The 72,089-nt window shown below is 28.5% G+C and overlaps 5 protein-coding genes, 2 long non-coding RNA genes and 1 pseudogene across 8 annotated transcripts; 2 read left to right on the top strand and 6 right to left on the bottom strand.

Moving 5' to 3' along the window:
* Nucleotides 1-21,367: 21,367 nt before the first annotated feature.
* LOC114131625 (uncharacterized) lies at nt 21,368-22,488 on the bottom strand. Its single transcript, XM_027996887.2, has 2 exons — nt 21,773-22,488; nt 21,368-21,710 (listed from the first exon to the last, which is right to left on the bottom strand). The coding sequence occupies exons 1-2, from the start codon at nt 22,486-22,488 to the stop codon at nt 21,368-21,370; spliced, it is 1,059 nt and encodes a 352-aa protein (XP_027852688.2).
* A 9,432-nt stretch (nt 22,489-31,920) lies between these two features.
* Nucleotides 31,921-35,495, bottom strand: LOC114123018 (uncharacterized). 2 transcript variants are annotated; one of them, XM_050208174.1, is made up of 5 exons: nt 35,116-35,495; nt 34,871-34,970; nt 32,918-34,200; nt 32,676-32,854; nt 31,921-32,557 (listed from the first exon to the last, which is right to left on the bottom strand). In XM_050208174.1, the coding sequence occupies exons 2-5, from the start codon at nt 34,959-34,961 to the stop codon at nt 31,969-31,971; spliced, it is 2,142 nt and encodes a 713-aa protein (XP_050064131.1). In that variant the 5' UTR covers nt 34,962-34,970; nt 35,116-35,495; the 3' UTR covers nt 31,921-31,968. The 2 variants fall into 2 exon arrangements, with proteins under 2 accessions (XP_050064131.1, XP_050064132.1); XM_050208175.1 differs by having other exon boundaries at nt 34,871-35,495.
* A 6,728-nt stretch (nt 35,496-42,223) lies between these two features.
* On the top strand, nt 42,224-42,762 carry LOC126552982 (uncharacterized). The gene is made up of 3 exons (XR_007606425.1): nt 42,224-42,308; nt 42,387-42,493; nt 42,579-42,762. It is a non-coding gene; the product is annotated as an uncharacterized LOC126552982 (long non-coding RNA).
* An 878-nt stretch (nt 42,763-43,640) lies between these two features.
* On the bottom strand, nt 43,641-44,382 carry LOC126552980 (uncharacterized; annotated as a pseudogene).
* Nucleotides 44,383-45,765: 1,383 nt separating this feature from the next.
* LOC126552971 (histone-lysine N-methyltransferase SETMAR-like) lies at nt 45,766-47,151 on the top strand. The gene is made up of 2 exons (XM_050208166.1): nt 45,766-45,934; nt 46,250-47,151. The coding sequence occupies exons 1-2, from the start codon at nt 45,766-45,768 to the stop codon at nt 47,149-47,151; spliced, it is 1,071 nt and encodes a 356-aa protein (XP_050064123.1).
* A 2,929-nt stretch (nt 47,152-50,080) lies between these two features.
* On the bottom strand, nt 50,081-51,024 carry LOC126552978 (ATP-dependent DNA helicase PIF1-like). The gene has a single exon (XM_050208183.1). The coding sequence runs from the start codon at nt 50,909-50,911 to the stop codon at nt 50,099-50,101; it is 813 nt and encodes a 270-aa protein (XP_050064140.1). The 5' UTR covers nt 50,912-51,024; the 3' UTR covers nt 50,081-50,098.
* Nucleotides 51,025-52,371: 1,347 nt separating this feature from the next.
* On the bottom strand, nt 52,372-54,933 carry LOC126552970 (uncharacterized). Its single transcript, XM_050208165.1, has 3 exons — nt 54,433-54,933; nt 53,541-54,036; nt 52,372-53,438 (listed from the first exon to the last, which is right to left on the bottom strand). Exons 1-3 carry the CDS (start codon nt 54,931-54,933, stop codon nt 52,372-52,374), a joined length of 2,064 nt encoding a protein of 687 aa, XP_050064122.1.
* A 14,482-nt stretch (nt 54,934-69,415) lies between these two features.
* Nucleotides 69,416-70,237, bottom strand: LOC126552981 (uncharacterized). The gene is made up of 3 exons (XR_007606424.1): nt 70,009-70,237; nt 69,747-69,950; nt 69,416-69,624 (listed from the first exon to the last, which is right to left on the bottom strand). It is a non-coding gene; the product is annotated as an uncharacterized LOC126552981 (long non-coding RNA).
* Between the last annotated feature and the right edge of the window lie 1,852 nt (nt 70,238-72,089).

The raw sequence follows: 72,089 nt of genomic DNA, 5'->3' as shown, positions 1-72,089 counted from the left end.
GTCCTATATTGTTTAGTTAGTATGTGTAAGGCCACTGGAGGGAATGGCATCCTGCAAACTTGTATGACGTATATAAATTTGAATATTATCCATTATTACCATGTTACAGCCAACGAATGCAAGTGTGTGGCTTATAAATATGACTTGTCGTGGTGACTGCGTAAATGATGCAACTTGATAGTTGATTGAGAGCAAGCACCTCTGCTACTAGTTTCCGGATGGGTGACCACCTGGGAATTGTAGTGGTAAAAACCCTTGCCACGCATACACGTGTCTTAACTAATCGTACCCTATGCCACACTAAAAATGCACAAACAGCTAATGGTCATAGTTACCTGGCTTGAAAAAAATCATTAAAAAAAAAAAAAGAATGCAAGTATCACTAGTATTTTAAACAATATATAGTATTATACATGCATCTATGTTTGCGCAAAGTGGTGTATAGTTTTAGATGAATAACATGAATGTGTAAACTACAATATATATTATATTTATATAAAGATGTTTGAAATATACATCATGATAAGTGTTTGGACGGTAGACGCGTTGCTAAGTCCCGGTTGTTGCAACCACCACCTGTAGGATTCTTAGTACGGAGGCCCTATCGTACGTATATAATTTTAAGTGTTCCACACACTTATGTACCTACATTATTGCCAAAGCTGAAGTTCAGAAAAAGTAAGTAATGAGTAAACCTAATAAGTTTTGTTGTTGATGGTTTTGCTAAAAAAATGAGCCTAAAAAAAAAAAATGAAAGACAATCATAACAAACCCGAAAATAGGTACCTACCAGAATTAAATTCAAGACTTAAATTTTATAAACATTATATTTATATAATTTATTAATATACATTTTTTTTTAAAGAAATCCAATAGTTTTTAAGCATTTAATTTTGAATAATTATTTACTTCACTTAAATATCTAATATCATTTTCTCGCGTTGTCTAACATAAACCATAAATTAATTTTTAAATTTAATTTGGACCTTATACATTTTTATTTGATAATTATATAATAATTATTACAGTCTTATTTTAAATATACCATGTTATCAGTGGCGCCGAAGTTTTTAAAAGGTGGTTGGGCAATTTTAAAACTTTGTTGCCTCAATATTTATTGGTGTAAAAAGAATATTCAAATTGTGAGGAGAGGGTGTGAAATATTCATTTACTCATAATAAAAGTTATATGATGTTAATATAAAGTGGCTTACTGACCACATTTTTCAAAAAAGAGGTCGGGCCATTATAATGATTGTAATCGAGTAGGAATATATCTTTAACACTTTAATATAGTACAAGCCGCAAGATAATCTTATCATTAACAAAAACAGGATTTATTACTTGACAGAATTTGAATAACTTAATATACGGTATACAAAATACATTCGAAAATTGAAAATTAAGCTAATATGATAGTTATAGCAGCACACCCTATAACTATATTGAAATATTTTAATGTAGTAATTAAATTATAATAATAAGAATTATAATTATAATAATTAAATAATTTTAATAAAATATAATAAGTAGTGCCGAAAAAAATTCAGTTTAAACTCTTGCCCTTTTTACACTCATATTTTAACATTAAACCACTTAATGTATAATTGTAAACCAATTTGGACTTCTGATTTTAAAATGATTATTTCGATTTGGCGCATACTTTAAAAATTATTAAGTATACCAATTAAAATTTTTGAAATAAAATTCTTGACTCAAATCATATTATATATTTGACAGTTACAAGTATAATCAATAGATTGCATATAGTATCATGGTATATAAATTAGGTATAGAATATGTATTTTAGCGACTATATTGATAGTTAATTATTTTAGTTTATCACAAGTCTGAAGTCAATAATGACAATGACTATATTTTTCTAAGTTAATTACAACACTTTCTATTCTAGCCGTTTTAAATAATGTCTAATTATCTTAAGCAATGAAAAAATATTCATGTACAGTGTAGACTGAAGAGTAGAGTGTACTCTCGATTATCCGTGGAATAGGATGATGGCGTATGACATAGGGTAAGCGAATTCCGCGGATAATCCACGAATAATGATTTTTTTCATTAAACGTGTCAACAATGTTTTACCAAAAAGTATTAATATTAATTAATATTAATTAAACAAGCGTACTGTATTTTACATCGTTATCTAGAAATTGGTTATCACAACCCAATTAAACCGATAATGATGTATAACAGGGGTGCCTAAATTTTTTTGGTTATGATCTACTAAAAATATACTTCACCTTTGGGAATCGACTTTCATAGAACATTTTTTTTGTTTTTAAATTACTATAAGTATTAAGAAACATATTGAGCGCGTGAGCGTGGCTCTACAAATAATAATAATAATAATAAAAGGGCAATTTACTTAATATCAAAACTAACAGCATACTTTTGAAACTGGTGGACAAAAATTTTCTAAAATTTGCCTGATGATGTAGTATTTTATACTTAATACTTATGTATAGGTATTTTAAATAAGCACACTTATAGGTATTGGTATAAATAAAACATATGAATAATAATATAGTTACACACAATGGTAATTATGTCGTCATCGTCTACATCACAATTAATAATATTATCATTTAGCATGTAATTTTCTTCATTATTTCAAGAATATGTATAAGGAATCGCTGGTTCACTATACCAAGCTATCACATTTTCCAAATTTCCATCATCTTATACGGGTAAAAGTTTAAAATATTTTCAAATTAGTTTTTTAAAACAACAAAATTTAAAATCTCGTCTTTGAAGTAAAATATATTTATGTATAATTTGACTTTGACAAAGAAGAATATATTTTTGATTTGTTTAAATTCATCATGATCAAGAAGATGTTAACATGTTTTATAACGAGGACACGAGGAAACATTCGAAAGTTACTTATTAGTTATTAGTTTATTACTAAAAATTTGAAAATTTGGAATTAAATACTTAAAGGAAAAAAATGTATGACAAACGTTACTCTATGTATAAATACAGATGGACTTGGTTAACTCGAATTTTTAATTTCGATTTTGAATTAACCAAGTCCAATTGTTCGGACCGGGATATATTGATTTGCTTAATTTAACAACGCAGATATAACGGCGACTTTGTGACGAGTACATCAAACCCGTCTTAGCATTACGTATTAAAAGCCTGCAGTTTTGCGTATATGGTCCGTATCGCGGCGACGCGGCCTATGGTTTTGGATAATTATTATATTTCGTTTACCTATATACACAGTGCGGTGTGTGTACTATGTATAGTACCTACCTATTATTGTCGCGTTTGCGAGACATAATTTGTTTTGTTTTTTTTTTTGCAGAATATCCATCATTGTGTGATGAAAAAATGTTCAATATGTTCGTGGTACTATAATAAATTGGTACTAAGTACTACTAACATATCACAACATTTATAGGAAAAATTAAGGGCAATAGAAATACTGCAGTAATTTTACATTGATTACTTATGTATTTTTACTTACTATTTAATGAAAAATAACCTACATAACAATATTAATAATAATTATACCTACATGTTTAATTTAGATAATTTAATAATATAAATTTAATTTTACATTAAAAATATAGAAGAAAAACATTTTTCAATGTACTATTAAAATTCACTTAATGAATACAATTTTTTATTCGGTTTCGTTTTTGTTGATAACTTGTTCATTTATGATTAATTTGAAATAAGTTGTCATAACTCCACTAGCATTTGTAGCATTTGTTATAGATTTAATCTTAATAAAAAAGTAAATACTACTTTAGAATTAATTATGTTTTCAAAACTTATACTTACAATCATCTTGATTCTATGACGAGGTGGTTCATTAGTTGATTTCAATGTTAAAATATTATCCCTGTAATGCTCACGTTTTGCGTTTGCGAGACATAACTTGTTTTCTTTTTTTTTTTTTGTAGAATATCCATCATTGTGTGATGAAAAAATATTCATTATTTTTATTTTTTTTTTGTTGTTTAAAATTTAAAATTTCTGTTTTCATATTCACTGCATTACAAGTAATATTTTTTTATATATGACGTTAGTTGTAATATAACTTATCACATTATAAAATATTAAAGTTTAAAAAAGCGTATAACTTGATTTTAAATTTAAATAATTATACACATTTAGAAGATCATCTATGGTATTAAACTTAACTTAATATTTTATAATAGGTTATAGTTTACTATAAAATTAAAGCTAGCAACAAACAATAATTGGTTCTGCTGAATGTAAATTTACTAAGCTGTACTTAACCTTAAATTGGTGACCACTTAAAACGTTTGATATATATTTTTGTTTGTTTGTTTTGTTTTCAATAAAATATTATTATAATTTTTAAACATATTAAGTAAAATTAATATTTAAACATTAAATTTTAACATTATTTTAAGAGCTCCAATTAAATAGCTATACTTTTATAAGATTTATTGACCACTTCATTTTCTCATAATAAATTTAAAAATAAAGATTTGTCAAAGTTATGTAATTATTAAAATATGGAATAATTCTTAGTGAATTGAACTCAAAGAATATGGTCTATAAACCATTCGTTTTGAATTAAGATAAGTACCTATTTAATTTTTATTTTGCATTATACATATTTGTTTTAGATAAAAATTGTAGAAGAAACACATTTTTCATTGTGCTAGGTATATATTATTCACTTAATGAGTACAATTTTTTATTGAGTTTCGTTTTTGTTGATTACTTGTTCATTTATAATTAATTGGGAATAAGTTGTTTTAACTCCAATATTCAATGATAAATTCAATTGCATGACCCTGAATTTCATACGGTTATTTTTTTTTTACTGCATAATGGACTCATAACTTTATTTTTGAAGAATTAAAATTTCTAAAACAACATTTTTTGCTCAATAAATACTTTTTTTTTTTTTTAATTCCAATTTAAATTAAATTCTTATTTATCTAAAAAATGTGATTATTAAGAGTGAGTTTAAGTTTTAATTATGAATATTGTTTTTATCAAATTTTTAAACGGCATGTCGGTATATCTACAATTTTACAGTTTCGTGTTATTTAGTATACTTAGACACTTAGTACTAACTGTATATCCTAACCTAACCTAACTGTAATATCGTATCATCGTCGTGCGAATTTTCTGCAACGTAGATTAAAATAATTAATATTTAATATTAAAATAAAACGTACATGTAGTATGTACTTATCTTCGACAACATGGATTTTTAACTTTTTTTTCGATGTGGTTTACATCATCATAATTTATTATTCGTTTACGCTTATTTTCCATTAAAATGTAGTAAAGTGTAAGCACGAAATTCAAAAATTATTAATAATTATATTTTAATCACTAATTCAATTTAATCGTACAGTCTCGTACAGATATAATCTTGTACTTTAAAATAAAACTAAAAAACTAAGTTGTATAAAATGATTTATTAATGCATTGAATACACTTAACTAAAAAATATAATTTTCAGCAATTTTAAAATTATATTACATTATTTTTTTATACATTGTATCATCTAACTCTAAGGATGTACCCATATTATGTTGTACTTAAAAAGAAAACCAAAAAAATCAGTTATATAAAAATAATAAAATGATTTATTAATGCATAAATACATCTATAAAAAAAAAATATTTTTTAAGCAACTTTAAAATTATATTACATTATTTTTTTTATATATGTGGCACCCCCCCTCCAAAAAAAAAAAAAAAATAATAGTACAATGTACCTAAAACTTATAAGAAAAAGAAGTGTGTAAAAGTAGACATTTTCTGCACGTATAGGGTACTCATCTATTTTTCTAAAATACTGCTGATATATCTTCATTACAGCAAGTTTTGCAAAGCATTGGATTTAATTTATTACTAGAAGACATTTTGGAACTGCACGGTTGCAGCTTGTGGTCTTCATATTTTTTTTTATCCATAGATAAATATATTCTTATTAATTTTGAGAATGGATGTCTATATACAGCACAATGTTTGATTGTTAACGCACATTTTATGCAGGCAACTGCATGACCGCAATTAACAAAAATTACTTTAATTTCTTCCTTAAAGCAAATCTTGCATCCCATACAATCTGGCATAGAATTAGTATTTAGCTTTTGAGAAAGATGCTGCTTATACCTGCTTATAACCTAACCATTTCAGGAGAAATCTCATTAGATAAACGTTGTTCTGCTACTTCTACATTGATACTATGTGTTTAACGAAAAAATAATTGATATAAATTAAAAGATGCATTTCTTATTAAATGGTTTTATTTATTCAACGAAACATACTTTTTTGTTGATTGTATACTGATTTTAGATATAAGAGTGAGTGTATTTTTCTTAGCAGCAATAAACTTGAACAATTTCTAAAAATAAAATACAAGTCAAATTTCAAATATTGTTTTTAATGTAGTAGAATTATTAAATTACCAGTTGATTGGATTTTATTTTATTGCTTTCCACGGTATTCACCCTGTCACAAAAGCTTTTGCCTTTCTTTAAAAACAAATGATTACAAGTTTTCGACATTTCGGCATGTACTACCCATGGTTCAAAGTCTCCATTACATTGAATGATAGTTACTAAACACCACAATAGAAACAAGTCAAACTATCAGTATAACCATTGCCTAAAAACGTAATAAAATATTAAGGCGGGCATTAAAGGCAACCATTGTTTCATAAAATAAAGGATTTATGAATAGCACAACACCCTCAGCATGTAACTTATCTTCAATCGTTTTTACTCCTAAACTGGTTAAGCTAAAGGGACCAGAAGGATTGTTAAAATGTCCTAAAATATGATTAAATTATATAATTATTCCAAGCAATCTGCAAAAGTTAGAAATAATCATTTTTTATTTCCAAAATAATTTTGCATAATATTTAATATTTATAATATATGGTTTTTAACAAATACCATATCGTAGATAAATAGGCAAATAGCTAATTATACCAAATTGTTGAATAAATTATTTTGTACTGCATAGGTACAATTAATAATTAATATATTATTTGTAGTATTAATTTTTTCTTTTTTGAATAATAAAGTGTACCAATTATTGCTTCAATATCAATGTTATTTAATAAAAAATAAAAAAAAACCTGATAGGTCGATAAATCATCTGTGGCAGGGAATGCAAAGCCAACCTCATAACACAACATTGGTAAAATACATTACATAACATGTGCCTATAGTAATTTTATTTTTTATACTAAATTTATATGAAATTTATCATATTCATAATCCAATAAATAAAAACCGTATAATATGCAAAATACATAGTTGCATAGGTACCTACATACATACAAAATTTAAAGTTTTATATTATTATAAACTTATAAATATTTTAATATGAGGTTTTAATTTAATTATAACATAAAAGTTCCAATAATGATATCAAACATAATTAGAAACTATTTTAAATATATCCATTTGCATTGGCAAAAAATTATTATGATTTGTAATATATTTGAATATTATAAAATAAGTGAGCCATCAAGATATGTTTGGTAAACTAAATTACTATTTTGTTATATTTATTACACTACTACATGTGACCAATGTCTTAACAAATTACTTAAAAATTATTTTTAAGTATTCATATTATACTCATTGTACTTAAATTAGTTAAAAAAAAGCATTTGTATGAATAACCTTGAAAAATATAACTGCAAGTCCATAAAAAGTTATAATAATATTACCTATACATTAATATTAAACATGATTGACCAATTTAACTTGCAGAATTTTGGTTCATACAGGAGGTATAACACTATTTCAATTCAATAACTAATCATTATTAAGGTATTTACTATTTTGTTGTATTTATTACAATATTAAATGCGACCAATGTTCAAAAAAATTAGTAGAACATAATGATATGGCTTCATATAGGCTTCAAAGCTCAAAATGGTGGCTTTTTATTAACAACCTTATAAAATATAGACTATTTATAAGAATCCTTATCATAAATTTTATTAAAATTTAAACTTCAATGTTTAAAAATAAAAGTTGTGTCCATAGTTAACAAAGTTTATGTAATCGTAAAAAATAGATACAATAGTGAATAGATAGATATAATATACTAAAATTCAATTAAAATACTAAAATGAAATTATAAAACATGTATTATTTAAGTGCACAACATTGATGTTGTACTTTAAAATAAAACTAAAAAACTAAGTTGTATAAAATGATTTATTAATGCATTGAATACACTTAACTAAAAAAATATAATTTTCAGCAATTTTAAAATTATATTACATTATTTTTTTATACATTGTATCATCTAACTCTAAGGATGTACCCATATTATGTTGTACTTAAAAAGAAAACCAAAAAAATCAGTTATATAAAATGATTTATTAATGCATAAATACATCTATATAAAAAAAATATTTTTTAAGCAACTTTAAAATTATATTACATTATTTTTTTTATATATGTGGCACCCCCCCTCCAAAAAAAAAAAAAAAATAATAGTACAATGTACCTAAAACTTATAAGAAAAATAAGTGTGTAAAAGTAGACATTTTCTGCACGTATAGGGTACTCATCTATTTTTCTAAAATACTGCTGATATATCTTCATTACAGCAAGTTTTGCAAAGCATTGGATTTAATTTATTACTAGAAGACATTTTGGAACTGCACGGTTGCAGCTTGTGGTCTTCATATTTTTTTTTATCCATAGATAAATATATTCTTATTAATTTTGAGAATGGATGTCTATATACAGCACAATGTTTGATTGTTAACGCACATTTTATGCAGGCAACTGCATGACCGCAATTAACAAAAATTACTTTAATTTCTTCCTTAAAGCAAATCTTGCATTCCATACAATCTGGCATAGAATTAGTATTTAGCTTTTGAGAAAGATGCTGCTTATTTTTACCAATTAAAGATAAAGGTAAATGTAACCTATTAATTAGTCTATATATATATATATAAAAAAAAAAAAAAAATAGTGCTAAAAAAAAATGTATAACTACTAGTTATACTGATTCAATAAAACATACTTTTTCGATGTTTGTGGTTCCATTGTAGTTTCAAGAATGTACTACTTTCCCGTTCAGCAATTAAGTTCAATAACTCCTTCAAATAAAGTATAAGTTAAATTTTTAATATTGTTTCTAGAAAGAACCATACACATTTAAAATCTCTGAAAATATGAATAAATTATATTATTATTTAAAACAATCTGCAAAAATAAATTATAACCAATTTTATCGGACCCAAATCTATTTAAAACGTAGAAAAAAATAGAATGTTCTTAAAATTATTATTAAAATTAAAATCGGAAAAAGTTTGTAACGACAATTTTATAATATAGCTCGTACATAAACTATACTTACATAATAATATGTTAATATGTTTTTCACAAATATTTGTGTTCAAATAATTTTCAAATAAAATAATGAACATTGGTACTGATTCTAATATCTAGTTTAAAATAATATTGAAATTTGTTGAAAACTATTTAAATAATCATTTATTTAAACTTTAATTATCTCACTAAACACACATAGTAATTACCCCAAAATCTATTACTTTGCTTTCATAGATACCAAATTATAAAAAATATTAAATTTATTTTACATTTACTTCTTTTTCCACGAACATAAGAACATAGTGGAGAGTAACGCATATGTTCAGTTGTTGGTACAACATCTAGTTGCCATGAATCAATATATTATAACAGGCATTTAAAAAATTTTACCTGATGTCCAGTGCCTGTATAAAAAAAACCATAAACTATAAGGCTAGGAATAGTAAAGATGATTAACACTTGGCATGGACGTAGTCACGGGGGGATTTGGATGATGGATACCCCATGTACAACTCTATTATTATTAGCTACAATAATTTTTAGGAATTATATACCTACAAAATCATTTTCAAATATTCATGATTTTGACGAATTTTTGTCAATATTTGAAATTCAAATATTAATAAAAAAAAATTGTGCCTATGTATTCTCATAATTTTTAAATCACTATAAGAATAAGTTATGAAGAACTGTGTATTAAATTTTTAAGTATTTTGACTCAGCCAAAAAACTTTATCGATATTTATAAAAAAAAAAAACTAAACAAAAACGAATATTTCAAATGCTAACTATGAATAAATAGCATTAAAATAATCAAAACGTTTTGAACATTGATCATGACGATGTCGTAAAGAAAATGCTAATCTAAATAACTTTTGAAATTTTCAAGTATCTACGACTTATGCTTTTTAAATAATAACAAATATTTAAAATCATTTAAGGAAAAATCGTTATCGTTACGCTATTTCGTAAAAATTTAAAATTCAAACGCACATAACATTTTTCTTATTATGATGTTTCGAATTTTCTCTATAGCTATTTGAAGGTTAACTTATGGAAAATTTAGTGTTGTATTTTCAATCCTCAGATATAAACACAAAACATTTTAAAATTTTTCAACTTCAAAATTACTTGTAAATTTTTGCGATTTTGATATATTTCGTACAAATTTGAACTATAAACGCTTATAAAAAAAAAACTGTGACTAACGATTCTCGTTTTCCCCTCTTTTTTTTTTTGTTTTTCTCGATTTTTTTGAAAACTGTTGGAAAATGTTTACTTTTGACTTTTATAATGCACCAAGAATATTCACTTTGCCATCGGAAACCACCCCCAAAGTTTGAAATTGAATCATTATTTCGACTAGTTATGCTGTACACAGACACAAAAAAAGAAAAAAAACACACATCATTGTAAAATCAATACATTCATCACTTCGTTCAAAATCTAAAAATGTATGACAAACGTTTATAACTCCATGTATAAATACAGATGGACTTGGTTAACTCGAACTTTTAACTTCGATCTCGAATTAACCACAACTCCGACTGTTCGGACCGGGATTTATTGATCTGCTTAGATGTCTATAGACTCTAGAGTATAATTTTCAGGTGGTGTATGCTTTAATGTCCCGAATACACCAAAATTTGAGTTTCTTTATAATTATTGTAAGTCAAATCTATGAAAAATCCTGTATTAAATTTTCAACTCTTAACTACTTATACAAACATGTTTATGATATAATGAAATAATTTATGAAATAATTTGCAAATATTCGTTTTTGACGAATTTTTGTCAATATTTACATTTCAAATGCTAATAATTGTGCCTATGTATTATTATAATTTAGAATCACTATAAGACTAACTTATGAAAAACCTTGTATTAAATTTTCAAGTTTTCTTGGGCAGCTAAAATTTTTATCGATATTTAAAAAAATACTTTATATTAAATCGAAAATTTCAGTTGTCTATAAATAACTAAATAACTCAAGAAAAGTCGAAATAATTTGAAAAGTTAACTGTGTATTGATAACACTAATATAAATATTTTATGAAAAGTTCAAGTATTTACAGTTATTAGTTTTTGAGTTACAACAACGTGAAAAATTGATTTGGTTGAAAACTGGTTTTGCGTAAAAATTCCCGTTTTTCCGCCACTTTTTTTTTGGTTTTCTTGATTTTTTTTTAAAACTGTTGGAAAATGTTTACTTTTGACCTCGATAATACACCAAGGATATTCACTTTGTCATAGGAACCACCCCCGAAATTTAAAATTGAAAAATTATTTCGACAAGTTATACTGTACACACACACACACACATCATTGTAAAATCAATACACTCATCACTTCGTTCAGAATCTAAAAAAGTAATAAATTTTTTTTTATTCAAGTATAAATTCATTATAAATAAAATATAGTTTAATAAGGTTATTTATACAAACTAAAAAAATAAATAAAATAATAGTAATAGTAATAAGTGTTTACATTTTTGTTTCTTTGGAGGTACTTGAAAAAATACTGGTTTCTGTTACAATAAAAATCTATGTAACTGTATTCACAATGAATAATTAATTAAGTTTTTTTAAAAAATAAATTTCTAATTTTATCACAGAAATATAGTTCTAAAATTCTCATGTGTACAAATTGGAAAAAAAATATTCCTAACTTAACCTATTGTATATATTTTATCATTGATTAAAGAACATTTTGGGTGTCAGCACACTGGGCTTAAAAATTACTGAAGATTTAATCTTGATACTTTTAATAATAACTTTTACAATAATATTAAATATATTAACCAATAAAATAACATTTATTAAAACTAATTAATATTATAAAAAACAGTAAAAATAGTAAATATATTTCATCAAAAAAATCTAAAAATTCTATTGTTATGAAAAAAACAAAGTAATTTACATGAAATTATAAAAATTTGATATTTATTACTAAAACAATTTAAAAAGATAATAAAATAAATTTCTTACACGCTTTTAAAAGGTTCCACATAATTAATTAAAGTAATTAAAGTAATTTGTATGAGTATCATTCATCGTTGATATTAAAGCTGTAAAATGATTTTATTTTTTATTTTACTTCTAACCGAATCAAACGATGGGCTCGTCACTGCTATACAATTACATGAAAGGATTATGAATATTTGAATTTTCGAAGCTATCGAAATAAGTTATTGTTTTTCTTGAGCTTCCGCCAAAAGTAAGGTCTAGTGATTGATATCTATTCTTTCAAGTGTGTGGGAACTATAATCTTACTGTAATCAAATGTTTTGATGTTTTTAATGTTTTGTTTAGATATCTAGAATATCTATAGAATTTCCAACACCTTGATAAAAAAATGAATCGAAGCTAAATAAGTATATCATCATTACAATTGTTGATTGAAAGCTTAATATAATTATTAATTATAGTATCATTCAGCCAAACTTCTATCATAAATACTCTCAAGAAATCAATAGGTAGTATAGGTTAATATTTATAATCAATGTTTAAAATCAAGAATTGGCAAAACTGGCATAACAGATCCTCGCAATAGTTATACGCGTGTACCTATATAATGATGTATGAGGTATTACAAATTTTAATTAATTTTATTTAACTATTTACTGTTTTCATTAATTTTTATTATTTTTCAAAGATTTGAATATTTATAAAACATGTAAAAGTATTTTATTAAAAATTCAAATGTTTAAATACATTTATAACGCATCTAATGTTTTCTATTTAAATTTTACTTCATGATTATTATTATTAAAATTTAAAAAGAGTTTGTAATAATAGTTTTATATGTTTTTCACATAATATATGTATTTGTGTTCAAATATTTTTCAATAAAAATGTATTAATAATTAAAATTTAAAGTTGGTACTGATACTAATACTCGATTTTAATGATATTGAAATTTGTTGGAATTAATTTCAAATAATTATTTAATTAATACATGAGTTCTCTTTATGACTTTATATGATGACTTTTCAGTTATAGTTATGTTACTAAAAACATAAAATATTTACTTCAAAGTCTATTACGTTAATTCCATACCAAATTATATACGAGTACATGGATATCAATAAATAGTGCCTTGAGAATTACGATATAGGGCATGCCGGTCGCGGGTATCAGCAACCAACTAGTGTTATGCTAATAATATTACGATCAATAAAACGTTGGTTAAGCGGTTAGCAAGGAGGAAAATGAAAATACACTTGTTGATTATTCCAATCGAAATAGTTGAACTCTGGTGACATTGATAAGAATTAATGAAATGTAGGTTTATGGTAGTATATTTAAATTTATGAATTTATCATATATTATCATAATTCATAATAACATTTTTAATAAAAAATGTATACTGTAGTCGTAGTACTGTGTAAAATTATAATAAAATAACATTCAGTAATTCGGAGGGAATTAAAAACCATTAACTTTAAATATAATATTATATTGGACGCCAAATGACGTCAAACGCGTTAAAAAGTCATTAAATTAGCGTCACTACGCAGCCAACTTGTTAATAAAACGAGTTTTTGATACCCTCACTTGATTTTATATTACATGGATCAAATCATGTGACTATATTGATTGATTATAAAAAAAAAAAAAACACAAACGCATAATACTATAATATTATGTATATTGTACTACTTACAAGTTTATAACCAATAATAATTGGAATGGGTTTTATCTTCTAAATAATTTTACATAATATTTAATATTTATCATATACAATTATTAACAAACATCATACATTAGATAAATAGGAAAATAGCTAATTAAATCAAATTGTTGTGTAAATCATTTTATATAGCATACAGTTAATAATTTATATATTATTTGTATTATCCATTTTTCCTTTTTTGAATAATAAATTTTACCAAATATTGTTTCAATATCAATGCCATTGAATAAAAAATAAAAAAAACCGATAGGTCGATAGATCAATTATGGCATGGAATGTAAAGCCAACCACAGGGATTAGGTAAGTCATACAATATTTATATAACATTGGTAAAATACATATCATAGTATGTACCTATAATAATTGTATTTTTCAAACTACATTTATATGAAATTTATCATAATCATATTCCAATAAATAAAAACCGAATAATATGCAAAATTCTTAGTTGCATAAATACATATATAAAATTTAAAGTTTTATATTACTATAAATAGTATAATACCTATGAGATTTTAATTTGATTATAACATAAAAGTCCCAATCATGATATCAAACATAATTAAAAAATATTTTCAATATATCCAATTGCATTGGCAAAAAATTATCATAATTTATAAATTTAGAGCCCGGATTTATAAGCACTAAAAAGTATCAAAATATTCCATATAATATACAATAAAAATCATTAATATATGCAACAAATATGCATTTACAAAATTTATATTTAAAAATTCAAAGTTGTATTAAGTATGAACAAATATAAGATAATAAAATATAATAAAATATAGGTAAATGTATAAATAAATACATAAATATTACTATTTAATAATAAAATGAAATATACAACTCAAAATTTGTTTTTATTCATTATTGTTTAAATTAATTATGAAATGATATTCAAGTTTTTCTTCGGTAAAACTATGCCATAATCTATAATATCTGTTAATAAATGCTTATATATCAAAAACGATTGTTCACAATCAACTGAAATTATTGGGACAAATTTAGAATAGCTTAAAATGATATTGGGTCTTGATAGTTATTAATTACTATAACTATATAACTATATTATAAAATTAAATGTATTACATCGATAACGACGATATAACGATTAGATTACAGCAGATGAAATATTTCTTTTAATATGATGGAATTACCTTAACTGTTTCTAATTTATGTATAATATTTTACATTTAGTACGTATTTAAAATTAAGATGGCTAAAACTGTGTCGCTAGTAGCCTAGTTCCGCGTCCTATCGATCAAAATTTTTTGCGACAGCGCATTCATTGAAATATGCATCAAATATGCATTTACTGTAAAATATGCAAAAATATGTAAAATAAAATTTTAGCTTACTGCTATTCCAATTAGTATGATTTGTGAAGATTAACAAAAATATAAAAAGTGAAAACGAATAAAATATGCAAAAACATAAGTACAATAAAGTAATTAGGTATTTAATTTAATTATCCGTTTACTCAAAATATTGAATGCAAATTCCTTAAACAGTAATACGAACTACGTCAGAACTCTATTCAAATACTACACGCATGTAAATGATTAATAAAAAAATATATGTATACACGCACACATGCCCAGTTAATATTTATAATATCGTATAGCAGAGGTGGCTAAACTTTTTTTGGTCACAATATACTAAAATATACTTCACCTTTGAGGATCGACTTCCATAGAAAGTTTTCTTTTATTATTGAATAACTATAATTATTATTAAGAAACATATAGGGCGTATGGCCCTAAAATAAATTCTAACATGATCGACTTTGAAATTATCTGCGATCGACTGTTTGGCCACCCCTGTCGTATAGGTACACATTATTCATATAGGTACATCGATACATGTAGGTAAATCCAAAATATCATGTCTGTAAAACAGTAAAACACATAGGTAGGGTTGAGGACTTCTAGTTTTTTAAAATTGTTTTTGAAAGATCGTAGAAAAATTCTAGTGATCAACAAATGTGTTTCATAACACAAGAGATCTGCAAATTTAAAATTGTATTTTGTATATTTTTGCATATTTTGTTATTATTGCATATAAATGCATATTTGGGTACATAAGAAAAATTAAGAATATATTTGGCAATTTTCGAAATAAGTTGTTAAATTAGCTTAGACAAAAAAGAACAAATAATAGTAAATTTTCCATTTAAAAATAATATTTTTATTATCGGTTAGGTAATTTACTATCTGACCGATAAAACCGAAATGCGTATAAGAAGTGAGCTTTAATTGTCCGTCTTCGCCATATTTTGTCCTTGTTTTATCATTGGCACTGTATGAAATATTTTTATTGCGTAATAATTTCGTCTATTTCAAACTTTTTTTTTCATTTTTAAATATGACAAAAGAAAAACAATCATCGGCTTTTCGTTTAAAAAGTTACGAGTCGGAATTTAGTATTTATCAATATAAATATTATAATTAAACAAAATAATTAAATAAAATAATTTTTCTTAGAGCATATTTTAAGCACATATTTCTTCATTTTTAAGTGCATAAGTGCATGTATATTTTTAAATTTTTAAGTACTAGAAGTCCTCAACCCTAATTATAACGCTTATGAGTTTATATATTTTGTTTGCGTTAGAACTCCCCTATTATGGGTATCATTATTTTCGTTTAGAAATTTAAGAATTATGTAACCGATTACCACTTATGTTTAATGTGAAGACTTATCAAATCCCAAATCAGCGGACTTAATACGTTGTTGGCTTATTATATATTTTTATAATATAGAGGCGTGGTACGAGAAATGTAGGGTGGCGACTACGGTCGGCACGAGAAGACGGCGCCAGTTATTGTTTTTTTTTTCTATTCATGTCGGCTGTATTGTGAGGGTTGGTAGAGTGAGACAAAATATGCTTCGCCTATAACACATTATAAAGACGTAGATTGGAAGGGTATGGGGGAAGGAATGTTCCTCATTTATTATCTGTGTAATATTTAAATTACAATAAACGATGCCGCAAGCATTATTGTGAAAACAGTATGCAATCCTCATTCCTTGTTTAACAGTGTAACATAAAGAAAAAAATAACACGAAGAAAAAATTTAAAAAGTTTATAATGTGGGTGTGAAACGTGATGGATACCAAACTTGTATAGTCTTAGTCCGCATGCTGGTTAATAATCCAAGCCTATATTCATAGGTACATTTAATTAATATTGAATTTATAATATATAATATACCCATACGACTATACCTATGCGGGTTTTTTCTTTTTCGAGTACATAGTTTTATAGTTATTTTTTGTTATAGATTTTTTATAGTTTTTTCTTTTTCTATATCTATCCGATCGATCGACTAATATTGAAAATCAAATGTAGAATCCCTTTATATATTTCTTTGTCTGCACACTTTCTTTTCATTTCCACTACCACGGCATATATACATGTACTTGCGTGTGTGTGTGTTCGTGTGTGTATGTGAACCATTGTATTTACCGACCAGCGTTGGCAACTGCTGCTCATATTCATGCAGGAGAAAAAATAACTGCGTACACATGGTAGTGAGTATACAGTGGCGCAGCTATAGGATTTTCTGAAAGGGGGTGTTAATTATAAACATTAAATATTATATATAATACGTATAAACTAAAACTTTTATTTTAATTAATTAATATGTATACATATAATTTTATATTTCATATTGTATTTACGATTTACTTATGTTCCTATTTTATTTGATATATAATAATGTATAATTGTAATATAATATATGTAATAATAATGTAATAGCCACTGAGTGGGTATAGTATGTTACAGGGGTCGGAAAAATGTGGTTCCTTAACATGAAATCTGTGACTCTTTGAAAAATACATTAATATCAAGACTATGGTCTGTTATTTTTATCTTAACTAATAATAACTGAACTATAGTGTGAATCATTGAATAAAATACTGTGTTGAACAAAATCATTGTTGGATATGATTTATTCCCCATAGTACAGCGGTTCTCAACCTTTTAGTATCCACGTACCACCTACACAGTTTGAAAATTTTTACGTACCTGACCATATTTTTGCTTTTTTTTTGGTTATTAATAATGTATACATATATGTTTTTTATAAAGGGGATTTTCTTCGCGTACCACCTATGAGCTTGCCACGTACCACAGGTTGAGAACCGCTGCCGTAGTACGTTTAAATTAAATGCCTAAAATAAGTTAAAAATATAACTATTACATTAAAAACATTAAAAACATTTTACAATTTTATTTACATTTTAAAAACTTTGCAAAGCTTTGGGTTCAATTCATCACCTGAAGACATTTTTGAACTGCAGGGTTGCAGTTTGAGATTTTCATAATTTTATTTATTCATACATAAATGTATCCTCATTAATCTTGAGCATGACATTCTACACATAGAGCAATAATCAAATGATAAAGTACATTCAATGCAGGCAATGGCATGGCCGCAAGGGACAATAGCTATTTCGATTTCTTACTTATAGCAAATTTTGCATAACATATTATCTAGCAATAAATTAGGGGCTAGCTTTTGAAAAAGATGCTCCTCGATTTTATCAGATAATATTTTAGATTCTGAACGGAGTATCGATTTTACAATGATGTATGTTTTTTTTTTTTTTTGTTTGTTTTTTTGTTGTGTCTGTGTACAGCATAATTAGTCGAAATAATGCTTCAATTTCAAACTTCGGGGGTGATTTCCGATGGAAAAGTGAATATCCTTGGTGCATTATAGGGGTAAAAAGTAAACATTATCCAATAGTTTTCAAAAAAAATCAAGAAAAATCAAAAAAAAATGACGGAAAAACGGGAATTATTACGCAAAACCAGTTTTCGATTTTTTTATCTGGTTGTAATTCAAAAACTAATCACTGTAAATACTTGAAATTTTCACCAAATGTTTATGTTAGTGTTATCTATATACAGTTAAATTTCCAAAACTTTTTGACTTTTTTTGAGTTATTTATAGACCACTGAAATTTTCGATTTATGTGCGAATTTGTTTTTGAAGTGTTGGTAAAAAAATTTTGGATGACCAAAAAAACTTGAAAATTTAATACAAGGTTCTTTATAAGTTGTTCTTATTGTAGCTAAAAAAAAATTAAAAATCGTTACTCACAATTTTTTTTTATAAGCGTTTATAGTTCAAATTTTTACGAAATCTGTCGAAAATGCGAAAATTTGCAAGTAATTTTGAAGTTGAAAAATCATAAAATGTTTTTGTGTTAATAACTAAGAATTGAAAATACAACACTAAGTTTTCCAAAAGTTTTCCTTCAAGTATCCATAGAGAAAACTCGAAGCATCATTATAAGAAAAATTTTAAGTGCGTTTGAATTTTAAATTTTTACGAAATCGCGTAACGATAACGATTTATCCTCAAACGATTTTAAATATTTGTTATTATTCAAAAAGTATAAGTCGTAGATACTTGAAAATTTTACCAGCTATTTAGATTGGCATTTTCTTTACATGATTTAATTTCAAAATATTTTGAGTTTTTTTGAGCTATTTATTGATAGTTGAAATTTTCAATTTTTCTGAAAATTTTTTTTTGAAGTGTCGATTAAATGTTTTTGGCCCAATCAAAATACTTGAAAATTTTATACAAAGTTTTTCATATGTTATTCTTATAGTGATTAAAAAATTATAAGAATACATAGGCACAATTTTTTTTTATTAGCATTTGAAGTTCAAATTTTGACAAAAATTCGTCAAAATTATGAATATTTGCAAATTATTTTGTAGGTATAATTCATAAAAATGTTTGTATAGGTAGCTAAGAGTTGAAAATTTTATACAAGATTTTTCATAAGTTTAGCTTACAATAATTATAAAAGAACTTAAATTTTGGTGTATTCAGGCTATTAAAACATAAACCACCTTTTTCACCAACCACTGGAAATTATATCCTAGGCTGACAAATCATCTTCGTTCAGAATCGTTTTTCGTATACAATGATACCTATCATTGCATTCAAATTTAACCTACCCTAGTCCGAGGTCCACCCCACCACCTAATGTAGGGGAGACTGGGTACAATTGTAACAATTTTCATAAAATTATTTATTTCAAACAGGTTTCAAACGTTTTTGGTCTGACAACACTTTTAATGGGTTAAGTAACATGTTGACTTTATAAATATATGAATAATTAGTTTCAAATGTCACTAGTTGTTGAATAAAAAAGAGTTAAAAAAAAAAAAAAAATGGTACAATGTACCCATACTGGGGACAATAGTAACAGCATCAGGGACAAATGTAACGCATGTTTATGAATTTATTATATCATTCTATAATTGTTCAATTCTTTTCAAGAAATCAAATAATAAAAATAAACAAAAAAAAAACAAATTATGAACAATGCTTATAAAATTAAATAGTATGCCTTTACCTTTTTAAAATTAATAAAATTCATATAAATTGTAATAAATATTAATATTATATCATATCAAAATGAGTAGATAAATTGTGAAGTATTTTACAATATACAAACTTGGTTAAATTATTTAAATCTTTTTAACAAATAAAATAAAAAAAATGCATATAGGTAATCATAAACATAAAAACAAAATCATACACTATATAAATAACAGTATACTTTTAACCTTTTTAACAAATTAATAACATTTTCATAAATTATGAACACATAGCTTTATTATAATAAAAAAAACCAAATTATACATTATATAAAATATAACAGTTTACTAATAACCTTTTTAACAATTAATAAATCATGTAAATTGTATATTAATAACAAAATTAGAAACAAAATAAATACATATCAGTCAGTGCCATAAAATAAAACCATTAAAAAAATATCACTATTATTATAATCTACCTATCAGCCTCACAGTTATCACAAATATAGTAAGCTGTATAGTTTTGTGGAGTACAAGCTTAATTATGAGACCATAATTTACACCTCATGCATTGGATCCATGGTTCTCCACTCTTACTGTCAGAATATAATTCAGAACAAATTGTACAAATGTCATCATCACTATCAATAACTAAAGTCTTATTTTTATTTTTTTGTTTTTTAATTGCTGTGGCTTTTACCTTTTTACTTTTTTTGTCAGTATTGAATAGTTTCCTTTTAATATTTTCATTTTTCTTCTTTGCTTTATTTTCTAGTTCATTTTTTTCAGGTGTATCAGTTAATATTGCTGTTTTGCCTTTTTTCCTACCACCTTTTTTTACTATTTTTTGATGTATTTGTACTTTGGGATTAGGTCTAACTATTTCAGGAGAAATCTCATTAGATAAACGTTGTTCTGCTACTTCTACATTGATACTATGTGTTTGTGTCATAGTATTGATACTAGGTATCTCTGTATTTATACTTTGTGTTTATTATTGTTTTCTGTGGTATGTAACATTATATCCGTCACAACTGCTGGTGCAAATTCATCTATACTAAATGCATTTCTGTTAAAAGGCCACACACCAGATACAGCAAATCCACTGGTTATGTTCCTAGGTGTAGCTGCATTTAAAATAGCATTAGTAGTTACAGCAGGCAAATCATAAATGGTAAACCGTTTCCCTGGATTACTTTTTAGCCATGAATCTATTTCTTGATTAATACATTTTTTAAAAGGCCCAAATACAGACCTGTCCAATGGCTGCAATTTGTGCGAACAGTGTGGTGGAAAGGATAACAAAACAATACCATTTGCTCTACAAAAATCAATGACTGGCAAGTACAAATGTGACTCATGATTATCCAATAAAATGAGTACTTTTTTTCAATTGTAGGTCGCACATGATTTGTGAAATGTGTGATAAATTTCAAAAATTCTTCTCTCTGCATCCATCCAGATTTATTTGAGGTCCCTATACAACCTGGAGGTCCTCCTCTAATAAAATGATCCTTAAAATTAACCCTAGGAAAAATAAACATTGGTGGAATGGCATTTCCAACCTCACTAACAGCCAAACACATGGTAACCAAAGTTCCACGTTCCGCAGACGTTATGGCACCAATTTGTTTTTTACCTTTCTGTGCTACTATTTTATATGGATTTTGTACCGTGGTTATACCAGTCTCATCTAGATTAAAAATCTGAAATGCCTCGAATTTATGTTTAGTAAGCACTGATTCATATTTGTCCATAAAAATGTTTACATTAATCTGATTAAAGTTCATACCTCTTGATAAACTAGTTGCCTCTGGCTGACGAATAGACAAGGTAGGATTACGCTTAAGAAAACTAACAAACCAATCAATACCAGCAAATTCGTTCTCAGTCCAGTAAGCTGGCATTTTCAAATTCATTTTTTTAGCAAATTCAAATGCTAGTTTTCTGACATATTTAGTGCTTAAGCCGAAATACATATCAGCACAGTTTTTTAAATAAATAGCCAATCTTGTTTCTTGGTCTACATTAAATATTCTAGTGTGTGGTCTATAACCACATTTTGTAGGAGAACCACCAAACTCAGTAGCTCTTACCATTTTTATGTAACGGTTCAAACTAACTTGACATATACCTAGGTTTCCCGCAACTGATCTCTCAGATTTTCCTTCATTAATGCACATATCTGCAGCTCTTCTCATTAAATCTGGGCCATTTCCTCGGTTTGAGGTCCTTTCTCGTGTTCTCGGTATACCTGTGTTATAAATAAGTAGGTACACTAATGAAGTTTCAAATCAAATTAAATGTTACAAATGTCCCCAGATCAACTGTTACATTTGTACCCATTCAATTTTTTTGAATTGTATCAAATATTTAAAGAAAATACTTACTAGACAGAGTTCTTCATCAACATTCAACACTAATTTGAAGAGAAGAAGATTCTCTTATCACGTAACGTACAAAAATAAAAATAATGATAAAACTTAGTCATTGGTTAACAAAATAAAATGTTTGTTTTTTTTTTACTTTTCGTTGTCATAATCACTTTTTGTTATTTTGCTTGTAAAATAAATATGATATCAGCAGTTTGGTTAGGAGATAATAATCATTACGCAATGGGACAACTGTCGTATTTATTTGACGTTTTTGTATTAGTTGTGGAGCAAATTATAGCTAGTGTTACAATTGTCCCGTGTTACAATCGTAGTAATCGTACCCAATCTCCCTACAGCAGAACGGTACCCACTTGCCCGCTTTTGGTAATTTTTATCTCCTTAAAATGCCTATATAAAAAAAAAAAAAAAAAATAATATATATATTAAACATTATGATGCATAAGTCGTGGCATCTGGTATAATTAATAATACAAACTAGGGGAAATCAAAAAGTATGTTGCATTTGGCCATTTATCTGTATTGGTAAGTAGAATTTTTATATACATTTTGGTGAAAATACTGTTTAAGTGGTGCTAATAACACTACTATTAGTGATAATTAACACAGTTGAAAAGATAATCAGTTAATAGTTGACCACCATGGCTACTACTGCAATTAGGTTGTTAAATTCGCATAGTGATCCGATTTGTATGGTTAAAAAATTGTAAACCAGTACAAATTGACAGAGAGTTGTGTGATTTATTTACATATTATTATATACAATTAATTCATGGTTTTTAACCATGAGGGCTGCATCAAAATCTACCGCGGGTTGGACACCCCTGTTCTAAACCTAAATTCAAATTATACAGTTAGATAAGCCAATACTACCAATTCCAATTTTAAATCCTCTATACTGTTTATGTTCAACAATCCAAGTAGTTCCAACTAATCTACAGATTTAAAACGCCTCACGTTTTATCTCGTCAACCGGCAACACAGCATAGTATAACTATTTATTATTAACAAAATAAAATCATTTAGAATTTAAAAATTGGAATTAATGTTGTAGTAATATAATATAGGAATAAAATATAAAAAAAAAATAATAAAATAAATTATAAATTATACTTGTTAGAATTAAAATAACGAAAAAATAATTGATATAAATTAAAAGATGCATTTCTTATTAAATGGTTTTATTTATTCAACGAAACATACTTTTTTGTTGATTGTATACTGATTTTAGATATAAGAGTGAGTGTATTTTTCTTAGCAGCAATAAACTTGAACAATTTCTAAAAATAAAATACAAGTCAAATTTCAAATATTGTTTCTAATGTAGTAGAATTATTAAATTACCAGTTGATTGGATTTTATTGTATTGCTTTCCACGGCATTCACCCTGTCACAAAAGCTTTTGCCTTTCTTTAAAAACAAATGATTACAAGTTTTCGACATTTCGGCATGTACTACCCATGGTTTAAAGTCTCCATTACATTGAATGATAGTTACTAAACACCACAATAGAAACAAGTCAAACTATCAGTATAACCATTGCCTAAAAACGTAATAAAATATTAAGGCGGGCATTAAAGGCAACCATTGTTTCATAAAATAAAGGATTTATGAATAGCACAACACCCTCAGCATGTAACTTATCTTCAATCGTTTTTACTCCTAAACTGGTTAAGCTAAAGGGACCAGAAGGATTGTTAAAATGTCCTAAAATATGATTAAATTATATAATTATTCCAAGCAATCTGCAAAAGTTAGAAATAATCATTTTTTATCTCCAAAATAATTTTGCATAATATTTAATATTTATAATATATGGTTTTTAACAAATACCATATCGTAGATAAATAGGCAAATAGCTAATTATACCAAATTGTTGAATAAATTATTTTGTACTGCATAGGTACAATTAATAATTAATATATTATTTGTAGTATTAATTTTTTCTTTTTTGAATAATAAAGTGTACCAATTATTGCTTCAATATCAATGTTATTTAATAAAAACTAAAAAAAACCTGATAGGTCGATAAATCATCTGTGGCAGGGAATGCAAAGCCAACCTCATAACACAACATTGGTAAAATACATTACATAACATGTGCCTATAGTAATTTTATTTTTTATACTAAATTTATATGAAATTTATCATATTCATAATCCAATAAATAAAAACCGTATAATATGCAAAATACATAGTTGCATAGGTACCTACATACATACAAAATTTAAAGTTTTATATTATTATAAACTTATAAATATTTTAATATGAGGTTTTAATTTAATTATAACATAAAAGTTCCAATAATGATATCAAACATAATTAGAAACTATTTTAAATATATCCATTTGCATTGGCAAAAAATTATCATGATTTGTAATATATTTGAATATTATAAAATAAGTGAGCCATCAAGATATGTTTGGTAAACTAAATTACTATTTTGTTATATTTATTACACTACTACATGTGACCAATGTCTTAACAAATTACTTAAAAATTATTTTTAAGTATTCATATTATACTCATTGTACTTAAATTAGTTAAAAAAAAGCATTTGTATGAATAACCTTGAAAAATATAACTGCAAGTCCATAAAAAGTTATAATAATATTACCTATACATTAATATTAAACATGATTGACCAATTTAACTTGCAGAATTTTGGTTCATACAGGAGGTATAACACTATTTCAATTCAATAACTAATCATTATTAAGGTATTTACTATTTTGTTGTATTTATTACAATATTAAATGCGACCAATGTTCAAAAAAATTAGTAGAACATAATGATATGGCTTCATATAGGCTTCAAAGCTCAAAATGGTGGCTTTTTATTAACAACCTTATAAAATATAGACTATTTATAAGAATCCTTATCATAAATTTTATTAAAATTTAAACTTCAATGTTTAAAAATAAAAGTTGTGTCCATAGTTAACAAAGTTTATGTAATCGTAAAAAATAGATACAATAGTGAATAGATAGATATAATATACTAAAATTCAATTAAAATACTAAAATGAAATTATAAAACATGTATTATTTAAGTGCACAACATTGATGTTGTACTTTAAAATAAAACTAAAAAACTAAGTTGTATAAAATGATTTATTAATGCATTGAATACACTTAACTAAAAAAATATAATTTTCAGCAATTTTAAAATTATATTACATTATTTTTTTATACATTGTATCATCTTACTCTAAGGATGTACCCATATTATGTTGTACTTAAAAAGAAAACCAAAAAAATCAGTTATATAAAATGATTTATTAATGCATAAATACATCTATAAAAAAAAATATATTTTAAGCAACTTTAAAATTATATTACATTATTTTTTTTATATATGTGGCACCCCCCCTCCAAAAAAAAAAAAAAAATAATAGTACAATGTACCTAAAACTTATAAGAAAAAGAAGTGTGTAAAAGTAGACATTTTCTGCACGTATAGGGTACTCATCTATTTTTCTAAAATACTGCTGATATATCTTCATTACAGCAAGTTTTGCAAAGCATTGGATTTAATTTATTACTAGAAGACATTTTGGAACTGCACGGTTGCAGCTTGTGGTCTTCATATTTTTTTTTATCCATAGATAAATATATTCTTATTAATTTTGAGAATGGATGTCTATATACAGCACAATGTTTGATTGTTAACGCACATTTTATGCAGGCAACTGCATGACCGCAATTAACAAAAATTACTTTAATTTCTTCCTTAAAGCAAATCTTGCATCCCATACAATCCAGAGGCTAAAATATATTTTTTTTCGTATTACACACTGTATATTAACTTGGAGTTACTGTGGGGGGCTATGCCCCCCACACCCCCCAAAAGAGTTTTTTTAATCTATACACATAAGCATAAGGTAGTAAATTTTTATTTTTTTTTTTTTTTTACCTACAAAATACAAACTACATTACAATAAAATATTATCAAACTTGAAAACACTATCTATGATCCATTCATTATATAAAATTATGGATAATGTTCATTTACAAACTGTGAATAATATAGTATGTAAGTACCTAATCTAACTATTAGTCTTCTTTTTATTATTGTTTGTATATATTTAATTAAGTTATACAATATCAATGATGGTATCATTGCTTGTGATATATCATGAATAAAGATATCTATAGACAGTTTTAAATAATGAATAGTTTACAATATGTTATTATACATTAAATTCTTATCTATCTATTTACCAACAATAATTCTTCAATTATTGAAGAATAAACTGTAAAAAAGTTACTAATTATTACAGGTCATTGCTCATTACACACTTTTTAATTTCGTATTACACACTTAGCATTTCGTACTACACACAATTTTAGTCCCTGATACAATCTGGCATAGAATTAGTATTTAGCTTTTGAGAAAGATGCTGCTTATTTTTACCAATTAAAGATAAAGGTAAATGTAACCTATTTATTAGTCTATATATATATATATATATATAAAAAAAAAAAAAAATTAGTGCTAAAAAAAAATGTATAACTACTAGTTATACTGATTCAATAAAACATACTTTTTCGAGGTTTGTGGTTCCATTGTAGTTTCAAGAATGTACTACTTTCCCGTTCAGCAATTAAGTTCAATAACTCCTTCAAATAAAGTATAAGTTAAATTTTTAATATTGTTTCTAGAAAGAACCATACACATTTAAAATCTCTGAAAATATGAATAAATTATATTATTATTTAAAACAATCTGCAAAAATAAATTATAATCAATTTTATCGGACCCAAATCTATTTAAAACGTAGAAAAAAATAGAATGTTCTTAAAATTATTATTAAAATTAAAATCGGAAAAAGTTTGTAACGACAATTTTATAATATAACTCGTACATAAACTATACTTACATAATAATATGTTAATATGTTTTTCACAAATATTTGTGTTCAAATAATTTTCAAATAAAATAATGAACATTGGTACTGATTCTAATATCTAGTTTAAAATAATATTGAAATTTGTTGAAAACTATTTAAATAATCATTTATTTAAACTTTAATTATCTCACTAAACACACATAGTAATTACCCCAAAATCTATTACTTTGCTTTCATAGATACCAATTATAAAAAATATTAAATTTATTTTACATTTACTTCTTTTTCCACGAACATAAGAACATAGTGGAGAGTAACGCATATGTTCAGTTGTTGGAACAACATCTAGTTGCCATGAATCAATATATTATAACAGGCATTTAAAAAATTTTACCTGATGTCCAGTGCCTGTATAAAAAAAACCATAAACTATAAGGCTAGGAATAGTAAAGATGATTAACACTTGGCATGGACGTAGTCACGGGGGGATTTGGATGATGGATACCCCATGTACAACTCTATTATTATTAGCTACAATAATTTTTAGGAATTATATACCTACAAAATCATTTTCAAATATTCATGATTTTGACGAATTTTCGTCAATATTTGAAATTTAAATGTTGTTTATAATTTTATCGTTTAATAGATTATACACATTTAATGTATATGAAAACTATTATTGGAAATAAATAATAATTTGCTATACAGAGTGTAAATTAATTTATGAAATTAAATTTGTTTTCATATTTTAAATCGCCAAAAATTGAAAATACCTTATAGACGTTTTTAATTTTTTTTAAGCGTATTTAGCGTATTTTATGTTGGATAATAAATTGTATTTTTTTCTTAACACTTTCGTCTACCGCTAAAATAATATTTTAAGTACATTATAAGTTATTAGATGTCTTCGCAAGCTAATGATGATCATATTACCAGTTACTAGTACGAAAACAAGTCGTGTCCGAATGGAACAAAAGAACTGTCCACGTGCCTTAAAAATAACTCATAACACGTTTACACTTTTACAGGTGATTCGACGAAAATAATTCGTCAGCCTTCCTTTCTTTTTTAAAAAAAATCTCTTGTCGAAATGTAAACAAATTGACAACCCATTAAGAAAACTATGTATACGAATAATATTTTGATAAAATGCATATTATAGGACGTGTGAGTTCTTTTCTTGTACGTAAATTCATTTGATTTTTTCTTTACGTAGTGCCAGTATGCCGTTGTAATAGAGGGCGGTCATCGTTTCCGCCAAGTATCATTTCCACCAAAACGAAAAGGTTCGATTTTCGTTTTCGCCAAATATATTTATACTTAAATTATTGTGATGGCGTTTGATAACCCCTTGTTTATCTGCAGTTCTATCGATTATCGATATATATCGAGATTCGGGATAAATCATCATTTTATATTGAAGATTTATAAGAGATAATTGATTTTACGTTCAATAATTCCCACGCATTATAAATAACTATAAATTGAACTTTATAATATTATAAGTTATAATCTAGGTATATCATGCGTAGTTAGTGTCTGTGTTATCCGAATTGAAGTTCTTTGATCGAATATGTCAGTACTGTGACAATATAGCAGTGTGAATTGTGAATAGAATAATATACGTATTTTTTACGTAATTTTTCGTACAAATCGGTCCAAACAAATATTTCACGGTATCGCTGTTTCGTCAAAACTTGTACTGCAATTATTTATGTCGATGATGAAAATGTTTTAATCAGTAAAACAGGTAGGTATGTTAAAAATTGTATTTATTTTAAAGTTACTTTTTCTTCAATGTTTCAAAACGTATTAGGTACCTACGTATTTATTTTTTTATACTGTAGAACACAAATGCAATGGTCCATGTTCAAATATTGATAGGCAAAAAGTAACGAGTGCTTGTAATCGAAAAGCAATAGACGATATTAATGAAAAGCCTCAAAAAATAATTTTGAATGAAATTAAATCGAATAACAGTGTATCAAATTTTACAGTCAACGATGTTTCAGCTATTCGTCAATCTATATATCGAGCACGAAAGCGTTCATTTCCAATTAATCCTACGTCATTAAATGAGATACATTCTGTATTAGATAATACTGACACATCTACTTCAAATGGCGAAGAATTTTTATTAATTAACGACCAAAACACAAATATTATTATATTTTTTTGTGAAACAAATTTAATTTTTTTATGCCAATCACATACCATTTTTGTCAACGGAACGTTTGAATATTGCCCAAAATATTTCACTCAGTTATTTACAATTCACAGCTTAAAGAACAACTTTTACGTACCTCTAGTATTTTGTTTATTGAAGAATAAAAGTTATGAAACTTATACACAAGCTTTTAAATATATCCAAAATAAATGTAATGAAAAAAATTTGACTTTTAATCCAAAAAATGTAACAGTCGAATTTGAAATTAGTATTCATAATGCTATATTATCTGTTTGGCCTTTTACTAATATCATCGGCTGCCGTTTCCATTTAACTCAGGCGTGGTATCGTAAAATTCAAGAGTTAGGGCTTAGCACAGAATATAAAGAAAACTGGTGGCTTTGAACTACATTTGGATTAACATTTTTAGATCCACAAGAAGTTTCAGAATCATTTGTCGAAGATTTCATGTCTATAATACCAGAAGGGTCAGAATACTGTAAATATGCTGATTATTTAACTGAAAATTATATATCTGAAAATAGTATGTTTCCACCAACAATTTAGTCTAATTTTAGTGCGAGTATATCTAGAACAATAAATAATTGTGAATCATTTCACGCACATTTTAATGAACTATTTTATAAATCACATCCACATATTAATATATATTTTTAAAAATTTTATTTTCTAATTTTAATTTTTAATTCTATTACAACACATGTATTCAAATTAACAGTTGCAACTTAGGTATACAAAAATCTGTAAGATGTAATATAAAAAAACGATTAATAAATACAACAAACGCAATAGAAGAATATGAAAATAAAAAATTTCAAGAATGACGTTCTTAAAAAAAGTGCACTTTGTTGCCCGTTAAAAATGCAAATTCTATATAATATGATTCGAATTTTGATTAATTTGTTATTTACTATTCGGTTTAACGGTGTTCAAAACTAAGACATTTTCATTGACTGTTTTGATTCTCAAAAATCTTGTGAAAGCACCACTTTAATATGCGAATTTTGTAAAATGCTTTCTTATTACACACTAAATTTGTGATACGATTTTACGAATGTATCGTGTAAATTGTAAGCATCAATCTATCATTGTTCAGGCTCTACGTTTATCACTCAGTGAGTTACTCAAGTCATAATATTATAGTAATTCTGCTTACCGTTGCCGTGAGACTCTCTTATGATTATGAGAGCAGTATATTACCATGTAGGCAATCCACACGTGGTGGATTGCGGACCCCGCGAAATGTGTATAAGAAGTTTATAATTTCTAACACTTAAGTTTCAAAGTTATATCATTTTTTTTTTTTTTACTACAGTGGGTAAAATACAATAATGTGCTATCTCGTGGTTTTTGTATTGTTGCCTGTTGGTAAAACAATAAAACTTAGTATAACTTGTTATGTTAGTCTATTGCTGTGAATTTGAAATTTACTGTGGACATTGACTTATTTCGCTAATTCTTTTTTTTGTTGATATGGTTTTAACAAAATATAACAACAGATCTGTAACTATTATCAATCATAATCAATAGCGACATTAATATAGTTTATTTTCTTGCTGAACTGCAGTGACAGTTATACATTGTCTTATACATTTTTGTCTCCATTTTTATATATATAGATTTTTAATTTCTTTTTTACTATGACAACGATTTAAGTTTATATCGCTTCTCCGGTGGAACAACGGCGTAAGTGAAAATGTAATTGTTCTTTAGAAAACGTAATTAAAAATTATTTTGTAATTGTTTGTATTATTTAGGATATAATAAATAGTCTAAAAAGAATAAACGGTCATTGTTATAATGTCAAATTTAGTCTAGTTTAAGATAGTTTTATCGGTTTTGTCAAAACCAATAAACTACCCCTACACAGTTCAAAATTAATAAAAAAAATTGCAATTGTGTCATTGTTCTTCCAAAAAATGCCAAATTTTTAGTATTTTTGACATACAAGATAAAATTAGGAAGTTCTGATTATTTTGTTATAATCACACACTATATTAATTAGGAGTTGTAGAAAAACAAATTCAAGTAATTATTGAAAACTTCAATATTTTTATTCTTTACTTTTGAAAAAAAATTATATTATAATCTGAAACTTAAATATTATTATTATTATTTATAATGTTAATTTACAAATTCAAAATCAAAATAGTGTATTATAAAACGTTTCGTAGTAATTTGGAATTATATTCGATGTTAGTAAGCTTTGTATATCTTTCTTCTTGTTTTCAGCTATTGGAATTTTTGAGTTGTATGCGAGTTTTGTTTTTATACTACCAATATCCTTTGCACCGGAACGTCTTGTTCCTGCTTTTTTCATTTGAGCTTTTTCCCAGGTTATGTCTTTGTAGGAATTCTTGTAGAAACAAACTTCACTGCCCTTCACGAATCTTATAATTTTTATATTTGATATTTTTATTTGCTCACCTTCTGTGTTTTTTTGACAATTGTAACCAATCTCGTCGGTCAACGATTTTAAATCAATAAAATCCTTGAAGCTCAGTTCCTTTACGACAAATGGTTTTCCCGTTTTTTTAGAATTCCTAATTATAGTCACTAATTGATCGGGCACGTATATAGGTCCTGATTTTTTGCTCCTTTTCATAGATTTTTCAATAACACTATGTACTGTATCGCCTTCGTTTTGTGTGTGACCTCGAATAAGGTATTTATGCGTAATGGAATTTATTTGATATTTTTCCACTGCGTATAAATACATGGCATGTACAAACCTGAAACAAATAATATAAGTACATTTTAATAGATTCGGTGAATTATATTGGAATTCTAGCCCGTAAATAAATAAATAAGTCCTAAGAAAATATCACAAAATGATTAAATTTTTTCTACCTATTCTTTTGTTGACCACAACAGTTATCCGAGTAAAATATGATGTCACTTCCAGGACGAGAATTCGCAATTTCTTCGATGAACATAAGAAGACATGAACCTATTTCAATAGCACCTCTTTGTCCTACTCCTTCATGCCAGAAATAACAGATGGTATGATCCTTGATTATTTCTGATACCTACAATAAAAATTAAGCAGTCATAAAAATAGTTTTTAAGAGTTAAAGTAACTATTTACTTACTGTAAAATTAAAACAATTCAATCTTGATTTATAGAAAAAAGCAGAACTCTGCCCAGTAGGTACTGGCATAACTGCTTGTAAATCAAAGGTAGCTAAGACAATGTTAGATCCCATTTCTTTAGCCTTTTCTTTATCATTAGCCTTCTCCGTTCGGCTCAAGTTTTTTTCATCTTGGTGTAGTTGATAGTCGTTTTCCAACTTTGCTTTTTCTTCTGCCGTGGCATTGTTGAACCCTTCACAAAAATCACACTGATCTTTTTTGGGAGAGAAAAATCCAATGTTAAATTCCGTATTAAATATACGAGCATAGCAATCGTAACTCGCTGCAGTTTTTCCATTATCGACTCGCTCTTTTGCATAGTGTCTATGCATTTCAGCAATACACAACCCGCCATCAACGAATTCTCTTGTTGTGTTGGCTCTTTGATAGTGACTTTCGACTCTAGGAATGGAGTTGATGTGTTCTTTTACGGAATTTATTATGTCTAGGTCAGCTCTCGAATGATTGCCATGTTTTCCACGTTTGTCTTCTACAGTTATGCCTGAACCAGAAGTTCTTGATTGAATGACACTGCGAATCGTTCTTTCCGTTATTCCGAAAGTGTTAATCATGTAGGTTTTACATACCCGAATTCGATTTCCTTCAAAAAGCAAATAAAATCCACAGTTTTGCCTTCTGGGAGTTTCTGAAGTAAATATACGACGATATTTGAGTTGGAGGGGCTCAATACATGAAGCTAAGTAATCCCGTTGTCGCTGTAATGACGCCAAACTCCAATATTTATTAAAGAGTTCAATCCTGTATTCGTCAGATACTTTTGATGAGCACTTTAGAATACATCGGTCAGAGCAATTTGGCCCCATAACCTTTTCGTTGACAGTTTTTCCTGTTCTAGAAGTGTAGCTCTTACCAGAATTCTTCAATAATTTGGCTTTTGTTTTTTTCCATTGCTCTGGGTTTCTTGATCTCTTTTTTCCTTTTTTGATAGGTGAAACCGTTATCGGGAGATCGATTGTTTGGAGATCGGTCAACTGGTCAGTGCTTTCACTTTCCGAAGATGTTTCACTTACTGATGGAATATAGTTGTCACTGTCATCCCCAGAAAGATTTTCCTCATTTTCTGAATCATCAACTATTACTTTATAATTCGTCTGTTTTGTCAATCTACGAAGCTTAAGCTTGATTGGTGATTCATTTTGTTCGGCGATACAACACGGTGTTACAGATGATAATGGACTGGACTGCAAATATTGAGCGTCAGTCAAAATCTCGGGAGAATCAGCTAAATAAGAATAAAGCAACAAGCAGTAAGCATAAGCATAAGCATAAAGAACAAAAAAAAAAAATAATAAATAAAAATGGTTATTGGTTAATCGGGAATGTCTATAGTCATAATCAGGCCTGTTGATTAATATAATATATTAATATAAAAGTTTAGTGGTCCAATGTAACACTTTTGAAGGTAGGAACAAAATTATATCTAATTATTATTATTTTTTTTGTTTTTTGTTTAAATTATGATTAAAAATTAAAAATCCGTATTATTTTTATTACTTTGCATTTTTTGAAAATGTTATGTTTAAAAAATAAAATATAAGTGCATATTTTTAGAGCATATTTGTACTTTTTAAGCGCATAAGTGCATGCATATTTAGTACTTTTTAAGTGCATTAAGTTCCGAGCCATAGTCATAATAATATTATTATAATTCAAATTAATAATATTATTACATCATAATTTTAATTAATTAATTAATTTTTACATGATTACTTATAATAATCGTCCTTCATGTAAATCAGTTAATTGACTTTTGCCTCTCCCGGTTATATAGCATACATTTGCATAGCATTTAAATATATTTTATATAAAACCAAAAAGTCAATCAAATGTGCGAACCCTAGGTATAAGCAATTTAGTTGGTTTTAATCTATAAATATGAGGTAGCTACTTACTCTTAGGCGAATTTTCAAGATTCCATACAGAATTTTTCTCAATTTCAGTCTTTTGAGTAGCTAGTTCTATTAATAGCTTTGTTCGTTTCATTATAATAATCTAAAAACATAGTTTACAAAATAAAAATAAAATCGCAGATTGGAAAAAAGCAAAGAAATATTGAGTGAACAATGACAGAAAGAACAATTACACTAAAAAAAAAAAAAAAAAATTTGAAGTCAATAATGACGGAATGTATACTTACGGCGTTGTTCCACTAGATAATGACGAAAAATTAAGTGTTTTTAGATGAAAAATGACGTAACTCTCACTTACGTCGTTGTGGCACCAGGATTAAACAAAAAAGTGTCACAAATAACAATTACGTCGTTGTAGAAATAAAAACAATACACCGCGGTCGGTAGGCGAAACACAACTGATAACAACGTCATTGTTCCATTGGACATGTGATTAAAAACCGGTATTTTCAACAATGACGAAACTGCTCTCTAGCGGTCAATAATAGGTATTATACTTATGTCATTGTTCCATTCGATAAAATGAAATGTTATTGTACTGTTGTCGTACTTATGTCAAAAAGTCAAAAATTTGCACTTATGTCGTTGTTCCACCGGAGAAGCGATATGTCTATTTGCTTGCATTATTAAAAACAACCTTGCTATAACATTTTAAATAAATTATTTATTTTATTTAAATGGTTGCCATTGACTACCAAAAATAATTTAGTTTACTATTTGCTGGACAGATGGCGCTTCTATAATTTCATCACCACCTCGTCATATTTCTCTAACCCGATAACTTTCTCAAATTTTTCGTCCGTAAGAACCTTCACCTGGCAATTACGACCCAAACAAAAAAAGAATGAGCGAAATCGGTCCAGGCGTTGTTGAGTTATGCGCTTACCAACACATTTTGCGATTCATTTTTATATATAAGATGAAAATTATGATCAATTATGAAATAACACACATTTGAAAAGAGACAAGACATGATAATTTAACAATATGGTAACCCTCTTATGTACCTCTAACCTACTCTTATATTAGGTAGCTAATAACAGAATATTAGATAGTACGTATAATACATTATTTATATTGCTGTTATTGTAATTTATTTGCTATAATAGTAATACGGTTTGATTGAATTCATTTTTCTGCGTGTATACAGTTTGACGTATAGACGTGTAATAGATATAGCATTAATAATATAGTATTTTAATATATTAAAAATTGTTATGAGTTATTTGTTATTGTGTACTGAGAAACCAATTGTTCTATGATTTACTTATTAATTATTATTGTCCATATTGACAATATTATTTATTGCTTTTTCTTTTTGATTGTATTTCAACTTCAACTAATGTTAACCGCCAAAACTATACTCTCTCGGAGTCTCGGGAATGGCATATTATTATATGAATGTGATAGTGTGCAACTTTTATAGTTTTTTTATTATTTTTCTATTTAAATTTTAAAGCACATTTAAAAGTGTATGTATTGTTTTAATACAGAAGGTTGACTTTTCAATGACTTGTCATATTGAAGTATTAAAAACTCCGATTTTTGGTATCACGTAAATTTATTGGCAATGAAAAACTATAAAAATATTTGTATGGGATGATATATAATTTGTTCCAAACCGCGGGGCTAGCTTGAGCAAGCGAGCCGCAACGGGTGATGTCAGGGCCTTTAGAGGCGCGACATACAGAATATAACAATTAGGGAAACTAATATCTAAATTTATATAATATAAATGGAAAACGGGTTGTGCACAGTTTTCCACGGTCTTAAGCAAGTCGTGTACAGATTTGCGTTTCTACAGTGAAACCTGAGTAGGCTCACTGTAGTGGGATTGAACTGATGATCCTAAAAAGAACCGTTTTTCATCAGTCGCGATGGTAGATCGACTGTGCGTGCAAAACCGCGTGTAAGAGCCGCTGGTATTGCACGCCAAGTGAAAGGTTTATTATATTCGTCGACAGCCGCCTCAACACTCAAACGTAACTGGTAGATTTATCGCCGTGTTCGTCGGTTGCCGCCTCGTTTCACGAGTGTCTTCGCTGCTTAGTCCAGAGTGGAATTCGTAGAAATCAGTATTATGTTCGTCGTTCGTCGTTGTGTTGACAAATATGTTGACGATGGTGATAATGATTGAATACTGACTTGTTTTGAAAAGTGCCCGGTATATATACTGTGATCCGTACCGACTAGTAAACCACCAGTATGCCGCCGTGCGTGTTTGTGCTTACTGTCGGTACGGATTTCTTCATTCTGGAGTCAATTTTGAACTTACAGCTGTGTATGGGGTGTTGTTATTTTCTTCACTGTGTCCCCTATCCATCGCCGTATTTGGTGAGACTCTGTGATGAATCTAAAGGTTTTAAATTCACCGCTAAATCTCTCGGATGGTATTGTTTTTATATATGCTATGTTGTGATTGGTGGTCCTGAAAAGGACCTTTTTATATGGTGACGGCTACACCGTTACAAGGTCGATAATAATTTATCACTACTCACTAGGTATCTACTAAATTTTGGAATCTGTGCACGCGTGTGGGTGAGACACACGGGTTTAAATGTATTATACACGGCCATTTAAAATAAAAACAAGCCATATTTTTAACCCAAGCTATTTTATTTGTATTTTTTAATTATACTGTATGAGTTAAAAATGTGATTTAATTATTTATTCACGAGATTATGCATATTATATTGATATAAAAATATATCTGTTTATTTTGTATTTATGAAATAAATAAAATTTATTCATAATCAACAAAATAATAAATATTCAATTGTTCACAAAAATTAAAGTTAAAGTTGAAGTTTAACTATGACCAACATAAAACACCAGGGCCCAGGAAGTGACAGTATTGTATCATTGTTGACTAAACAATATACCAATTAGGTAAATTGTTAATAATAATTTTAAATATTGCAAATAGTTCGATGTAAATAAAAGTACTTTGAAAAAAAATACTAATAATAAGTGTTTAATAGTTTGTACATGTTCCAATTACCTATGTATAAAACAAATAATAAAAGATCCAAATAGTTTAATTATTGGTAAATTTCAATCACATTCTGACATTCATTTATTTGGTTTTAAAATAAACTACTTATTACGAGGAACATAGACACATTGTATTCAATTATCAAATATTAACTATAAAAATTAAATTATTTTTTACACACTTAATAAAAAATAATTTGTAAAGTTACGTGATTTTTTAGAATTTTGTCGAAATTTTTACTCGCTATTATTTAAATGCCTATTTAAAAAAAAAAATCATGATTGTGATGGTTGATAACTACTTGAGGTAGGTATCTATTATATATTTATATTCTACAGTTTTTCAACTGATAATTTATACATTTTTAGAAAAAATGGTTCAAGCTTAAAATGTCTATAAACAACTCAAAAAAAAATCTAAATATTTTTTAAAATTTAAAATTTTATTACCTATGTGTAAAAATGCTATTATAAATGTATGGTATACATTTTAAATATCTATGGTTATTATTTGTTTTAAAATTACGACAAAATAACAAAAAAGATTTTGTTGAAAATTAGTTTTGCTTAAAAGTTTTTATTTTTTTTACAATTATTGAGAAAACTTTTTTTTTGTACTATATGGTATTGAAGTTGAAGATTAAAAATTTTTTTACTGATTTAAAATGTGGCAATAGCCAATAGGTGCACTGTAAACTGCAAAAAAAAAAAATAGTAAATACATCATTCTAAAATTAAAAAAACGTTCCAACTCTGTTCAGAATCTAAAATAATTATATTGTTGCGTGCCAATATCAGAGTTTGAATCCTAAGTGTTATTTAGAATGAAAGTTACAACTCAATCTTCGGAGTTAGGAGTGTTCGGAGTTCGGGCTTCCTTATAATATGTGGTGCGTCTCTTGTTTGCATCAACCCGTAGCCTTCTGGGTGTCCTTGTAGTTGTTGTTGCAAATGTGGACCAGAATTTAATAATGTGCAATAACACTATAATTATTATAATATAAAGATGCATTGTGAAGACTAAGTGACCACACTCATAATTGCATTATTATTGCAATATAACAATTGGTGCATTATAAACCCCGTATACCTAATAACGATGCATATCCCAGACAGCAATTCTGTAATTGCATTATTAAATAGATATTGGTTGTCCATTGATAAATTAACATTGCAAATTTAAGATTAGCTGAACTGTAATAACGCAAAAATAAAATAAAAGAAAAAAGAAGTATAAAAATTATAAATATAAATATTTTTATGATATAAATATAATTATAGGGAGTAGAATAGTTGTTTAAATAAAAGTAAGGCAAACATAAAGGACACAAGCCTTGAATGAATACCTTATATATATATACATAAGTTATTAGTTATTTTAAGTTATTTTGACTTGTGAGGTACCTATGTTAAATTATTAGTTATTATTTTAAATTTGCGTGATTACCTTCCTCCTGATCGTCGGAAGGCTCTCGAGGTCGTGATTCGAGAACGATCAAGTATACCGTTGGTAAAATATTTGTGGATTATTAATTCATTAAATTCTAATAAATTAATAAATAAAATGTGACACCTATATAAAATTGTAACTATACAGATATCGATGCTCATACACCTTATCTTATTCGTAGCTGTCTGAAAACGCAGTTGACGTTATGAGGACGGAAAAAATTATTTTATATACTCAAAAAGAAATAACGGAATGATTAATTTCATTTGAAAGGAGGAAATGGTACAGTTGTCGCTCGTAGGATCTTTCGAGTGTGTATTGGGTATATTTTTGGGTGCTCCTGCACTTGTCTAATCGAATGGTGCTCGTGCACTTATTGCCATGAAGGGTACTCACTACTCATGCACTGATGAGAGGAGACGACTTGGTCAAGCCCATCAGAACCACCGGCGGCCCGATCAAAGGTGTCGGCGTCTCCAAAGAAAATTGTATTGTTCTTTGGCGACAGAGACCCTGATTGTACTGCCTCTTATCTCCGGCGGCACATGAAAGAGATTGTATGTGTTGCGCCGTACCGTTATAATCCCGTATAGTGTCCAATATGTGATTAGATCATGTACATCGTTCCATTCATCAGTGACTTGATTTATTGGGGTTTTTTTTTTGGGTTTATTACATGCGTGCGACAACTTTACCGTTATTTATTTTATTGCCTGAAAAAATACATTTACAATTATGATATGTGATATGTGAAAGCGAGCATATCATTACAGAACATTGTATCATTATTTCATTTTTAAATCAAAAATGTATAATATATTCCCGTAATATTGTCTTCATATTTATTATTTAACTAGCTGAACCCGTGCACTTCGTAGCCCGTTAAAAATCCTACCTTTTATATGTCTCAAACTGTGTGTTAAATTCGTTGGATTTCTGTATGTCTATTAGTTTGTTCTTTATGTATTCCTAAACAGTAGGACAAATTGCGACGAAATTTGGTACAGAGATGTATTAGATTTATGGGCAGAAGATAAGCTAAATTAAAAAGTAATTGGCCCAACCCCGGGAGATGCTCAAATAGAAACTTTGAAATTTACGGTGGAAAGTTTTGTCTATAGATGGTTAGGCATGATTTTCCATGGCAACAAACCAAGGACAGACAGACATATTATATGAAACTAATAGCAACCATCTATATAAATAAAAATTTCCATCGTAAATCTCAAAATGTCTGTCGATTTATGCTCCTTGCGAAATTCAAAAAAATCAGTAGTAGTTTTGGCTGTACGTTGATTCCACTTTCGTTGCCCGTTAAAAATCGTACCTCTTCAATGAATAAAAATACCAACTATAATTACATATTTGTGTATCACCTCCCCGTCACCGTACTCTAGATTTTTAATTTTGCAATTTTTTTTCCTACCCATGTTATATTCGAGGCAAAAAATTCTCCTGAACAGAACCGTCACCCTGGTGTTAGGGCGGTGTGAATAAAAAATAATTAAATAAAACATATACAGGGTGTCCCACAGAGATCTGACAAATGAAATAACTTTTGATCTAATTAATATTTTTAAAAAATTTCTTTTAAATATAATTTATAGACGATTGCGCTACATTTTTATTATCATTTTTTTATTTTTTATTTTTTTATACCGAAAATAAAAAACTTAAAAATTTATAAAAAAAATTTCCAAAGTATTCAAAATAGCCAATTTGTAAATCTGATTTTCAGAAAAATTTACATGGTAAAAACATTTATTTAAGTCAAGTGGCTGATTTTTTACAATTTTTAAATATCAATAGTCTCGTTAATAATTTACTATCTAGTTTATGATAGAAACATTATAATTTCAAAAAATATAAATTATTTTAAAATTATTTTGTATGTACATTTTTAAATAGGTGCATATTCAAATCTAACTATTTTTTTATTGTATTTATTATAATTTATAATAATAAGTTGTGTACTGGTATATAAACTATATTAATACAATAATACCCGCAATTATTGATTAAATAATTCATGTGTTTATTACCAGAAATGTATAATACTTTTTACAATTAATTTTAGCGTTTATACTTTTAATTTTAAATAATCCGTTTGTAGAATACGGTTAATTCAAAACGCAGTAATAGAACAATAGAAGACGCTTTAAGCGTTTACTGTTCACACTTGCTTGCGGTATTGCGTAGCGTAATCGCGGTGGCAGTATAAATCTGTGTCGTTACTCGTTAGTGAGTTATTACCCGTCCATAACCTGTTTAACCCAAAAAAAAATCGTCCCCACCCATAACTTACACAGTTAAACAATATTATTCTATGACACAACACAATGATAATCACAGAATATGTCCAATTTAAAAGACGTTGATTAACCCCTAATCTTGACCCATTGTTGATCAATAATAAAAGATATTACTATCACAGATTACCAAAGTTAGGTAATAATTTATAACCTTAGTAGTTCGTGCTTAAAATAATAGTGATAAATGATAAGATACCATGTGGTTGTTTGTTGATAATTTGATAATTATTAAAATGATAACGCTCGTGTTAGTTCTTCGTAATTTTTATATGACAGTTAAAACAAAAAGTTAAACTAAATTTAAATACGCATCTAATTATTTCATTATTTCAATCAAGTTGATATTTTTAAGTCATTGTAATTAGTGCGTTTGAATTTTTGTCATCTGGTTTAGTTTACTATACATATCTTGGTGTCTAGCTTATTTTAATATACTAAATTAACTAAATAAAAATAATAATTCACCATTCAAATGATAGTAGTTTTTAAAAAATATGTTTTTGGTTATTTTATGAAAAATATGTAGAATATTGATTTATTATAAACATTACTATAGTAAAGATTACAAGTTTAATTAATTGGTTATTTTTAATACATTGTGTCATTACAATGACTGAGGATTTATTGTCCGTTACTGACTGTCAAAAAAGTCTATGTATAAAATGTAAGTATTAATAATTTGATTATACTATATATTTATTAATATATTACATATTATTTAAATTGTTTATCTTGTATGTAGTTCCATAAATATGATCCAATTACTACAAGTAACATAATGTTTGATGTGCCGCAACATACATGTCAAAAAAAAAAAAAAAAAATCAAATAGAAAGTCTTACCTCAAATGTAAATATAACTGAATAAGATCTTTTCATTCTAATATTAATAGATATTATTAATTAATATTTTATCATTTTATTTTATCTTATAGGTAAAAAGTAGCTTTCAAAATGAATTTCGTGATTCAAAATATATACCTACAACATTGATGATCACACAATATCTTGTATGTTCAAGTATTAACATACATATAGTATGTAGTCTATATACACTACTATACTGTCTCTACAATCCTCTACAGTTTTATGTGTTGGAAAATCATCAATTTATGTACCAATGGATAAATTATGTATTTATATTTAAATTAATAGTATGAATTGTATGATTAAATTCATTAAATTATTTTAAAAAAAAATTGTATAGGTCTTATAATTAGAATATTAGGAATACTGAGAAAAATCAAAAATTTTATAAAGTGTTAAGCAAAGAAAGGTGACCTATTTTAAATTCAAAAAATATGAGACTTATGGTCGTAAACTTCTAGGTTATAGAGACCTTTTATTTGGTTCTGAAATATAATTATTTTTCACAATTTAAAAAAAAATTAAATTTATTTCTATCTCCGTCACTAATGAGGTGAATTATAAACAGATAATTAATTTTTTTTTTGAAGTAATGATTGATTTTGTTTAGTAACTATGAGTTTTTAGATTATACACAAATACTCTGCTTACGCAATCCGTTAAGTATAAATTCTAATGATTTTTAGTTAACTAAGTGAATTTAGTCGGTATTTCAGAAATAAAATGATTTTACTACATTTGTATCTTAACAGCAATCCTTGGCGTGCACATCTTTATACCGTGGACATAGGTTTCCTTCAATAATTAATAAACTATACTACAATACTAATAACTAGTAAGCATAAGGTATATTAAATGTCTGAACATGCCTACTACAGTCAGTTACATTATATTTGATGCTTTTTTTTTTGAATATAGTATGTATATTTTTATATTTTTTATATGTTTAAAACAATTAAATCAAACAAAAATAATTTCAACCTACAATCTCTTGATTGGTTATTACAATAATTTAATTAATTAAAAGTTAACCATCACAGATATTGATTTGTGCAAGTTTGTTAATATTGCTGTTAAGATACTAAAAGATAAAGAAATTGATATTTAATAATTATTATAATAGGGTTTTTTAATTTAAATTATAACAAATGATATGACGTACAACAAACATATTATATATTGTTACGGCCAACATTTAGGTTGCTGGTAATGAATTACCTGTCCTTTTTTACGGTCTTGAGTTGGGCATCTCGGCGTGTTCTTAAATATAAAAATATAAGACATTAATTAGTCATGTACCTATAATAAATTATTAAAAAAGATAAATAGTAAAAAAAAAAAACATTAATATTACTTTATTTTTTTTGTCTTCCCAATAGACAAATCTAGCTTTGGCTTTTCTTATAAGGTACTGATCTTCTACAGTTTGCTCTCCAATCTTGATGCCATTTAAAATGTCCAAAAATTTACTATGTTGGGACACCACCATTCAGTACAATTCTAATAAAATACAAATTATAAACTTGATATCAAAATCATTTTAAATGAATATAATACATCATTTATTTTCAATGCGTCTGAGCTTATACTGCTTGGCTCATCTTGTACACTTAATTTTTTCATTTTTGAACAGACAAGTTTTTCAATAAATGAAATCTTGGATTCAAGTGGCTGTAAATCATCTAATTTTACATAATTACTCATACTAGATGAGGGGGAATTATGTAAAATTTGTTGCTCCTGAATGTAAATAATTTTAATTTAGTATTATGTGTTGGATATTTTGTTTATTTGTGTATTTTATTATTTATTAAATTTATTTTTACCAATTTCTTTTCAATATCTATTGCGGTTTTATCATTCACCTCAACAGTGACCAATTTTTGTTTAAGTAATTCCTATAAAAATAACACTTAGCATATTTTTTTAAATAATTTTCTTACATGTACTTACAATGTCCTTCTCTAAACTCTCACATTTTGTTTTTGAGTACAGACTATAACAAATATTGTAATTTATATTATAACTGCTGTGTATTTATAAAATTATAATGTTATACCTATAATTAGGGTTAGGATGTTTATGCACTAAAAAACAGATAAATATGCATAAAAAATAAAGAAATGTGAAAAAAAATGCAATATAAATATAATATGTTTAGAAATAAATTGAATTATTAATAAAAAATCAACAAATTGTGTCAGTAAAAAAAATAAAAAAAATTTGCAAAATCATAAACATCATAACCCTACCTATAGTTATACATATTTTACTATTATTTATTAATAACTGAAAGTATTAAGTGTAATATATTTTTTAATTTTGCTACTAGAGTACTTACATTATCTTCTTCCAAAATATCATTTTTGTTTTTGAGTATGATCTATCAGAAAAAAAAATTGTAAATATTATGCATATTTTTTTATTTGTTTTATAAACTTACATTTTTTTCTTTATAAGCCTTTTCCTGAACTTTTAATGTTACCTAATAATATGTTATTGAAAATAAATTGTTTACCGTGTAATTATTTTTTTATTATTTATTCTGCTTTAGTTACTTACAATTTCTTCAGCAAGTGATTTATTTTCTGTTTGAAGGCGTATCACATCTTCAGCATAATAGTTACTTTCAACATTTTTATTTTTTAAATGTTTGTCTAACGTATGGTATTGCTGTAAATTTGTGTATATACATATGTGTCTTATTATTATTTTCAAAAAAAAAAAAAAAAATAGATATTAATTTCAATATTCACATACCTGACGTAGAGTATCCATTTCATTAATGGCATCTTTAAGCGCGGACTTGAAAAATTCTAGTTCGGTAATATCATCACCTTTATTATTTTTCTTGTACTCACCATATAATATACCAACATCTTCAAAAGTATCCATTATTTTAAATGTTTAAACTTTAAGCAAAATAAAGAAATAAAGAAGGTGCGATGTATATCTTTAAATGCACAAATCTAAACAAGTTGTAGAACAAAAAATACTACAGAAATACATATGTAACCATGTAGAAAACACTTAAAAGTGTCAAACTTTCCAGTTAGATAAAACTAATAAATGTACTATTTATAAAATAATAATCAAGTTTAGATAAGTGTCATATCTTGGTTTTGGAAATCCACATTTTTTTTAAACTATTATGTATTTATGTAGGTTTTCTATTGAGACTTTAACAGCCTATCTGACTTGAAGATTTTTCTCAAATTTTAACCAAAATATAAATTAATTTTAATTAATTTAACGATGCCTGCAATTTATAGTAACGCAGAGTATTCTGATATGTTGGCTATTTTTTATGAATGTGGTAAAAGTACACTAAATGCTTCTCGTAAATATTTACAAAAATATCCAGAACGAAGACAACCTTCACGAGCTACATTTACCAATGTAGCAAATACATTGCACCAAACAGGTAGAATAATAATAATATTTTAATAATTAACAATCATATAAATATTTTATAAATTATATTAGTACCTATATACAATCTATTATTAATATTAAATAAAGCGCAGCTTAGTTTTACTTTTAAAAAAATACAGTTTATCCTTAATACATAATATACTATAAAATAAAATGAAAGAATATAAATATAAAATACAAAACATGAATTTAAATAAATTTATATCAATTAGACAATAACTACATCATAGAATTTACATGGTATTCTTCATTAACAAATTCAAAATAAGACACTTACACTAAAAAAAATTAAAATTTTGTACAGGCAAGTTTCCAGATGGCCATCGATCAAGAAATCACGCTGTTGTAGATGATTGTAATACTGTTGATGTTTTAGCTGCATTTAGTTTCACACCACAGGCATCAATAAGATCCGTAGCTCGGCAAACAAATATTTCTAAATCAACAGTACATCGCATACTAAAAAACAATTCATTTCATCCGTTCAAATTACATTGTGTTCAAGAGTTGAAACCATCTGATCCAGAAAGAAGACTGCAATTCATATCAGAAATTGTTAGCTTGTATGATCAAGATAGCAATATATTGGACAAAATTTTATGGACTGATGAAAGTCTTTTTAACAATAACGGCATGGTAAATCGGCATAACGCACATTATTGGAATGATTCAAATCCATTTTGGACAAGAGAAACCAAGTCCCAAGTTCGATGGTCCATAAATGTATGGTGTGGTATATTAAATAACACATTAATAGGACCTTACTTTTATGAAGGGACGTTAACTGGTGTACGTTATTTGAATTTTCTAGAAAACATTTTGCCATTATTGCTAGAAAATGTTCCTCTTCATACTCGGGAATGTATGTGGGTACAGCAAGATGGTGCTCCACCACATAATTCCAATATAGTCAAAGATTATTTGAACAATACTTTTCCTTTGCGATGGACAGGTACGAACGGTCCAGTTAAATGGCCACCACGTTCTCCAGATCTTACACCACTAGATTTTTTTTTATGGGGATATTTAAAGGATCGTGTTTATACTGAGCAATCTTCTTCACTCGATAATTTGAAAGAGCGTATCATTGCGGCATGCTCGACCATAACATCGGAAATGTTGAAGTCTGTGACGGCATCAATATTAACACGTTATGAAAAATGTCTATCAAATAACGGTAGACATTTTGAAAATATATTAAAATAATTTAACTATTTTTTCAAAAATAAATATTATGTTATTATTGTTATTGTTATTATTGCTACTATGTAAAATATTTTATAATAAATAGCTGACCCGACACGGCGTTGCCCGTGTGTTACTTTCTTTTTTTTTGCATTTTCGTATGCCGTGTGTTAATTTTTAATTTATCTTATTGATAGTGCTAATATTACGTCGAATTCACGACGAAAGATTTGTAATGTGGCAGTTTTTGTGCCTACGTATTTTAAAAAAATTCTCCTGAACAGAACGTCACCCTGGTGATAGGGCGTTGTGAATAAAAATAATTAAATAAAACATATATAATGATTAAAATTAAGTAGTTAATAGTTTTAACTGTTTAGTTTTATTTATTATTTTTTATTCACAACGCCCTATCACCAGGGTGACGGTTCTGTCATGATTTAAAATAAGTAATCGCTTTATTGTTAATCATGTGATCATATTATTATTATTATCATTGTAGTACTTTGTGGTATACGATGTTTCTTGTTTGATTACCTGGCGCATAGATAAACAAATCTGATGGTTTTCCAAACAAGGGAACAGGCAACATACAATTGACCATGTGAGAAACATGGGTTTTCTAGATTATACCACAACACTTAATGATTGCCCCTGTTACTTTTTATAGTCATAGCAAAAGCAAGACGCACTGGAAACTGTAGTCGTTTAAACTAAACAAATGGCACATCAGTCATCATTGGGATGCGCGGTATGAGAAATCTTCTCTTTATACTTTCCTTTGAGTATAGTTGCTTCTATCACATTTTTTAGTAATTTTTTTATCGCTAACCGTGTACCGTTGCAAAGACGCGGTTGGTTGATATTTCGCAACATATAACCACCGATCCAACCTTTATTGAAATTGTGAGGTGGAATCCTGAATCTGTTCCTATTCCTGAAACCAATGAGTACAAGGTTCTGGTGGTGGATCCATGGTATCAATTTCACTTTACCATTTGCGCAACACAATCCATTGGCTTCGTTTTTGTTTATTTTAATGCCTTACAGTGTGAGCAAACCGAGTTCATAGAACCAATAACACACATTGGTAGTTACTGTAGTCAATGACAATCGTAACTAAAAGCAGCTCGATTCAAACTTGCTCGCGCTTCACGCGTTTGTGAATTAGATCGGTAATTAGCTTGGTTTGTAGCATTTCTGGTTCTTCTACCTAATTGCTTCGTCTTATAGGAGGCATATCAAATATAATTATTTTTTCACTAATCACGAACTAAAACAAACACTAACTAACTAAACACTCTGCACAAAACACGATTGTTGGTTGCCATGGATACGATCAGTATTATATTATAAATATTATAGGAAGGGCTATTTAAAAAGAAAAGGGCTATTTTTAGGGTTTTTCCAGCAATAATTCTAATTTTTCTAGCCGTAAAACCATCCTTGGACTTCAACGAACATTTGCGAACATTTGCGTTGTTTGTATGTCTATTTGCATGCATTTTTAAAAACATTTTAAATAAATGATTTATTTTATTTAAATGGTTGCCATTGACTACCAAAATAATTGTTGACTATTTGCTGGATAGATGGCGCCTCTGTAATTTCATCACCACCTCGTCATTTTCTCTAATCTAATCCGATAACTTCTCAAATTTTTCGTCCTTAAGAACCTTCTCCTGACAATTACGACCCAAACAAAAAAAGATGAGCGAAATCGGTCCAGGCGTTGTTGAGTTATGCGCTTACCAAATTTTGCGATTCATTTTTATATATAAGATAATTAACTATTAAAACTAAATTATTTTATTATAAAATGTAAAGAATAATTAACTTGGTTGATCTTGAATCTGGATTATTGATCCACTATCACTGTTTAATGTTTATTATTTAAAAATGATAATTGATATCACGGTCTTAGATTGATACTTTGATCCAATTGATAAAACATAATTGATAATGACAATGACATTTTATTTTATATCACGGTTTTATCTTAAACCGTGTTTTATATTCAATATAATCTTTATCAATAATATTGGTTATTTTTATAATATAGCTATTATTGTTATGACATGTTTTCCCAGTACTTCAGAAATCGAGCACCACAGAATTGATATCTATCCAATTAATACCTATGACAATAAACTATTGTGCACAAATATTTATGGCCTATCCTCAGATAAAAGATGTCAATATTTTAACTACTGGTTTTTAATAAATACAGCTACCACGATTACGCTACACAATACCGCAGGCAAGCGTCTCTTAATACTGCGTTTTGAAATAACCGTATTCTACAAACGGATTATTTAAAATTAAAAGTATAAACGCTAAAATTAATTGTAAAAAGTATTATACATTTCTGGTAATAAACACATGAATTATTTAATCAATAATTGCGGGTATTATTGTATTAATATAGTTTATATACCAGTACACAACTTATTATTATAAATTATAATAAATACAAAAAAAAAATAGTTAGATTTGAATATGCACCTATTTAAAAATGTACATACAAAATAATTTTAAAATAATTTATATTTTTTGAAATTATAATGTTTCTATCATAAACTAGATAGTAAATTATTAACGAGAATATTGATATTTAAAAAAATTGTAAAAAATCAGCCACTTGACTTAAATAAATGTTTTTACCATGTAAATTTTTCTGAAAATCAGATTTACAAATTGGCTATTTTGAATACTTTGGAAATTTTTTTTATAAATTTTAAGTTTTTTATTTTCGGTATTAAAATAAAAAATAAAAAAATGATAAAAAATGTAGCGCAATCGTCTATAAATTATATTTAAAAGAAATTTTTTAAAAATATTAATTAGATCAAAAGTTATTTCATTTGTCAGATCTCTGTGGGACACCCTGTATAAGCATTTATAAGTAAGTAATTGCTTTATTGTTAATCATTTCAATTATAATTATTAACAAAAATCAGTTATATTTTCATTGTAGTGCTTTGTGGTATACGATGTTTTTTGTTTGATCACCTGGCGCATAGACAAACAAATCTGATGGTTTCCCAACCCGGGAACAGGCAACATATAATTGACCATGTGAGAAACATGGGTTTTCCAAATTAATACCACAAACACTTAATGATTGCCCCTGGGACTTGTTTATGGTCATAGCAAAAGCAAGCCGCAGTGGAAACTGTAGTCGTTTAAACTCAAATGGCACATCAGTCGGAATCATTGGGATGCACGGTATGAGAACATCCTCTCCTTTATACTTTCCTTTCAGTATAGTTGCTTCTATCACGTTGTTCAGTAATTTTTTTATCGCTAACCGTGTGCCGTTGCACAGACGCGGTTGGTTGATATTTCGCAACATTATAACTACCGATCCAACCTTTAGTTGAAGATTGTGAGGTGGCAATCCTGGTAAATCCAGCGAGTTTAAAAATTCCGGTGGATAGTTGACTACATCATCTTGGTTAGTTGCCGAATCAACTGATTTATATATCCTCGATTCACCTGTAATTTGTTCTTGAATTTTGAAATTTAATTCATTTACATCTATGTTTTTAACAGCCAGTATAACTCTTTCGCTCAACCAATCATGGTCTCTGTAATTTCGAGCAATATCTGGAAATACCTTTTGAATAAGTTCATCTTTTGATCGAGTCAACTGACAAAAACTTCTAGGAAAGTTAATGCAGCCAGTCAATATGTCTACAGGAAATTTGCCATTACCAATGTCAATGAGTTGTTTAGAGAATATGTTTCCAGATTGATCGTTTTGCAACTCGACACGCATATTCTTGCTTAAATGAAGTATTTTGACATGTTTCCACAAATTGGAGGATTTTAGACATGCATTGAGTTCATCAGCTGGCGTTGATCGTGGAATCACTGGCAATGTTTGACGAAAATCTCTTGCTAATAAAATCATTGCACAACTAAATAGGTTATGATTGCTCCGTATATCTTTTAAGGTTCTGTCTAAAGCCTCCAACGATTTTTTATGTGCCATCGTGCATTCATCCAAAACAATCAATTGACATTGCTGCAAAACTTTTGCCATTGCAGAGTTCTTCGAAATGTTGCAGCTTTGAATTTCATTGGTTTGCATATTTAATGGCAATTTTAGTGCTGAATGGGCTGTTCTACCACCTTCAAGCAAAGTTGCTGCGATTCCCGAGGAAGCGAGTGCAAGTGCAATTTTATTTTGTGAACGAATTGTTGCTAATATTAATGAAATCAAAAAAGTTTTTCCTGTACCACCAGGTTCATCCAAGAAGTATATCCCTCCAGTTTCATAATTTATTACTTTCATAAGAGTATTAAATACATACTTCTGTTGTTCATTCAACAGTGGAAGATTTTTTTGAATTAATTCTTTCGAATTGTTGAGATCATACATTTTTTCTCAGTGCACCTCTTGGTTAAAAGCATCATGCATTGGACGATTGGGCGCGATCAGGCCTAATTGAATTAATAGTTTGTTTGACATCATCAAGCACATGTCCTCAATTGAAATCAATGCTTCGTTATAAATTTCTTCACTGATTTGTATATTTAGATTTCCCATTCTATTCCGTATTTGATACAAAATATCATCACACATATAATCCTTGTACTTGATCCATAAATCGATTGGCTTTGATGGGTAGCATGTACATATGATTATAGAAAACAATGATCGTATTTGTTGAGCACTTGATGATATTACATCATCATTTAGAGTTTGATCCCAATGATCGTCATTTTCTAGCAATTGCAAACGTTGACAGGCTTCTCTGTAGGATCCACACAATTCACCATCAACAGTTCGTAAATGTTGGAATGATGTTGGGCCACGTACATTGATTAATAGCAGTCGTAAATAAAAACATTCATCATTGCTGGGATGTACTGAATAAATTCGACCAATCACATCGGTGGAATATACATCTGGGTATTCTGGAATTGGTTTTCCTTGTTTCCATCGTATAAATTTCCTTGAGGATTTATTCCAAGTATAATATTTTGGCATTTCAGAATATAACAATGTTTGTGCAAAATCATCGTTTTGGCATGTCTCAAAGAAACTGGTTAATGTAGTAGAAGGTGGCTGAGCAGCTCTCTGTACTGCGTTCTGTGCTGTAAAATACACTCTTTGTCTCTTTGTCCATTTTCTAAATGCACAGCTAAATGAACAACTGAAGGGTGTCTCTCATGAATAGGAAAAGAAAATATTCGCCAAACTGCTTCATTACTACTAACATAGCGGCCCATTTAGTATTGAGTAACTTCATCATTGTAATTCTCTGCACCAATTCCAATCACAGTCATATCACTCCCTTTGGTTACATATTTGCAAATGTATTTAATAGATTTCACTGAATGGCAAGATTCAACGTTTATGTGTGCTTTGAACGTCTTTGATAAAATTGGTGAATATGGAACAATCCAACGATTATCTATTTCAATATCATGTTGATTTAATTTGACAATTGTTGTTCTTCCATTGTCTACTCTTGATCGGCGACGATACAGTGGATAACCATCATTGCCAGTAATTGTTTCTGATATTAACGTCCGTGGATATCGTTTTGAACATTTACCATCCATCATACACGGTGAATTTTGATTAAGAGTTCCACATGGACCATGTATCATGTTTTTGATAACAACCTCATGCAATTCAGGATCTACTTGTACATTAGGGATTTCAGCTGATATCACTGCATCAACTTCATTTGGCTTTATATTTTCAACCAACCAAATCAAAATGTGTGCATGTGGCAATCCTCGTTTCTGCCACTCCACAGAATACATCCAGCAGCGTGTCTCACCAAACACATTATGTTTTACGATGAAATCCATTAAAGATTTCAACTTTTGTCTAAAGACTCTGGCTGTAATATCATGACGATCAATGGGTGATTGCCCAGAGAATAACTCCTGATTGATTTCTATCCATTGCGGATTGCATGTAAATGTGATGAACAAATCTGCTGTACCATAATGACGAACATACGACATGGCATCTTGAGCATATTCGTGCATATGTCGAGGGCTTCCGATGTATGTTGCTGGAAGAATAATCATCCGACCAACATTCTGTGTATTTCCATCAGTATTAATCGCATCTCGAAGGTGAATATACTCTTCAGATCGGAGTTTGGTCTGATTCAACCTGATGAATGTTAATCTCTCCGTTTCAATTTTAACATACATGTCAACAACATATTTGTGATATAATCGCCGACATTTCAATATGTGATTGTCTTCATTTTCCCGAATCATTAGGCGGTATGAATAATAGTTCATTGAACTGACTTTTTTGTTTGTTTCAGAACCTGTAAATATATTTTGTTTTTATAACATTGAAATATAAAATTAAAATACATAATATGATTACTGATATATTATCGCCATAGCTAAACTAATATTTTAATTACCTGTAATTGGATTTATCATTTTTATTGAGAAATCATATCCATCTTCACCTTGCCAAAATATAATGGGATATTGTAGTACATCATATGAGCGGTGTGTTTCATTTATACGTTGTAATCGATCATTCCGACGATGTAAAACAATATCACGGGATTCCAAGTTTTCTCCAATTACAACGATAGCAACTTCATCAATTGTTGGTGCATTAAAAAGTCTTGCATGTTGACCCGCAGGTGTTTTATCAGCTTTGATTACAATTTTGTAATTATCAGATGGCATCATGTCCAGTGCAGTTTTAAACAATATAATCAATTGATTGTGTTCATGAAATAAAGTTTGTAATTGTTCTACAATATACCTCTTTATTAAATTGTTGTTTGCACAACGCATATCAATTTCTTGTGTTGAATTGCCCATAAAATAAATTTGTAAGAATTTGTAGTTGCTATCTGACACTGGTAATAGTGAACCTGATCTATGATATATTTGACCTTGCATCTGTAAATTAAAAAAAAAAAATATTATGTTTGTATCAAACACTATAAAATAAAAAATAAATAAAAAAAACTATGTTATATAAATTTATGGATTGTCAGTGATCAAACTAAAATAATATTTGTTCTTAAAAATTATATCTGTCTCCTAATTTGAATCACAAAATGATATTTAATATGATTAGGTATCTCAATATGTAAAATTTAGTTGTAACTAAATTGAATAAATACAATTTAATGTACATTTCGAGACGAATCGACTAAAAAATTTAAAACCGATGAATATTTAAATCATCAAATAATTATATTGTGTTTCAAAATAATTAAAGTGTCACTAAAACTGAATCTATAATATAAAAATGATCACCAAATAATTTTGATTAACTGCTATAATACATACCTTGAAAGTTGGCATAAAACTTTCCCGAACTACATTTGTTGCCCCAAATGAAGTCATTTGAAAACAATTGTTATATTGTTGGATATTTGTCAAAAAGTGTATGAAATCTGTTCCTATTCCTGAAACCAATGAGTACAACGGCTCTGGTGGTGGATCCAATGGTATCAATTTCACTTTATCATTTGCGCAACACAAACCATTGGCCTCGTTTTTGTATTTCAAAGCCTTACAATATGAGCAAACTGAGTTCATAGAATCAATAATAACACACTGGTAGTTACTGTAGTCAATTGACACATCGTAACTAAAAGCAGCTCGATTCAAACTTGCGCGATTATTAGTTGAATTTCGCGTTCGCACTTCACGCGTTTGTGATATCCAAATTCTTTCACGTTCATTTCGGTCGTCACGTTCTTGATTACTTTGGTTAGATCGGTAATTAGCTTGGTTGGTAGCATTTCGGGTTATTCTACCTAGACTGCTTCGTCGTATAGGAGGCATATCAAATATTAAATATAAATTAAATATAATTAAATATCATATATAAATTATTATGTTTTTAAGGTCTTCCCAGGAATTTTTTATTATATTTTATTCAAACAATTAAATTGAATAAATATTGTCTATAACATTTTCATGGTAACACAAAAATATTATAGTTTTAATTTATTTTTTATATTTTGACGGTATCGGGTTCAAATCCCAGACATCAATAAATAGTTTTTGCACTTTTTCTACTTATTCGGTAGACTTTTTAAAAATGTTCGTTCATAAAAACCTTCTCCTGGCAATTCCGAACAGTTGAAAAAAAATTCAGCCACATCGGTCCAGAGGTTGTTGAGTTATGCGCTTACCAACACATTTTGCGATTCATCTGGGTCGTAATTGCCAGGAGAAGGTTCTTACGGACGAAAAATTTGAGAAAGTTATCGGGTTAAAGAAATATGACGAGGTGGTGATGAAATTACAGAAGCGCCATCTATCCAGCAAATAGTCAACTAAATTATTTTTGGTTGTCAATGGCAACCATTTAAATTAAATAAATCATTTACTTAAAATGTTTTTAAAAATGCATGCAAATAGACATACAAACTTAAATCGTTGTTATAGTAAAAATAAAAATTAAAAATGGAGACAAAAATGTATAAAAATTCATCAATTGAGAACAGCGGAACCGATTTCTCTAATTATTTTTTAGGAGTATTTGTTATTGTCTGGAGAAGGTTTTTACGAAAGAAAATTTTTAAAAAGTCAATCGAATAAGTAGAAAAAGTGCAAAATCTATTCATTGATGTCTGAGATTTGAACTCGATACCATTGTCTTTATTTACTCTATGGTAGACATCTAAACATCAGCTCGATGTACAATCAATATAATCTATGGTTTCTATAGTTATTTTAGTTTGGAAATTTGAAATTTGTTGAGTGAATTTTTTTTTAGTTCACAATAATCTATCTATCTTCTATCTTCTATATATATAAAAATAGAGACAAAAATGTATAACATTTCATCAATTGAGAACGGCTGGATCGATTTCGCTCATTCTTATTTTGTTTGGGTCGTAATTTCCAGGAGAAGGTTCTTATGTAAGAAAAAGTTAAGAAAATTGCACGGAAAATTAAAAAAAAATACAATGAAAAATAAAAAATAACGATGACTACTATTACTATTATTATTATTATTACTATTTTATTTTCGGTAATCATGGTAACAATTTTTTTGTTATTATTATTTATTTTCCCCATTTTTGTAACATTTTTCACTGATGATTCGCTCCTATTGGTCGCAAGAGAAGGTGCTTATGTAGTTATGTAGAACAATTTTAGTAAAATCCACCAGAAAACTTCGGAATCTGGGTGTAAAAAAACAACAACTGTCACTGCAGTCCAGCAAGAAAATAAACTATATTAAGGTCACTATTGATTATGATTGAATATAATAATTATAGACCTGTTGTCATATTTTGTTAAAACCATAACAACAAAAATAAGAATTAGCAAAATAAGTCAATGTCTACAGTAAATTTCAAATTCACAGCAATAAACTAACATAACAAGTTAGGTATACCAAGTTTTATTGTTTTACCAACAGGCAACAATATAAAAACCACGAGATGGCACATTATTGTATTTTACCCACTGTAGTAAAAAAAAAAAAAATATGATATAGCTTTGAAACTTAAGTGTTAGAAATTATAAACTTCTTATAACATCTCACGGGGTCCGCAATCCACCACGTGTGGATTGCCTACATGGTAATATACTGCTCTCATAATCATAAGAGAGTCTCACGGCAACGGTAAGCAGAATGACTATAATATTATGACTTGAGTAACTCACTGACTGATAAACGTAGAGCCTGAACAATGATAGATCGATGCTTGCAATTTACACGGTACATTCGTAAAATCGTAACACAAATTTAGTGTGCAATAAGAAAGCATTTTACAAAATTCGCATATTAAAGTGGTGCTTTCACAAGATTTTTGAGAATCAAAATGGTCAATGAAAATATATAAGTTTTGAACACCGTTAAACCGAATATTAAATAACAAATTAATCAAAATTCGAATCATATTATATTGAATTGGCATTTTTAACGGGCAACGAAGTGCACATAAGTGTATCTTATATATAAAAGAATGAGCGAAATCGGTCCAGGCATTGTTGAGTTATGCGCGTACATACAAAAAAGGGGGTTCTATTTTATACAGTAGTATAGATATTGAATAATAACTATGAATTCAATATTTATACATTGTTTAATATGCAATATAAATCTAATGTTTATTAATCAATATTGCATAATATATATCTTTTTTCATTGGAATTTAAATGTTACATTTTTAATAACTGTTCAATAATATTAAAACGTTAGAAATACAATAATAATTTAAAGTTGTTATAGTAATATTGTGTTCATATTTCTAGTAATTGGAAATCAAACATTTAATTTCCAATTTTTATTGGATAATTTAACTATAAAACCACGGTTTTAGTCTAATGTATTTACTAAGATAAGTACCGATGTTAAGACTTCAAAATAGAACTTATAATATTATGCGCGAGTATATTATCACGTATAAAATATTATAATATGCGTATAATATAGCTAGGTAGGTTTTATATTAGTCATCGTAATTTGGAACCTACTTTATGTTTATTTAATAAATAATTGCGTTTAATAAAATATAAAATAAATATATATTATAATATAAAATAGTTAGGTACCTAAAGGTATTAAAAATATAATTATATAACTAATGAACTTTTCATTTTGTGAAATCTTATAAAGTAAAAATATGATTTGGTGCAACACACTAATCAGCCTAATCCTTTTTAAATGATTGTTTGTTCCTTATAGCTATCTTAATTGTAATAACACAAAAATAAAAGAAATAAAAAAAAATATAAAAGTATAAATAAGATTATAAATATATATATTGGTTAAGAATATTTGGTAGTTATAGTATGTGATGGTTATTTAGCTTAAATAAATGCTAGGCAAACAGAAGGGACACAAGCCTTGAATAAATGCCGCATATATTATAAGTTATTTTAAATTCGCGTAATTACCTTCCTCCTGATCGTCGGAGGGCTCTTGAGGTCGTAATTTGAGAATGACCAAGTACACCGTTAGTAAAATATATATTAGTTATTAAATTGTAATAAATTTAATAAATAAATGCAATATCTATATAAAATTATATAATTATTAAACAATATAACAACTCGACCGTTATTTATTTTATTGAATAAAAATAAGAAATTTACAACCTTGATATGTGAATGTGAGCATATCATTACAAAACTTAAATTATAGGTTGGACAACCGGAGTTCGCCGCCCAGGTATGCTCGTTCTGAAAACCAGTTCACAAGCCGACCATAGTCAGCCACTCTGGAATTCTCGTACTTGATCTGCGTGATCGTCGTCCCTCCCGTGATGCCATAGGAGTGAGATAAGCAGAGGGATCGGTGGCATCTCCGACGTGTTCAGAAGGTAGATTAGGTCTAGTTGCATATTTGCGTATCTCTCTCATCGTCCTCTTTCTGGGATAGGATTCGTTTTATCATGCCCGAGAACTCGTTACGGGCGCGAAGGAACGTTTTGCGTACGTTCTTGGTTTGATTTTCGATGCTGATGGAGCCGCAAAGAAGGTCGGACACGTCATACGGATTCGGAAATCGACCGTTCAGGAAAAGCCGCATACTCTAACGCTCGACGTCCCATCGGGGGGCAGTCAAAGGTGGTATGCTCCGCGTTGTCCTTTAGATGGCCGCAGCATACGCAAGCGCTATCTTCGGCGTGATTCATTCTTTTAAGATAGGCCTGATAGCAACAGTGGCCGAACCGTGTCTGTGTCATGTGCATAATGAGGCTCATAAACGGTTTTTTAAGCCACCAACCTAAGTTGGCGATTGGCCGGTGCGTCCACCTCCCTTTGATGGACCGATCCCATCTCCTTTGCCAAGAGATGATAGAGATAGTCCTCTCCTTCGACCGCAGGATACTTGGCGTCAGCTGATCTTCCATCTGACGGTTCCGGATCCGAGCGCGCTCGTGCGCTATGATGTCGGCTGGCAGAGTAGAGGACAGCACCGTCGAAGCGTTGGCAGAGATAGTCCTGTACCCTCGGATCGTTCGTAGAGTGGCAGTTCTTTAGGCACTCGTCATCACCAAGCGGTTTTTTGCAGTCTTGACCCCGACTGTGGCCCAAATTGTGGAGACGTAGAGCAGCTTGCTGTTTGTCACGGATCCTAGCAGTGTCTTTTTCGACTGTGATGGGCCACCGATATTGGGCATCAGACGTCCGATAGCTCTGGCTGAATTGATAGCTTTCTTAGATGCCGCAGCTACGTGAATTGAAAATGACAGGTGGGTGTCTAGCTCCACGCCCAGGTACCTGATCTTAGGTTTGACGGGAATTTCGTATCAGTTGACGTATATTTGTGGTTTTTCATAATTGTATTTACGAGTCAGGACGACGATCTCAGATTTTTAGAGGGCCAGCTGGAGGCCATTTTTACGCATTCGCGTCTCTACAATGTGCAGGGCTGGATTCAGCAGCTCAGCTGCTAATACTCCGGTCTGAGCTATGCCGACCACAGCTACATCGTTGGCGAAGGCCACTAGCTGAACTCCTAGTGGCATGATGGTCTCTAGGAGCTCCTCGTATATTACGTTCCACAGTGCTGGCCCTAGTACGGAGCCCTGCGGGATTCCACACATTATGTTCCGCATAGTGAGTGAGTCTCCCACGAGAAGTCTCCTATTCTCCAAGTAAGAACAGATCATGCCGTTGATGAAGGGCAGAACGAGCCTTTCACGGAGAGCAGTGTCAATTCGTTGCCAACCAAGGGGTAGTATTAAACGCGTTACGCACGTCTAAGGAGACGATCACGCAGATATCACGGTGTTTGGCTGCGCCTAGGGCGGCTCCATGGGTAGTTTGTATGACTCATTCTATGTCATCCTCCATTGATCGTCCGTGTTGAAAACCGTATTGCTGATTCGACCGTTGACCGGTGGAATCAAGGTGCTCGTTTAGCCTCGACAGCAAGAGTCTTTCGAGGAGCTCGGTTGTTGAGTTAAGCATACAAAGGGACCTGTAGCTAGAGGGCTCGTTGATCGGCTTACCAGGTCCCTTGTGAAGAAGTACCAGCCTAGCCGTCTTCCATCGTTCGGGGAATTCACTGCTCGAGAGGCACCTGTTGAAGGTATTGTACTTTAGAAACGATTCGCAAGACTCAGAGGAGGACCTCGTTAGGTATTCTGTCTGGTCCTGTCTACCGGAAGCCAAATGCACGATTGCCGGAGTTCTTCAAGGGTGAACTGGGGAGCTGGAGTTTAGACAATTTCATCCGTTAGTTGTGACTCAAGCGACCAGTCAGTTGCCGGAGGGTTCGGGAAAAAGTAATCCGTAATCAGGTCCTCGTTGCCTCAAGCTTCGACACCGGGACGATGGCGGCCGATCTTTTTTGTGACCACAGCTGAGCTGTGCGTAGTAAGTAGGTCGATTTTCGAAGAGTGGCTAAATCCTCTGACTACCAACGAATTTATCTTCTGCCTACTCTTCGGATTCCCTAGGGGGCATGCAGGTGTCGCAAGCCGTTTCCATATACTTGATGAGAGAATCAGCTGCCTGGGATGGGGAGGGATCATCGTCGTCATTGGGTAGAATAGTAGAAGTCAGGTAAATAGTAAGAGCATCGGAGTCTAATTAGTGGTATGCCCAACCCCTAGAAGGTGGTCCGCCGATGTCTTCGGCATCTGGAGTCAGGTGTATCGTGTACTCTATGTATTTATGATTAATGGCGGACTCCAATTCTTGAAGAACACTCCATACGTGTACGATGGCTGGTGCTGCCAGACGGGAGAAGGTCACGTCAATGACGGACTTGGCGTTGATCCTGTGGATGTAGAGCCGGAGTTTTCGACGGAGAGATTTAGACTGGATGCCAGGTTGGACAGGAGATCTCTTCTGCGGTCGTTGCGTGTCGAGCCCCACTGCTGTGACCAGGCATTGAAGTCGCCGGCCATCTGAATACTGGTTCGAGCTTCGCAGTACCGCACAGACTGATGGATGTCTTCCAGGAAGTTGATAAAGTTATCATCGGTGTCGTTTCGGGAGTTGTAACAGCTGTAGAATCGCATTCTTCGTCCAAGGATCTAGGTGAATCCCGGTTGAGGAAAACGGTTTTTCTAGTTTTTGGTTTGGTTTGCGAATTCCAACATCGTGGTTACGAATGTTTATTAATCGGTTACTAAAGCCTAGATAAGTTTTGACCTTTCTAAGTAGACTATTTAGATGTAACGGGGGCTGGTGTTTTATTACGCCAACACCCGGTTGAGAAAAACGGTTATTCTGGTACTTGGTTTATTTTACGAATTCCAACTTCGTGGTGACGAATAGTTACTAATAAGTTACTCAATCATGGAACCAATTTATAATAAAAAAGTTTAAGTTTTTTGCATGAGTTTTTACATTGGTTTACAGTATTAACAGTATTTGGTAAATTAGTGTTTGTATTTTTTTTAAATTTAATAACAATTGAAGTTATGAAAAGTGAAAAAAATTAAACGTTGAAAATAGTTAATGGTTTCAAATTTCGTTTTCAAAAACTTCTGAACAATGATATTTAACGTTGATGTTGTACAGTCAAAAGTCAAAACTTGTAAATGTTTTTTAAAATTTAATAATAATAGTGTATGCATAGATACTAGATAGCTTTAAAGATCATAACCATCTATAACTTTCGGAAAAAATTATAAATCGTCAAAAGCTTAATAATAATTTAAAAAGAAAAGCCGTTGATGATATTTATACTAATTACTAGGCCATCTAAAATTATTCATTCTGCAGAGTTAAAAAATACTGATGTCGAATCTTTAACGACACAAGACGTAAAATTGATTAAAAGAAATTAACACAATGCTCGAGCTTTTATACTACCAAAATTACCAGCCACTTTTTTGTAATTACATAATATTTTTGAAAAAATGGAATTTAAAACAAATAAAAATGAAAATTTTTTGTTAGTAAATAATAAAGAAACAAATATAGTAGGTTTCTCTACAATAAGCAATTTAAAAGTGCTATGCGATTCGGATACTATATTTGTAGATGGTACAATTAAAAGTTGCCCAAAATTATATCATCACTTATTTACTGTTCATTGTGCAATAAATCAGTGTTATGTTCCACTCGTTTATATTTTATTACCTTCGAAGACAACACAGTGTTATTTACAAGTGTTTCATCATTTAGTTATAGAGTGCAAAAAAAATTTCTTACAATTTAATCCTATTCGGTTGTATGCCGATTTTGAAAAGACTATTCACAATGCTGCAAGATATGTTTGGCCTTCTATTGAAGTAAAAGGGTGTAGATTTCACCTTGGTCAAAACTGGTATAGGAAAATACATTTAAATACAGCAGCTAGCTGCTAGGATTAAGTACCTAATGATTACAAAAGAAATAATACTGATATAAGTAATTTTTAAAATTATTTTTTGGTCTTCCTTTTTTAAGTTGTGATATGGTTGAATATTGTTTTGCGTTTGATATAATGGCATTGCAACCACAAGATAATAGGATAGTACAATGACAAATATATTAAAATATACCGAGGCTGTAATTTACGTACGTATAAAAGGGCGCCTGGGAATTGGGCCACAATTCACCTTTTTTTCAAAGGTATACGGTAATTGGGCCACCAAAATTTTATACTTATTACAGGTAGGCCCGGTGATTGGGCCACTATTAAATTTTAAATTGTAATAAAATAATATTTTATATAATATTTTTATAAAAATTGATACAATTCCTAACACTGCAGCGCACAAGAAACTTTACTCGAAACGACCGCGTATGCCTTATCAAAAGGTAATAAATTATCCAATATCTTATGATATAGAATTATCAATTGTCATCAAATGTAATGGATAAAATAGTCATACGCGTATTGTGCAAAGATTATGAAACATTGTAAATTGTGATCGTTTAGTTGATTAGTAAACTATACGATCGACATCTAGTAGTACACGCGTGGTTCGTAATATAAAGTAGATACAATGAATGTGTTAATATTCGAAAGAGGAAAAAAATTATTAATTTTTAATAATTATAAATTTTCTTTTGCTCATGAGAGTCAATGTGGCAAAACTCGTTGGCGATGTGCCAAAAAAACATGTCCAGCCAAAATGTATACAATTTCAAATAATATACAAATGGGTTAGGTTACATCAAAACTATTATAACCATAAATAGGTAAATTAAAGTAGTTTTAATATTATTTTTTTAACAGACGAGTCAAACTTACTACATAACCACGACGAAGAGACAAAACAAATTGTGCGTCAAGTTCTCAGGACTTCCACAAAAAGAAAAGCAGTCGAAGATACTTCGGTAAGACCATCCAAAATTGTTTTATCAGAAATTGAGAACTGTACATCAGTATATACTGATTTACTTTTATTAAATGATGTAAACCAATTACGCGATAGTGTATATCGAGCTCGCCGACAAATTTTACCTGTATTGCCAAAAAATATGAATGAAGTACATGACTATTTAGAAACAAATGATATTATTACCAACACAAAAAAAGAAAACTTTTTATTAATAAATAATAAAATTGATTATATTATTATTTTTTCCACTATGACCAATTTAAAATTCCTATGTTCGTTAGAAAGTATTTATGTTGACGGCACTTTTGAATAATGTGCAAAACATTTTTATCAGTTGTTTTCTATTCATGGTTATAAAAATAATTCTTATGTTCCTTTAGTATTTTGTCTACTTCACGACAAACAAAAAGAAACTTATACTAAAACATTAAAGTCAATTATCCTCTATTGCTCGGATCGTGGCTTACAATTTAAGCCAACACACGTTATTGTTGATTTTGAAAAAGGACATCAAGAAGGAATTACAAATACATGGTCTGACATCGAAATTATAGGATGTAGATTTCACCTTAAGCAATCGTGGTGGCGATGAATTCAGGCAGTTGACTTAAGTAAAGAATACAATGATAATACTTCAGATGTAGGAAAATGGCTAGGAAATATATTTGGAATGCCATTTTTAAATCCAGAAGAAGTAGGCGACTGTTCTGCAATGGATTTTATAAGTGAGATGCCACAAAACAATAAACTCACAACCTTTTCTGATTATATTTATGACACTTATATTAGTGACGATGCTCTTTTCCCTCCTCATATGTGGGCGTTACGTTCTGAAACTGTAACTCGTACTACAAATGCCGTCGAGTCGTTTCATTCCCATTTCAAAAATAATTTCTACATGACACATCCAAACATACATAATTTTTTAAACGTTTTATTACAACTTCAATCAGAAGTTTATATTAAAATTAGAAGTACAGGCACAATACAAACAAGAAAACGAACGTTAGTTCGAAAAAATGTTATTCTTAATGAAATTAAAAAATATAAAAAAGGAGAAAAAACCCGATTTGAATACGTACAATCGGTATCATGTTATTTAAAAAAAAAATAATTAAAATAAAATATTAAAAAAATATTATAAAAAATTATTTCATACCTATTATTTATTATTTGACTGATTTTATGAATCTAAATGTTTTGTGTTATATTTTTATGTACCTATATTAGAAAATGTGTTTTCATAGTATTTATTTTTTTAACTAACTTTATGGATCTTATATATTATATTTGTAAAATGAGTATTGGAATTATTTATAAAAATTATTTATTATTATTTATTATTTGACTGATTTTATGAATCTAAATGTTTTTTTATATTATTTATTTTTTTTAACTAACTTTATGGACCTTATTATATTATATTTGTAAAATGAGTGTTGGCATTATTTATAAAAATTATTTATTATTATTTATTATTTGACTGATTTTATGAATCTAAATGTTTTTTTTATATTATTTATTTTTTTTAACTAACTTTATGGACCTTATATTATATTTGTAAAATGAGTATTGGAATTCTTTATAAAAATTATTTCATATTTGACTAATTTTATGGACCTTGTTGTATACTAAATAAGTTAAATCTGTATGGAAGTATTTAAAAAAAAGTATTAATTATTTGACGAATTGTATTTTTATATGTTAAAAAAATAATAATTAGTTAATAAAAATTATATATTCGTATTAATATTATATTTGTGTGCTATACTTTTATGGCCCAATCTCCGGGTACATTTTAAAAATATAAATTTAATTTGTGGCCCAATCTCCGGATAGAAAAAGGAAAACAAATATTTTATACAAAACAGGTAGTTAAAATGAGGCTCAATTCCCGGGTGCCCGTATAAAATATACCCGGGCCACAATTTACATAAACAATTTTAAACGGGACGCAATTTATAGTGACCCATTAAAAATAATTAGCCCATCTTCGACGATCATAATATGTTTGATAGGTGTCGGTGAAGATGCATACGTCTCACTTGCGTACACTGGCGATTTTCTTCTCAGTTGCGTACCTACACAATTATCGAAGGTCAAACTACTAGCGATTTATAGTCACATTTGCGTACACGGCTTAAAATGTGGGCATTCCCTATGTATACTTTTGTCCCATAAATATAATATATTATAAACTATTTATCGTCTTATCGAATTAAAAACGTACGATACGTACGATTACGTTCGATATGTACGATACGTGACATCAGTGTGTGAATAGTATACCATACGGACAACAGTGTTGCTGCATTTTTTTCATAGTTTTTTTTATTTTAATTTATTATAATGGAATTAATCGAAACAACAAAAAAAAGCCATCTTTATTTGACGGTAGCGGGTTTCAATACCGACACCATCGAAAAAATAAAGATGGAACCATAAGTTAGTTGTGTGTGAACGAAAAAAAAAAAGTGCAGAGGAACGTTAAAGTCACGAGGCGAGAATTTGCTTTCCATTACCGATCAAGAGTGCACTCCCGATGTGGCAAAAACTGAAATCGCAAAATCATTATCTACAGCTCGCAAAAGGTAAAACATATTAATATTAAATAAATAATAATAATTAATAAAATATTTTATTATTATTCAAAAAGTTACATAATATGTAACTAAATGTAAATTAAACTGTAAATATAAATTATATTTATTATACACAATGAAATGTTTAAATTAATTTGATATAATATTATACTGTATTTTATGCGTGTCCCACATTTTTACAGATTGTGTGAAGAAGATACACTAGTTTGTTCTATTTACAACGATGCTATACGACCTTTAATAGACGCTGGATACGAGTTTGTCGCAGAAGTTCCTACATTTGACGAAGTAAAAGCTGGGTTTTATTGTGCCCGACAACAATGTAGATGGTCAGTTCGCGATCCACAAATCGTAGAAGAACTTGAGATACCAGCTGACTTAGTAGCTTTGAGAGATGGCACTTCATTCATTGTTCTGGATGTAACTATTGACAAGACAAGCAGAATTATAATTTTTGCTACTGCATCAGGTAAAAGTGCGTTGAAAGAGTATTCCGAATTTTTTATAGATGGAACTTTCAAAACTTGTAGTAAGCAATTTACACAATTGTACACGCTCCACATCGATGTAAGCTCTAATTTTGACGAACGCAATGCTTTTTCCGTCGTTTTTTCTCTTTTGTCTGATAAAAAGCAACAAACGTACCATCGCCTTTTTGAGGAAATGAAAAATATTAGATGGAATCCACAGTCCGTACACCTCGATTTCGAGATAGCTACAATGAACGCCTTAACAACTATTTTTCCTGGAATAAAATTACATGGATGCTATTTCCACTTCACGCAATGCTTGTGGCGAAAAATTCAAGATGTTGGCTTAGCATCCATATATAAACAAAATGAAGATATTCGAATGCATGTCAGGAAGTGTGGATCAATAGCTTACCTTCCTCTTGATATAATTGACGACGCATGACTTATTATTTAGAGTACTGCACCTGATGACGTAAAGCTAACTGAATTTAATGACTATTTTGTTTAAAACTGGATCGAATCCGCCACTATTTCTAAGGAAATACGAAATTGTCACAATGAAAAGCACCGAACAAACAACATCGTCGAAGGATGGAACCATAAATTTAAAACACTGGTGGGAAGATCGAACCGGAGTATTTGGGTTTTAATCGAAAAACTGAAGATAGCAGCAGCAGAAAGTGACCATCGACTTTTACGCAATGAATTAAATTTAGAAGGGACAAAACGAAAAAAAATATATACAAAATTGGACGAGAGAATCAAACGTATTACTCAAAGCTGTTTAAAAAATAACGACTTAGACAATTACCTCAAAAAATTGGCCTTAATCATCAAATTAGATTAAATTAGATTATATTATTTTTTTATATTATTATTTATATTATTTATACTTATTACAATGATATTTTACATTTTACATTTAGAGTTAGCTACACACTGAACGTATTTATTCGTGCGCCCTCATTTTTAAACACGCCAGAGTATTGCAAAATATTCTGCCAGTCCTAAGCCTGACCAAGTGTGAAGGGAAATGAGTGTGTACGCGAATGACAATTGATTTTATTCTGAGTAATTACGTTGTACGCAAGTGAGAAAATTTGTAACTAAAAATAGGCTGTACGGAAATGAGACGTACGCATCTGCACCGGATCCGTTTGATACTATTATTTAAATAAAATGTTAATAATTTTATATACCTACATATTATTATATAAGCATACCTGCATATAGTTTATTTATCGTTGTTTTAATTTATAGTTTTATACTACTTGTTTATTGTAAATACTTGACAGTTGACATGTAAGTGTTATGAGAAGAGATGATATTATATGTATCTACCTATATTATTATTTATTTGGAGTTTTATTGATGGACTAAAAACTGTTACTTGTTTTTTATATTCATAAAAGAGAAAAATTCATAAAAACAATTTATTTTTCATGTAAATATATTATCATAGTTTATTTTTTAGGTACCTACGTGAATAATATAATTTGAAAACAAATACCTACTTATAGTAATTAGAAAAATATGTAACATATTTTTAATCTTGTATTAAATTCAAATGTACCTACTTATATCTATATCATAATTTAATCTTTACAGCTTAGGTTATTTGATTTAACCATAAAACACTTAACTATAATACAATACGTCATGTTGTATCAGTTAAAATGTAAAAAAAAATCATTTCCAAACCTACTTTATAACTGTTTCCTGATTAAATATGATAACATAAATATTTCCAGCAACTTATCCCTCTAAATATATCAATATATTTTATAACTCATACATGCTTTCTGCTTATTTAATTGTTGAAAGCTAATAAACTTATTATTATTATATTACTATTATTTATTTATTTTCATTTAAAATTTAAAGATATACATTCATGTAAATTTATACAAATATTTATACATATTATAATATGGCATTATACATAAATGATTGTCTCCTAAATTTGTTGTGGAGACAAGGATTCTTAAATTATATCTCGTACATTTACTAAAAATAATTAAATTATATTTTAACATAAGTCGATCATGGTTAATTTAGTGATTATAAGCTTATCATAAATAAATATTTTAGAATTACATAATAAATTTAAAAATACGACTGGAATACTAATAATAAACTTAACTATATTAGTAATTTAATTTTTTCATTTACCATTTTCTTATATAAACTAAAGATCTTAAACAAACCAACGACAATATTTAATTCCATTGCCATCTTAATTCCAACATTAATGGGATTTTTTTCCTAATTCCGTTCTACACTTTGGAATTAAATACTTGTTGGTTTGTTTAGCTTTTGTACAATGGTTATGTTTAAATTTAAATTTTTGAATATCAATGAAAAACATATTCGATAATACATGTCGTGCATATAATTAAGTTAAATTTTATAGATTACACTCTTTATACAACAATACAGTGCTCATCCTATAGAGTTTTAAAAAAAATATTTTAATAAGAGAATTTATAGTGGTTTAAAGTGAATTAAGTTGTATATTGTAGGCACCGCCCCAACTTCCAATCCATATGAATAAATTAACTGAGCCATAGCTATAAAAACCATTCTTATTGTGGTGGGTCTATCACCTATTAGTGGCCTATTCCGGTGGCGTGATGTTGTGTTTGATCTTTTGCACTATAGGCTTTCTGTAACTACGTCAGCTTACTACACTACCTTAGTCAGAAGTCCACCCAACCCCCAATGTACAGCAGAGCGATACCCACTTACCCGCTTTTTTTTAATTGATGATATTTACATCGACAACAAAGGCTATTAGTTACACTTATTTATACAGTAATTATAAAATATAATATATATTGATACAATGAAAAATTATTAATTTGAATAAATTATAATATTAAGTACGAATAAAATATTTAGAACCTACCTAAGGTTAATTTACATCTGTAAATCTATGTAACATCTTACATTGTATTATGGATTGTTAGATTATAGTCAAACCTTATGATAATTTATTTATTATTTTATGACTTCAGCTAGGTTTATTAAAACTTAAAAGATATAGGTTTTATTCTTAAGAGGACGTCACACCCCATGTGTTGTCTCAGTCTTTCAAATGTACAACATAGCAAAAACTGTTTTGCGCGGAACAAGTTTTTTCGCACCATATTTGTTGTAAAGCTACCAAATTTTCACAACACGTAAAGAAGAATTTTATCTCTGCAAGGTAAACATAATTATTGTAATACGATGTTTAAAATATATATACCAGGAAACCAATTTTCTATTATAAGTTAAAAACAAGCTATTTTTTTGCATATTGAAAACCAACTTTCTATTACTTGCTAATTATTTGCTATTTTTTGACATACATTTCAAGTGTATTAGGTGAAGTGGGTGGGCTACCTGAACTTGGCCCACCCAGTGAAAAATTGACTTGCTAATTTTTAAAACCAACTTGCTATTACTTGCTAATTATTTGCTATTATTGACATACATTTGAAGTGTATTGGTTGAAGTGGGTGGGCTACCTAAACTTGGCCCCCCTAATTAAAAAGTGATCATTTAAAATGTGAAAATGACTTGCTAATTTTGAAAACTAACTTGCTATTACTTGCTAATTTTTCACAATTTTTTGACATATATTTGAAGTGGATTGGGTTTGGTGGGTGGGCCAAATTCATGGTCGTGGTTTCTAAAACGTTTTTATTACTGGAATTAAAAAATAAAGTTGTGCATATAATGCCATATAATTCTATAAATATTTTTATGAACATTTAAAGTTAAAATTGTAACACAACAAATCATCGCAACACATCGTATAAAATATATACTGTTTCCGTGGATACGTATCAACTGTCATTTTTTTGAACTGGCACTGTATTGTCTATATTATTATAATAATAATCAAAATATTTTAATCTCAATACACAAACAATAGTACAATATATTATGTTCAATACCTATCGCTTACACACAAACACACATATTATATAATATATTACCTGATACACCATTATATTGTACCTACGTAATGGAACTCACGAAGAAAATCGGATTTTTGAATTTGACAGTTCTCGAACATTTTACGGACATGGAACTTGTGCATGTTCACTGTAAACAAGCAATAAACCTATGCGGAATTCATCATATAAGATCATTGGGAAAACTCTTAGTTTCCCGCTCGGAAATACTGAAAAACCGATCACATCGTCTATACTATGTGCTACTCCGGTTTAATAATATGATATTGCCACTAGACGACAACATCGCATTTGATGTGTTCCTCGATTGGGTTTTTTACAAAAGCGTGAATAATGTATATGCGGTTGTTGAAAACCTCACAACGACAGATTTCAAAAAAGTTAGTTATACAAACTTAATATTAATAAAAAGCAAAAGTATTTAATAGTTATTATATTTCTAAAGTAACGTAAAAGCGTACCAAGAATTATCAAATATTTTAAAATAATAGCATTTTTGATAAAATTTCGGAGGGGGATGAAAGATAAATTTAGCAGTACCGTAGAAGCACAAACACATATGTAAAAATAAATTGTTTTCATCATCTTGCTAAAGAGTGAAGACTAATCAAGCCTATTTACGTTTTGTTTTTGTTAATTTAAAATGATGTACCTATAATATAAGATTTTTATAATATTCGATGTCAATCATTGTCATTATCATTATTAGTTTTTAATATTAATTACAATAAGTATTAACCAAGTTCAAATCACTGTCACCCCTATCACTACCTTAATACCATTGCTGCTTCAAAGGTGTAAGGTATTTAACTTTCCAAAAATAATTAATTTTCACGAATCATATCCATATACTTTAATACATTTTTTCTTCGCATAAATTTTATCTAAATATAAATAAATACATTATAGTGTGTCAAAAGTATTTTTTTTTTTTTTAATCCATCATAACAAACAGCCATTTTCTACATTATCGGTTATTTATTTCAGATGTGATAGTTACCAATTTATATTATTGTTCCATGAAAATTGTTCTTTAAATTGTGGCACAGATATACATTATAAATTATAATAACATTTTACATTTACTATAATTGTTCGCAAACTAACGATATTATCTACAAGCTACGTTTCTGACACAAAAATGTCGTCAAAATAACGCTACAAAACATATTTTCATAACTTTTATGAATGACTAAAATCCTTTTGAATTAATGTCAAGTATAAAATATAATTTACTTAGGTAGTGATGTTGCACCTGAATCAAATGCCCAGATTAGATTTGGACTCAGCTAATCTTAGTTTCAAGCAAACGATTGTCAAACCATTTAGTCACCGGCCCATGGAACCGGAGTTAAATTCACCAGACGGTCAAGGCTGACGGTAGAAGGCTCTAGCAGACAGTAAGAAAAATCATCGTAATTCGTAAATAATCTAGTTTTTAGTAAACATTAGTTAACCACATGAAAAGTGATGCGTTGTATATAAGTTATATGAGTTCAGCAAACAATATTAGTTAGGTAGGTATGGATGTAAAAGAATATTATACGTTTTATTTTTATCCTAAGCCAAATTGTCCATACGCCCAGACATCATTTAATTTAAAGTTTTGTTTAACATTTTAAGCACATAAGGTACTTCATTTTTTAAATGATTTATATATTATTTTTTTATCATTAAAAATGCAACATAAATTGTTTATTA

This window comes from Aphis gossypii, unplaced genomic scaffold (genome assembly GCF_020184175.1).
Source record: "Aphis gossypii isolate Hap1 unplaced genomic scaffold, ASM2018417v2 Contig00007, whole genome shotgun sequence".
Lineage (NCBI taxonomy): Eukaryota > Metazoa > Arthropoda > Insecta > Hemiptera > Aphididae > Aphis > Aphis gossypii.
This window is presented reverse-complemented; position numbering and strand designations above follow the sequence as displayed.

What these genes read in the sequence shown, in the direction of transcription:
- LOC114131625 (XM_027996887.2), bottom strand. Translation starts at nt 22,488, where the DNA reads ATGGTAAGAGCTACTGAGTTTGGTGGTTCTCCTACAAAATGTGGTTAT. An exon ending in CGACCTACAATTGAAAAAAA is followed by an intron (nt 21,711 to 21,772) that starts GTACTCATTTTA and finishes TGATTTTTGTAG; the next exon opens with AGCAAATGGTATTGTTTTGT.
- LOC114123018 (XM_050208175.1), bottom strand. Translation starts at nt 34,961, where the DNA reads ATGAAACGAACAAAGCTATTAATAGAACTAGCTACTCAAAAGACTGAA. An exon ending in TCTTGAAAATTCGCCTAAGA is followed by an intron (nt 34,201 to 34,870) that starts GTAAGTAGCTAC and finishes ATTCTTATTTAG; the next exon opens with CTGATTCTCCCGAGATTTTG. An exon ending in TGAATTGTTTTAATTTTACA is followed by an intron (nt 32,855 to 32,917) that starts GTAAGTAAATAG and finishes TTTTTATTGTAG; the next exon opens with GTATCAGAAATAATCAAGGA.
- LOC126552971 (XM_050208166.1), top strand. Translation starts at nt 45,766, where the DNA reads ATGCCTGCAATTTATAGTAACGCAGAGTATTCTGATATGTTGGCTATT. An exon ending in AAATACATTGCACCAAACAG is followed by an intron (nt 45,935 to 46,249) that starts GTAGAATAATAA and finishes AATTTTGTACAG; the next exon opens with GCAAGTTTCCAGATGGCCAT.
- LOC126552978 (XM_050208183.1), bottom strand. Translation starts at nt 50,911, where the DNA reads ATGCGTGTCGAGTTGCAAAACGATCAATCTGGAAACATATTCTCTAAA.
- LOC126552970 (XM_050208165.1), bottom strand. Translation starts at nt 54,933, where the DNA reads ATGCCTCCTATACGACGAAGCAGTCTAGGTAGAATAACCCGAAATGCT. An exon ending in GTTTTATGCCAACTTTCAAG is followed by an intron (nt 54,037 to 54,432) that starts GTATGTATTATA and finishes TTTAATTTACAG; the next exon opens with ATGCAAGGTCAAATATATCA. An exon ending in AATGATAAATCCAATTACAG is followed by an intron (nt 53,439 to 53,540) that starts GTAATTAAAATA and finishes ATATATTTACAG; the next exon opens with GTTCTGAAACAAACAAAAAA.